Source organism: Larus michahellis, chromosome 1, assembly GCF_964199755.1.
Source record: "Larus michahellis chromosome 1, bLarMic1.1, whole genome shotgun sequence".
In the NCBI taxonomy this organism is placed as follows: Eukaryota; Metazoa; Chordata; class Aves; order Charadriiformes; family Laridae; genus Larus; species Larus michahellis.
Genome location: NC_133896.1, coordinates 117,326,711 through 117,398,799, shown reverse-complemented (window position 1 = coordinate 117,398,799; position 72,089 = coordinate 117,326,711). Strand labels below are relative to the sequence as shown.

At 36.4% G+C, this 72,089-nt stretch overlaps 1 long non-coding RNA gene across 4 annotated transcripts; it reads left to right on the top strand.

Moving 5' to 3' along the window:
• The first annotated feature begins 19,555 nt into the window (after window positions 1–19,555).
• Window positions 19,556–65,573, top strand: LOC141737866 (uncharacterized). Of its 4 annotated transcripts, none has more exons than XR_012585258.1 (6): window positions 19,556–19,682; window positions 20,211–20,267; window positions 51,865–52,093; window positions 52,800–52,889; window positions 54,343–54,469; window positions 63,741–65,564. It is a non-coding gene; the product is annotated as an uncharacterized LOC141737866 (long non-coding RNA). The 4 variants fall into 4 exon arrangements; XR_012585259.1 differs by having other exon boundaries at window positions 19,588–19,682; window positions 20,080–20,267; XR_012585260.1 differs by lacking the exon at window positions 51,865–52,093 and having other exon boundaries at window positions 63,741–65,573.
• The last annotated feature ends 6,516 nt before the right edge of the window (window positions 65,574–72,089 follow it).

Here is a 72,089-nt window from a genome sequence, read left to right as displayed (position 1 = left end):
GTGTTATCAAACACTGGAACAGGCTGCCCAGGGAAGTGGTGGAATCGTCATCCCTGGAGGTATTTAAAAGATGGGTTGACAATGTGCTTAGTGACACGGTTTAGTAATGGTTTTGCCAGAGTTAGGTTGATGGTTGGACTCAATGATCTTAAAGGTCCCTCCCAACCTAGACAATTCTATGATTCTGTGTATTTTAGTTTGCCATTTGCTACATACATTGCGATGTAACTTTCTCCTACAAACACTATAAATGTAACAGGATCATTTAGAAATATGACAATCTTCCTGTCAGTCTAAATTAATGTTTTTTCTTTACTCCTACAATAGCAAAACACTGCTCATTGGTGTCTTAAGACATGAAGCTCAGTAGCTTGTATGGGAAAATTAATCCTAAATTACCTTTCCTTGACATTTGGATTGGTTTTCTACTCCAAGAGGGAGCTATTCAAAGCCCCATAACTACAGGATATTTGGCATTTTGAAAATGTCTCTCTTTTCAAATATCTTTTTTCAAGAATGATCGTTCTTGGAAATGAAATTCAGAGGAATTAATAATATTTCAGGAAACACTAAGCAATGTGGGCATGACTGGTTACTGTATTTCTTTCTATGTAATAACTTTTTGTGGTATCTTGACAAACTTAGTTTGCATTTCAATAAAAACAAGTACAATTTTTATCATACTGCAAAAAGGTGAAAAGTTCTTGCTGTTATTGTTGGACAAAATCTTTGATGGATCACAGTCTAGGCCATGCTGGCCTAGAATGTGAATGCCTTTTTATTGTAGATCATGAAACTTTCCAGTCTTGAGCTGCAGTTTCAATATATGTATATATGTTTTTACATTTAAATGTGAGTTTCCATGCGTACATACAGAATTGAAAACCTTAAGTCCTATTTCAAACAGTCAGTTGGAACTAGACTACAAAAAGGTAGTGTGAGGATTCAGATTGAGGGTTACTGTGTTGTTTTGATTAGTACTTTCAGAAAACTGTTGCAGAGAACATGCTGGGGAAGATAGTTGAAACTGCCATAGGTAAGAACAACTAGACTGTAGTGATGTGAACCTAGAAATAAGGATTATAACACCAGAGACATGTCCAATCTTGTCACTCTACCACTGGTACTTTGTTGCTGTGTTGATTAGGACGTTTGTTTCCTTGCTTGCTTTTGTTTGTTTTACCCATGTGTTTCCCAAATAACGTGTAAAGCTAGCCTTTGCTATTTGTCATTGTCTTGGCAAATACAGAGCTCACAAGGAAAAAGCAATCTAGTTGTTGATTCTCAGTTGCTTCTGCCAAAGTAGAAATCACACTGATTTCTTCAGGGAAAAGAAAAGGTTTTGTGCTATATTTTGTAACTGCACTGATAATTGTGACGTCTTCTGTTAAATGGTAGCCTTGGAGGGCAAATTTTCCTGAAACGCCAGAAAACAAGTGAGCAGGTAGGAGAAGGCAGAAAACAGAAAAAGGAAAAAGACTAGAAAGAAGTTATATATAGAAAAAAAAAAAAAAGAAGCCATATTTCTAAGTTCTCTGCTGTGAACCCTTGCCACAAATTTGATAGGTAATTTTTCTTTTTTTAAATCCTTGAAAAGCCCAGGTACAATTGGTGAAGTCCCACTCATGGCAATGAAGTATAGTAAGAAGATAAGCAATATTTAGAGTATGTTCGGTTTTTAGGCAAAGGCTGTTCAGTAACAGCTTATTCAGAGCAGGACTTGCAGACAGCACCTTCAGAATGTATCAGGAGGTTAAATACTTCTCATTCCAGTCATATTTACTGCTTGCTGATTTGATTTGTTAAGCGTAGAACATCTTCTGTTATCATGAGTAATATGAATGAAGTTTTTTTCTCAGTAGATAGTGATAAATACCTGTTGGATTTAATATCACAATGATTACGTCTTAAGTGACAATTTTGAAAGTGTCTTTTCAATAAAAAGCACTAATTTCATTACTTCTTTAAATTTCAAATTTTAAGTGATTACTACAAAGTCCAAATCTTAATTTCTTACAGAAACCACAGACATTTTCATGCCTGCAGCTGCTTTTAAAATGCAGTTAACTATCAGCAGAAATGTCAAATATTTCCTTTGCTTTGTTCTCATATGCCTTCATGTTTTGTATTCTTTTGGAAAGCTTGTGTCTAGTACATATATTTGAAGTATTAAGTACAAGAGATACAGGCTGATCTGTCATTCAGAACCATCTTTGCAGAAGCTTACAAAGTAAAGTCAAGTCGCATCCATCCAGTTGCTACACAGTAGACGCTCTTGCTTTGATAACCTAGCCCTTCACAATTCTGTTATCACTACGTGTAGCAGGTTTACTTCTTTTTTTTTTTCCCTTCCCTTTACAGAAAAAGACAAAATATTACAATAGATTAGAAAAATGAAATTATGTCTGCCTATGGTCAGGAAAAACAGGGTTATGGATGGTTGTGAGCACCCTTGTTTCCCACAGAGGTCTGCATTCTTAGTAGTGCATATTATAAGCTGCATTACTAAGAGAACAAAGTTAAAGTTGATTAGGAAAGTGTAACTTAAGTTCAGAGCTTTGTTAATGACAAAATTGTCAATTATACGTGTCAGATTTAGAAGGTGGTAAGGTCATTCAGCATCAGTTCTCTGATATGACATACTAAAGGTTAAATAAGAATTCAGTGCATTTTATGGTCTGTTATATGTTAAATCAGATTAATTATAAAGAAAACCAAAACAAAGTCATGGACTGATGATTTGTGTTCAAGAAGAATTTTTTAGTTTTGTGCCCATTAAATGTGGGTATCTCCTGAAAAATACTCCCTCTGATTTATATATTACTATTTTTGTATTAGCCTCTGAATATTTCAGTTTCAGTTGTTTCTACTTGGGTGTCCCAGAGTGCTATTTTATAAGAGGGAAGAAAAGAGAACTATTATTTCAGTTCTAAAAGTAGTTGACTGACTGACTTTAAGCAGTAGACAACCTATATAGCAGCTGGAGCAGGGAAATGAGGAAATGCTGGAGAAAAATTGCCAATAGCCACAAAGTCATTTCAGGAGAATGAGCAGTATCTGCCAGCTATCCATCAGTTTTAGTTTTTGTGTCTGAATTCAATAGCCAAAAGTTAGCATCTTACTTAGTAATTACAATTTGAACTAGGGTTGGTTGGTTTGCTTCTTAATGGCTGTTGTTTATTTGACTGGATTTCAGTCCAGAATCAACGTCACATCATATAATTTGGTCTGTTGTCCACACCAGAAAATGGGTGCTAGAGTATGGAGGGTTCCTTAATTGCAATTTTCTGAAAAATATTCAGAAGACCATTCCAGGACCCAGAAAGAAAAAGTAATACTTCCATTATTTCTGCTACATCTGTTAAGCCAGTTTTGTAACCTGCTTTAATTACCCTGGTCTACAGCAGAAGAGAAACGAAAAGCCTAAGTGAAAATTGTGACTGTGTTCAGAAGCACAAGTAGGACAAAAGATTAGTTATTTCATACCTCTTATGAAGTGATCTTCTGGCTTATTTGGATGCATTATATCAACCAAATCTGAATTTTAAAAAAGAAGTTCTTATGATAAATAAAAGAGAGAAATATCAGAAAAACAAACACTAAAAAAAATTTAGAATTTTGTGTTGAAAAGATGTTTTTGGACTTTCTGAGCAGAAAATGCCCTTTGATGAAACAAAAAAACCAAACAACCCATTGTCAATCACTTGAAGACACTGTGGTAAATTAACTTGGGTGAAAATTCTTCACTACACTCTGAAGGATTTGGAAATAGTGCTGCAGGAGCAATAGAGCATTTTCATTGCCCCATTCTAAAATAAGAAGTTCAGCCTTTGTGAGTTAACTGTTACAAATTAAACTCTTCAGGCATAGTGAGGTATGAAGGTATTGCTAATGCCAAAATGTCATCCTATATTGAAGCAAAAGTAAAAATTGCACTTGTTATGCACTCCCTTTTGTGGAAAAAACGTTTATATTCCACTATAAATGATAATGATTAAAATTAAGTATTTAAAGATGATCATAATCATAGGGAAGTAAACTGAGCTTCAGTGAGAATTGCTTCTGATTTTTTGCTTGTTTTTTTTAGAAACAGGACTGTATTGTCTTCTTCATGTCTAGTTTAATTAAGTATGGTTCTGTTCAAATTGATGTTTGTTCAAACTGTGTCTGTATATCCCAAGTAATAATGACTAGAAGAAAACGTGTGATGCTTTTTAATGTCTCATATTAAAAATTAAATTTCCATAATAGGGATGTTGGGTGATAAAAGGGCATAAGAGATGTTAGAACTAAAAGATTACTTAAGATTAAAAAAATGCAAAGTGCTTGTATCTATAAGCCTTTGATATGGGCAAATATAGCAACTATTTAAAGATCTTTATTTCAAGAAGCCAAACAAAGTTTGCAGGAAAAAAAAGTTAGAATTAAGGCTGTCTGCACATAGGAGAAGTTGCCTGATGAATAAATATATTTGCTAAAGCAAAGCATGTACATAAAATATTCATTAAAATGAAAAGCTTCTCGAGTAGCATCCTAAACATCAAAAGAAAAAGAAGGAAGGAAAACAATTCCACAGAAACAAAAGATAATGGGGAATTTCAAGAGAAAAGTGTAAACCCAAAATATTCCCTTGCTGGTATTAACTTCTTTTTTCTTGAAGTTTTTCAGCCTAATCTTTTTCCTCAGTGTAATTGGTGCAACAGTAGAGTGTTTTTTAGGTGTATCCAATGAAACCTATCTCATCCATGGACATCATAATCTGCACACAGTAATGTCTGTTTTCTTCTAGCATCTCGGCAAACTTTTAATGAAAAAGATCTATAATGAGGTTTTATATTTCTAGGCTCCATTACTTTTTATGAAGCAAAGCAAAGTACACTTACTGGGGAAGAAACATAAAAAAAAGTCTTAAACAGTTACAACTAAGTAAGTACTATGGAAATAAACCGAAATATTTTCAGTATGTACAATTGCTTTTTTTTTAACTTTGATTTTAACTTACCTGCTAGTTCAAAACATGTACATTTCCTTGTACGTGTATGTGTACTTTTGACAGTGCTCATAAAGTATGTTTTCACACTTTCGAAATTTACAAATTATCTGATATTTCTCATGCAACCAGTTCTAATTGTCAGGAGCAACATCGTGCAGCTATCTGGCCAGGACTTTCAGTTTTCTAGATCAGCTACTACACTCTTCGAAATCCTAGAGAAACTATAAACTCCCAAAACTAATGATACTGGTAGTTCTATGCTCCAAAGCCTTCTTTTGAGCATAAGTGAAAAAAAGTGAAGGAGCCTTCTTGGCAATACAGTCTATGCAAGCAATCCCTGTGTTCTAGCAAAAGTACATTACAGGCAAGTATTTTGTTAGAATATTTGTTAGAGTATTTTGTTAGAGTATTTGTTAGAATATATGAAGGTAAGATTTTAACAACCATTTTTTTTATTGGAAAGTATTTTACATGTTTTAACTATTTAATAAATGGATCAATGAATTTAGTGGAACAACTCATGTCCATGTGTGTACCACTGAGATCGAGTATGATGAGTTTCAGTGTCACTTTGAAAATTATTCTTCCATTGTGTACCAAATAGTTCAATAAGAGTTCAGTAAAGTGTAATGCTGAGTTTATATCAAGCCAAGTCAGTAGTATGAGGAAAAAAACATAAAAACCAACACGAACACGAAGTAGTTTTGTAAAGAAAACAAGTTAATGTCTTCCTTAAGAGTTCAAAAAACAAACAAACAGATGAAAGATGGGAGGTGGATGTGTGTGTGTGTGTGTTTGTGTCTTTTTTTTCCACTTATTGAAGGATGTTGTTAAGGATAGATGTGGTACATGAACAAATCCAAGACCTGAACTCAAAATATAAACTACAACTCAGGGAAGCTTTATAGGATGATGTTTTAACAAGAATTTTCGAAATCCTAGTTATTGCAAACATAAACCCACACCTACGCTCCCTTCCTTAACAAACAATTAATTGACATTTAGGAACGGTATAGGGTGTGGGTGTTTGCAATGTACAAGTAGGAAAACACAGTTTAACAATCCACAAACTAATTTGAAATTACTTACTACAATTTTCTTTATGAAAATCATCAAACTTTCTTGAAAGGAAAATAAGACTTCTGATTGCAAAAAGCAGTCTTTGAGAGGATGCATGTTTCACCAAAAACTTTAACAAAATTTTCGCTTTGTTAAAGCCCTCTCTCTTTCTCTGCTCTGCTACTTTAACTTCAGTTTTCATCTGCACCTCTAGTCTTTGCAAGCCAAGAGTATTTTCCAGTTCTTTGCTTTCCAGCTTTTAACACAGCCTATGTAATTGTATAATGCTTTAAAAGATCTTAAAAATGCAGGGTTGACAATAAGAATAATATTCCTTTGGATTAAGTAACTTCTGTATAATGGAGAATCTTTCTTACTGCACTGTTATATAAACATGATGGAATAATACTTCATTTCTTATTTCTTTTGCTTTGTAAAAGGAAAACTCTTGTGTGGGATCAATTTCTTAAAAATGTTACCATTCTTGATAAAGGTGTGGTTTTGGTGTTCCACTAATTAAAATTATTGTTCAATATCTTCATTCCTTCATCCTGTTGTGTTATTGCTGAACCTGTCAACAAGGGTACTAGTTAGCTGCACTTCTTTTGGTTTATTATATGCTACAATCCTTCTGGCAGATGGTGAGATGCTATATGAATAACAAATAATGATACAGAAAAATAATAATGACACACTCTAAAAGCTATTTAAGCCTCTCTAAGGATATTCACCTTGTAAATTAGAAACTTTTTCTTCATGCGACCTATAAATCTTGACAATATCAAAACCAATTTCTATGCTGAAATATTCGTCTCTTGAAATTACAGTGATTATTCAGGTCATATATTACCCTGTATTTGAATATTTTTCAGCAGCTGGAATTCTTGCTCAGATAATTTTTACTGTATTTGGAACAATTCATCAGGCACATACTTCCTTCCCCCCTCCCCCCCCGCTTTTTTTTTTTAAATGATGGTCCAATATTTTTCATTAGTTTTTCGTTTTTGTCCAAACACAATTGCCAGAGGGAAAATTACTTGAGAACTGAAACATGTCAGTTCCACTATGTATTGCCTGCAACATCCCAGAACCCATCTGCCCTATGCTCAGTGGCACATACCGCATTTTATGTCTCCAGGAACTAGAAGCAGGCAGCAGTATAGTTTGCTGGCTAATGCTCTTACACTGAACTGTGCCCCTGTTAGAGCTGATGCCTGTGAACCTGTCAAACACAACATCAGTTCCTATCATTGTCTCATGAGCAATGAGGTATTGCTTTGATTGATCTGCATAGTTGCCAGCTGCATGGTGCTAGGCAGGGTTTTTTTTTCCTTTTTCCTTTTTTTTTTTTTTTTTTTTTGTCTTCTGAGCTTGGAATCAGTTCACAGCCATCAATCAACATATACGTGGCAAACTCTTCATCTGGAAAGTCTAGAGATATTAATTTTGTTGAACCTGTTGTGGTCTGAGCCAACTATGATGTGGTTGTATCCAGTTTATTTCTCGTTCAATTTAAGTGAGAAATGTTTCTGTTGCAATCTTCTGTTGCACAATTCCTATCCATCATGTAAAGATTTCAGTCAAGTACTTCATTTCCATGAAATGATAAGGAGCCTTTTAAGAACACTCTTACTTTTTTCGTTTAGTTCTTGTTGGGACTTTTTTGGTTTTTTTTCTTACATAGTAGGATTTTTCAGGATTGATTGGAAACATAAATTAACAGAAGTACACTTTTAAAGCTGTCCTCTGTTGAGTATCTCTAGAACGCTTTGTAATGATTTACAGTGAATCAATGGTCTTCCACTGGTTAACACTACTTTGGAAATTTCCATCAACTCTGAAGGGTCCTGGGTCAAAAAATTGTTTCGGTACTTTGGTGGTAGGGAGTGGTGCTTTGAAAAGCCCAGATGATGTATTTAAAATTATTTGAATCCTGGCAAAATCATGGCAAAAATCATTTTAGAAATCTGCCAACTGTAGTAGTTGCAGTTGTCCGTGTAACAATTCCAGGACTCAAAACCATGAAAAATGTTATCCTTGGTTATTTTCAGAGACTTCCTTGGAAGGCAGCAGTCCCACTCAGCCTTGTAGTCTCATCGGCTGCATATAATTCAAGAAACAGGGGCAGTGCAGCGCATCTCCATATACAGGGTTCAGTTCAGGGTAGCCTCAAAGTATAACTTGCGAGATCAGAAGCTCATATAGTTCCTGACCTACTTGAAAAAAAAAAAAAATGTGTCTGAAGAAACATGGGAATGTCTGTGCATAAAAAAAATCTAGAACATTGTTTAATTTCACTATTCAAGAGAAAAATGTGTTAAGATACAGAAAAAACCCCATTTTTTTCAAAAGTGTTGCTTTTTATCTGGGCACCAGTAACATTATTGATAATAATGATCAGTCTGATAAGCTTGAAAGAATCATCTAGTTTAAAGAATGGTTATGGTCTGAAAACTGATATCACAGGCAATGTCAGCAATCTAATTTTATATTGTGAGTAGGCAAGAAACTGGAACTAAGTACTAAATTATTTCTCCTAACAATCCCAACTCACATAGTATGTGAGAAAAATATAGTAATTTTGTGTTCCTCTAAACTTCAGAGTTCTACAGATTCTCCCTGTTTTGCTGGTCATTTCTTTGGATTTTTTCGGGGGTGGGGCAGGGGGAGGGGACTTATCCCCTCTTATTTTTTTGGACTTATCAGGACGACTAACGTTTCCAACATTATTGAATGTAGGTAAATCCTAAAATTAGAATAACAACTATTTTAAGTCTGCATCTTAATTTTTCAAATCTTTTTGGACCTGCAATGGAAAAAAATAATCAGGGGTAGCTCAGTAGTTACTGAGTAAAATTGGTTTATTATATTATGATTTTTTTATGACAAGATTATCACCTACAGGAAAGCAGTATAGTTGATCTTGCTGACTAGTCGTCCCTCCCTCGTCAAAAAGTTTGTCTCAGAGATACAGCGTTCATCCAAGCTGGGAGATTATTACACTACCAGATTCCTTTGGAAAGCAGGACACTTCAACACCTCTCCAGTTCTGTTCTTGAGGTGCAATTCAGCGCACCAGTTTGCTGGCACACAGGTAGCTCTGAACCAGAGACTAGCAGTCCCCATTCTTGCTCTTGAGATTGGGGAAGTGGGAGAGTCTTGAGGGAGCAACACATATTTGCATCGTATTCAATGCTGTAATTAACCTTTGTATTAGCAGTACCTGCTGTGTTTATGCAACTGCTTCTCTACAGGCTCTCCGAGTAGTCTGACTTGCTCTCTTTCCAGCTTTCTGAAATTTTAAAGAATACATCTGGGTAGTTCTGTTTATAGAAAAGTTTTTAAATAGCTTCCTTATTGTTCAGTTTTTAATGTCTTCCCCTCATGCAAGTGCAGAGCTTTTGAATATTTGGGTAGTTTTGTGTTTGGGTTATTTGTTGTTGTTGGGTTTTGCTTGTTTGTTTAATAGAAAGGTTTATTCTACTCCAGCAACAAGCTGAATTTCAGTTGAAGGCATATTGTCCAGAAATGCCCTGCTTTGAAGGTTTTAAGAGAAAGGGAATCTACATTTGTTGAATAGCTTAAGTATTTTCTCGATCAAATTATCTTTGTTTTTCATCTGTGTTTTTTCTTCTGTTGTTGTTCCTTTTCACATATAACAAAATTGCCATGGCTAAGTACCTTTTAATATGAAGCAGAAATCTTTCTGCTCTGTTACCTTTTACAGAAGCAGCTTAGGATGTGATCTACAGACCATTTGGTTTGTGTTTGCCGATGCTTTAAGGCACATTTCTGTTGTGGTCTGACTGCAATTGGTTTTTACTCTCCTTGGAAAAGATGCGGAGACTGTCTCTACAAGCAAAAGGAGATCACTTTGTGCTTCAATCCATCTTTGCTGTTTCTTTTTGTTTTGCAAGAAGCATGGAGGTTTTCCAGTAGAATGTATGTGTGTTATCTAGAGCTGCGTCTCAGTGTATAAATACCATAATTTCAGAGATGACAAAGTAAGTAATTCTAGCAATGTTCTCCCTGTGCAGAGCTTATTCCTTCACATCCATCGCTTCCTTGAATAAAAGCAGGCTGTAAAATACAATTGATGTGGAAAGTGCTCATACAGTCCTACCTCAGGCAGTCATCATCTTAGCCATGACACAGCTCCCTGAAACTAGTGGGGGTGGACAACATGTCCAGAAAAGAGGAGCAGGCAGGATATTTCTTCCTTGTGTTTGTATTGTTTGTATTTAAAAAAAAAAAAAAAGAAAAAAAAAGAAAAACAGAGAGAGAAAGGTGCTCTTCAGCAATAAATCTCTATTCGGTTCCACAGAAATTTTAAGCTATTTTCTGTACTATAGAGATAGATGTTGCATCTGTCTGGACTGGAAGGGTTGGACCCAAACATATGGAGAAAAAGAACAGCCACAAAGCTGTTACATGATCTCTAACATACTGCGTTGGGCACTGCAGGGAAAGAATAGAGAGAGGCTCACTACGTCCCCGAGAAAATCCGTGCTGCCTTGAGACTAATATAGATTCCAGAGAGAACTGAACTCTAAATGTCTGGCGGCAGAGTTTATCTCTTCTGTTTTTTAATACCTACTACAGTGAAAGCCTGGCAACTGCTTTTAAGCACCTGTGTGCTTAGATAATACTAATGTACAGCAACAGAATTTCAAAGCTCAGCATAAATTTATTTCAGTGCATACAAAAAACAAAAAAGCAAAGATTTCTTTTAAGAATATTGTAATTGCTTTATTTTAATGAGCATTTTAAATGCTTGCTAGATATGACTTCTGTTTTGGTTAATTTTACTCTTCAAACTTGCTAGAGATGATGTAAAAGGGAAAGAGACTGGCAAAGAGGGAAAAGCGTAGGGAAAACCTGAAATGAAAGAACAATGTTCCTTTGGACCAGGCATTTATATCTTGTGCGGATCTGCTGCTTTATTTAGTTTCCATTGACTGCAAGATGACAGAAGCATGGTTCTTCGGGTGAAATTTAGACAGAAACTGAAAAAAAAAGGCTTTTATGAATTAGATAACAAAATACTGTGTTGAATCACGTAGACGGAAATATTCCTGAATTTGACTCCAGATATTTAACTTACTCCTAAAAAAAAATAATTGGCTTCTTACCTTCTCCTAGCTTCTTTAGATTTTCTTTTTTATGTATGTTGTTTTTTAAATATCAGTTGCATAAACGCTTTTTTGAAGTTTGTTGGAGTTTGAGCCATTTTTTTGAAAGACGACCATCTTCCACATAAGCTTCTGTTTGGGTACTTGGAAAATATCACTTTGTGTCTTGGCCTTGAGTTTTCCTGTGGTACCTCAAACAAATCACATATGCTACTGTATGCCATAGTGTCTTTTGAAATATGTTAAGTACTAGCCTGTCTTGCCATAAGCATTTAATGTGAGACCTATGACTTCCATAATGTGCTGGGAAATGTCAGAAAGAGCAAGAATAAAGACAATAATGCTTCCAACAAGACAGAATGACTCAAGGCTTGCCTGGAACACCACTGTAACTTTAGGAATGAACAAAGAGCTTCGCTGGGTGCTAAATACAAGAAATTCAGTCCTTACAGATAATTTTTTCAAGAAATAGAAACTGCTGTTCCAGTCAGTTCAGAGGTTTACATGCTGTAGCATGTGCTGTACAGGACTACTCTGTTGTTCTTCTTCATCCAAGAGCTGTGCTTCCTCTGGAAGTATTGAAAGACAGGCAGAGTCATATCAGGGCTCAGAAAACTTGAGCTGTCTCAAGTTTTTTTCTAGTCTGCCTTTCTAGTCTGCCTAGAGGAAGTCATGTAATCCTCTCGTTTTCCCCACAGGGGGAGTGGTGAATAACGCTGGAAGTCAGGCTCCAGAAGATCAGGCTTTTAAATTTCTGGCTTTAGACAAACCTTGCATGTGATCCTGGACAGAAAACTTGTTCCAGATTTACAGTAATGATGATAATTTCTCACTGTTGGTCTTTATAAGGTCTTCCAATTATATGGCAAATTTTTGTTGTTCTTTCAGAGATTTTTTCAATATGCCTCATTTGGGTGTTTCTCTGTGCACTCTGTTTCCACAGCTATCACTCAATAGGAGTAGACTGTAAATTATAAAAAGGAAAGTTCAGTATAAAAGAATAGTTCCAGAACAATGGAATCTCAGGGTATAATGTGAAAAAAATTAGGACACTAAAAAAACACATATTTCAAAAAATGTTTGAGCAAAAATGTAAAATAGACTATCTAAAATATTTATAGCACACACATCTTCAAAGTAAATGACAAGTATACTTTCTAAAAGTTGTTATACCATATTTAAAATCCCTGTTCTTATAAAAGCAATAAGTGCTTGCTTTTTTTAAGTAAATTTTTCTGAGTCTCTTTAAACTTTCAGACATAATCACTAATTTTGTCATTTAAATGTATTTTTGTCTACAAAGCTATACTGGGCTTCTAGAATAAAAGTGATATATGTTATAAGCCCATTGGGAATATATTTTAAGCATTCATTATGATGAAAATTTCATCAAAATAATCTTCAGGATGTCTCAAAAAATACATTTTTGACAGCCTTCACAGTATTTAGTGGAAAATTTTAATAAAGCAAATGATCATTAAATCCAATGAAAAGAAAACTTTAAAATCATTACATTTGATTGCTGATTTATTTACACAAATTCCAAAAGGGGCTACTATCCATATGCTTTGTGGGTACTAAAAGAGAAAATATTTGATTCTTAAAAAATGTTCTCAGATGCTCTTTCTTTTTCTTTTTCTTTTTTTTTTTATATATATAATATGGAAATGAACAAAAATATTATATTATATATTTATAAGAATATCTTGCCTTCTTTGTAAGAAGGCAAAAGTTTTCCTATGCCAGGAATTCTTCTGAAAAATTTCACTTTCCACCACCTTGAAAACTCCTGTTTTTTGTTAATGTGAAAAATATTTTGTAATATTTCAGAAATATTCTATGCAAATCTGAAAATTGGCCTCAATTTTGAATTTTAAACCTAAATTAAAGCTAACTTCTGAATTATAAAAACTATAGTTATGATGGTAAACTTTTTTCCAAATGTCCTAACATTTTCGAAGCCCTAAAATAATGTCAACTGTATGAAAAGATTAGGAAAAGAAAGACATTCTTCTGAAGTTAAAAATGTGTAAAAAACTCCCTTTCAGTTCAATTGAGAAAAGACGTTCTGTTGGCTTTAAAGGAAATCAGTGTCATTGAATACTTTAATCTTGCATTCCAAATGAAACTTGCACAGTTTTAATGAAATATTCCTTTTACTGCAACATCTATGTGTTGAGATTATAAATTCCTGCCATTCTAGTACAGTAGTGTATGGAAGATCCCATTATGAACTGTGGCTTCATATGTTGCACAATTAAAGAACAGCAGCTAAAATATCTTGTATATCAAGTATCTGTGAAACTGCATTTACATAAAACTAAAATGGACAAAAGCAAAGAGAAAGACAAGATCTCATGGCTAATTTAGATTTTTTAATACACAACTGACTTGACGTGTCTGTGGAGCTAGCTGAAGTCTACAGTGCTTGTCTCTTGACAGATTTTCGTCTATGTACATTCTACGGTGAATGATAGGCACATTCAATGTCTTGTTTTCCAGTCATGCACAGGTGTGCCTAGGTACTCCACTGGCTAGCACATCTGTTAACTAACGTTTTCATCTCATATCCAAAGCATTAGAGTTGTGACTTCAGTGAGTGTTTGAAATGACAGGTTTAATCAATGAGTCGTCCCAAATAAAGCATATAGTTCTGTGCATTCATGAAGCTGCCATTTGTTTGAAATCCTGAGCAGGGAAACAAAGTCCCCTAAAAAATGTGACAGAGACTTTGCATCAAAAAACTGCTTTGAACTTCTTTAGGCAAATGCTTCTAGGACACGCTGTTGTCACAGCAGTGATTATGACCCTCCTGAGCCTAATCCTTCTACAGGACACAGTCGGAAACCAAGGACTGGGCAATTAAGTGGCAGGAGATTTTGTTTTTCAGGTTGAAACACATGATCCCCACTTGATCCAGCGTCAAAAAAGCAGGCACCCACCTACACTCTGAACTGATGAGAACAAGTGCTTGTTCTGCAGCATCTACAGAGTTAGAATGGAAAAATAGTAATTGGAAACTCAATGTGTATTTTAAAATCCTGTGAATGTTAAAAGTGATATTTCACGCTTAGAGGATGGTTACTGCCTAGAGCCTAGTGGAACAAAGTTAGTCATGACGAACTAATGTAATATTAATGTTGGACTTCATATATGCTTCCACAGACATTAGGCTATTCCGTTAATTAATGCTCTATTCTCGTCCTGTATTACTATCTTAATATTGGTTGTAGGGTTTATCTCTATAGATAGGGATAGCTTGTGAAAAATACTCTGAAAAGGTTTCACCGTTTGAGCTGTCGCTTTGATAATTTGCATTTTTAACTGTTGTAAAAGATAGCAAAACAATCCACATTTTAGGATCCCGTTATTTGGGAACTGTAATGCATACTGTTTAAGCTATTTGGATAAGCTGATGCCTATTAAAATAAAAAAAAAAGGGTCCTATGTCAATAAGGGTCCTATGTCAATACAAAGTCAGAAAGGTTTGTAAGTACATACATACCACGAAAGGTGTGTAAATATATAAACTAGACAGGTAATAAATGGAGTAGTGCCTTTTATCTTAATTATATAGTTTCACATACACTTTTCCTTTAATGCCTTTATTGCTGGAATCCTATTTGCCTCATAATCTAGTTCTAATAATTTGATTTATATAGCCTTTGAGAAGTGGCAGATCTTTCTTCAGACAAAAGACAGAAGATAAGCAAAAAGCACTTTGGACTGTCCTTTGCTGATACTTCTCTGTGGGACATTTTAAAGAGAGCCCCATTTGAGCCAGCTGGCAATAGCAGTGCTGGATAGGGAATTATTTCAGTAAGACTGTTCAAGGAGAACTTAGACACCATTTGAAACTTAATGGTGTCAGAGTCTCAGCAATAAGAGGTGAGGAATGCCATGAAATACCCACAGTAAATGTGAAAACGGAACAGTTAAATGCCTCACAAATCGAGCAAGTGTATGCTATATTTCATTAAGCTCGGAAAGGACTAACTACTTTAGCCAAAATGTCTTTGGGATACAGATGTATTGAGAAATATTTCTCCTAAAAATTTTTGATTTTTAAATTATTTTCAATTTTTTTTAAATTATCTGAAAAGCTATGAAAACTTTGGAAACAGCTGCACCTCAGCTGAAACTAACCAAACTATTTGCAATTTATAAAAAGACAAAACCCTTATTATTTTTCTGCCACAAGCAGCATTTTTCTTTGAAATATAAAACACTCCAAATTGAACTTAATAGAAATTTTCCATCAAAATTATTTTTTAGTTGAGCAAGAATCATAGAAAATGCGTGTGTGCGTGTGTGTGTGTCATAGGACAAGATAAGATTTTACAACTTCTTGATTTTTCAATAACAAAACCAAAGCAAAATATTTGATTTGAGTTGAGCTCTACATACTGCTCGTAGTTAGTGGACTGAACAAAACTGCTCTGTTCTGAGAAAGTTCAACAAAACTGATTCTGAAGATATTTCTGAAGATTCTTTTGAGTGTTATGTCCCACATCTTAAATTCAGTCTTTGACTAGACTGCCTTCTCCAATGTGGTCTCATCTTGGATCCAGCTGTTTAATGTATTGTAGCACTAACATGAGAATGGGAAATAGTTGATGTTGAAATTTTCTGAAATTCAGAAATTCTGTTTTTCCATTCCTCTACAGCATTAAGTCTAATACCTTTCTTGACAACAATGCTTATGTTACACACCTTCTTAATTTTAAAGCAGTTAAAATGGATTGTATGATAGTTAAAAAAGAATGTATGCCTTAACCTCTGGTTTTTTATCAAGACATCTTTGCAAATATTCATTGTGTCTTCAAGTGTTGTAGCTGAATTTAGCAGTGACTTGCACATCTAAGGATTTTTGGAGCTTATGATCAGAAAAGTTGTTTTTCTTTTCTGTCAAGTCTAGTTGTGAAATACTGAATATGTTTCATTGCCAAAATAATTTGCTAATGTGATCAGGACAGAAGGATCCATAGATGTCTTCGAACACATAAAAATCTGTCTCTGGCTCTGAAACATCCTTTAAATTTCAGTGGCTTACCCAAAGACATGCTTTAAAATCAATATTTTCTATTGAGTGGGTCGTTCTGAAAGTCACAGAGCAGCCAGGCAAAAATTATTCTTTCATCACTGCAATCTGACAGTTGTGTTTCACACCTGGTGTGTGCAAGTAAATTAGCACCCACGTTGCTTTCAAAAAGACTGTCAGAGCACCATCATCTTGGCATTCTTTTCGGAAAAGATGCTATCAAGGATTCTAGGACTGCATTTCTCCATACGAATGATTAACTTGTATTTTTTATTTTGTAAAGTTTTAAGACCTTTTTTCTCAGGACTCAACTATTATTTCTTTTCAAAACCCCAGGATACTGAAAAACAGTGCAACTCTCTTCCCTCCCAAACCCCAAACTTCTGATAGACATCTGCCTGAAATCTTGCTTTTGAGACGGATCCTATTAGAACATTCTGTACTTTTAGTATCAGTGGGAGGTTTTTGTGTGGGTTTTTTTTTTTCCTTCAGATATGTCTAGTTTTCTTTGATCTATTCTCTCTAGAGCCCCCCAAACCCTTTTTTTTTTTTTTTGCGTGCCAGCATCCTGTTTCTTCTCTATTTATTCCTGTAATTCAGGAATAAATAAAACCCTTGTCTTACTTCTGAGTCTTCTTCCTTCAGAGCTGCATCCCCTTTTCCCCTTCCCACTTTCGAAACACAGGAAACGAAGCTGTAGTATTTGCAACATATGCTTCTACCACGTGCTTGAGAATTTCATTATGTAAGTGAAATTCAGGTTGCTGATCTCTTCATGTTTGTTTTTAGGCGTTCCTTAATAAAATGAGATCAAAATGAAAAAATTTGTATTCTTAATATGGACTAGCATTAGCAATTCAATAGTTGATAGTCCATGTAATTGAACATAGGAAAAGGTTTTATACCATGCACATAACATACACGTTTATTCTTTCTGTTTCTGGAAAGTAAACACTTATTGAATCACACACACACACACATCCATTATCTCATCTAAATAGACAGAAATAAATCTCCAGTCGAAATGCCATCAAGATACTGTAATTGGGGAAACGAAATGCCATGTAGAAAGGAACCTTCTGATTGTCTTGATAAAGCATGCACTAGAAGTAGTAATATTTCAGTAGGTGGTATAAATTCAAGGAAGTGTATATTTTCAGCATAATTTCAAATGAAGAATGATGCTGAGTGTTGAAGAACTGCACAACTCCCCATATTTTAGGAGTAAGAAAAACTGTTCTTTTACACTTGCTCTTACTTCTATCCAGATTATAAAAAAAAAAAAAAAAGCAAGCTGTATGAGAAGAACTCTTTAGTTACTCTTTAGTTTTCTGTTTAACTCAAGAGAGTTTCCTATAGAATATTCCCTGGAGATATATCCGGATTTCCTTTAAGCATTTGATGAAGGGAGTGATTGGGCATAGAAGGCATATGGAACAATAAAGAAAAGATGCCATTACAATTTCAGCAATCTGTTTCCCAGATACATGCAGAAATAACAATATCTTCTTATTCTTGGCAAAGAAAGCTAGTTACTATAACCAGTTCAGACTAACAGAATTTATTTTTTTAAGATTATCTACTCTATTAGATGTTGGTGACTGTCCCTCTAATTAAATATATGGATTGTTTTACAGTACCAAGGAAAGTGCAGCCAAATTATATCAGTAAGATTTTGTACTTTCCAATTCAAACACCCTATCCATTATACATCTGTACAGACATTATCCTGTTTTCATATATGACAGGCTGCATATTCATAAAGAGAAGCACAGGAGGAAAAGTTTGCTGACTCAAGGCCTAATTTCAGATAAAAAATTTGCCATACCTGTAATTTATATTTGTACTGCAAAAATTGGCATGTAGTTCATTTTATTAATAGCAATAAATCATCGGGTGGTAGATAAAAATCTGGTTAAGTGTAGGAAAAAATATTTTTCCCAGCATTCTGTTATAAGTGTTGGTTTGGATAATTAATAGGGCTTGACTTCTTTGTAATGTAAGCGTCCCTCAGTTCTAGGTTCCATTAAAGGCAGGACTAAATAAATATTCATGGCAGTGTCTACTCATTGAGATAGGGTCACTTAGACAGAGTGTTCTATTAAAAATACATTTAATTTACTTGTAGTTGTCACCCAGTAGGTGTGAGAATTGATACTTTGACCAGTAGCCTTTGTCGAGATTCATGGGGAGAGGTCGTGAAAAATCTATTGGTCAAAATGTCAATTAGCTTGCCTAATGAATTATACCTGTGAGTCCTGCAGCCCTATCTTTAAGTAAATGGATGGTCTATCTCAACAAGAGGCCACTTTCATTAATATTTTATTGAATGTTCTAATTGAAGTAAATTACCAAATTATACTGTACGTATAAAGTGATGCATTTGAGGTTCCCAGAAAGCAGTCAATGGGATATAATAGTGGATTATATACAGAAAGATATATTTGTTAATGTTCTTAACAAAAAGAAGGCTATTATAAAAACAGATGCCAAGATGATCACATGCTTCCCAGAAGTTGAGAGTAGGGATTTGCCTGTAGTGCTGGCTCTGTAACAAGGTGAAGAACCCCAAGCCAACGCTAAACAAGCTAACTCAGGTATTAGAAGATGTTTTGATATGAAATGGCCATGAAATGGCTTTGGTGTTTCTTACCTTACCTGGCAGTCCAAACATACCCTTAAAGTGGTGGGGAAGGGGCAACCATACTCAGGCTTTAAAGCACAAAGGGAACAACTGTTACAGGGTGCATATCCTGTCAGGCTGATGTTGAAAAGGTCATTTTTCAGTTTTACATGTGTCACTAATTTGCCCTTGCAGCTGTAATAAAAGGGTAGTATTATAATTATTCTATTCATAGAAGCACACTATGCTATTGGTTTTTATGGAGGTTATTTTCACCTTAAAATGTGTCAGTGGAGCTTACACAAACTTGAGGTAAAGCAAGAATGGATAGGAGTAAAACAGGAAGGCTAGCATACTGTCCTCCTAAAAAAGATAGTGAGTATCAGTGAGCTTATTTCTCCTTCCTTTTCTTAGTAGAGGAGGGGCAAAGACAGAGGAATGAAACCTGCTAGCCTCAGTGCTATTTAGGTACTGCAGCAGCATTCCTGACACGCCTGAAGCAGAAGTTAACAATTCTTCGTGGAAATTCCCCCTTCATAAGTAAAGATTGTTTGTTCTAAAAATGTAAAAACTCACTCCACATCTTACCAGTTTGTATAAAAAATCTTTACTGAAAGACACGTTGTAGTTGCATTGTAGATGATAGCAAGATCGTCACATGGCAGGAGGTAAGATGGACAAGAACACATGCCAAGGTCAAAGAGGAAGGGTGAGTCTGCAGAAGCTCGGTTTAGGGGGTGTTCTGCTGCAGCTTAAGCTGAGCAACAGGAGGGATGCAAACTCCAGCATGCTGTCCCAGCTGGCAAGCTCGGTCTCAGACCAGTTATGAACCTGGTAAGTAAGACTGAATGAGTTTGTCACCGAAGCATTTTCTTAAGGATTCTTGTTTGAAGGATTGGACAAGGCAGTCTGAGCCAGAAGACAAATTTCTACTTGGTTAAGCTTGGTAAGATCATTTTATCTGGAAAGATAAAATAATCTCTACCCAAAATAGGCTAACTTAGATTTTAAGCTCCTTAGATCCTAAAAACTTAAGTTTTCTCTGCCAAAGTGTGAGAAGAACAGCAAAATCTGTGAGAAAATTACTTGAAGAAACCTAGCAAGCTCATAAAATATTCTGAACTTTTTAAAAACTGCAAATAGTATTTCCCGATTGGTAACTCAAAATTAACTACATGCTTTGCTTATTGTACGTTAAACATCTTTGCCCTTAAACACTTTCTCCTGAAAGGAGGAGCAATGTAGCTGAAGGTTAATCAGACAAGTAAAGAATTTTGTGCATGGAGCGTGTCCTGGAGAATGGCATCCAAATCCTTCTGTGAGTTGGATGAATACTTCCAACACCTGTTGTTCTGCATTCAGGGAGATGAAAAAGAAGACAGAAGTCCTGCAGCCATGGCGGAGAGTAAAAACAGAGAGGTCAGTTCATAAATAAGGCTGTACTCATCTTTCTGAACCTTTTTATGTAATATACTTCTTTGGAGTTTGACTTTGAGCAGTATAATATGGTTTTGAGAACAGGAGCTATAAGAAAAAATGACTGTTCCAATTAGTAGATATTGGTAGCTGTGCTGGATGATTTATAGCTATTAATAGTTCCGTTGGCTACTGACCACTATAATAGACACTACAATTTATAGTAATTTCATATGCCAGGACTTGTGACTGGTCTATAAGTAATCTGTCTTTCTGAGAAAAGCGATGGTCATTTAATTTGTCACATAATAAATTATTTTTCAGCCATGTTTACCAAGAACACTACTCAGATGATATTTCAAAAGCTAAAACATATGTCATAATGATTGCTTGCTTATAATCATCTAGCTTTTTCTCTGTTTCTGGTATCAGATTAAGTTTCTTATCATTGCAAATGGAACAGAACATTTTGGAAACAATTCTGCATTTACAGATGGACAAAAGGTGTTCAAAATATATTACAAAAAAGATGCATTTTCTGTCAGTCTTATAGTAGTTTCTTTTAAACATGCAAAACTGAAAATATCTGATGTACAGTCTACACATTCATTCATATTGAATGTACTATAGTACATAGAGTACTATAGTTCAACATATTATAACCAAAACACCTAATTAAGGTATCAGATATGTTGGCTTTTTCTTCTCTCGCTACTGTTCCTTTTCATAATTTTAGGGAATGAAGTACATGTGGTCACACTGTCTGTCTCTCCCCCACTCTCCTGCTTCTCCTCCTAGTAGTTTTTTGATCAGTTTCTTTCAGATACGTCTGAGGGCTAGGAATCTTAGAGGTAACTTATTTCCTCTATGTTTTATGAGAATAGGTAGCCAGGCAGAGGAAGGAAACCCTTTAGGTGTTCCCTCTGAAAGCTCTGACAAGTGGAAAATCTCTCATTAAAGTCAGAAAACACAGATGGATAAGTGGGTTTTTAAATGTGCCAATAATGAGAAAAGTTTAAATCAGAGCTTGAGTTAGAATCAAGAATCACAAATCTACACAAAGCTGATTTCCATCACATGTGGATGAGAGGTGGGCTTGCCATGTATAAGGCAGGAAAATGAAGAAAAAACTAAATCACAAGTTTAGAGTGAGCAAAGGGATAATTGCTGTGAATACAAGTGTCAAAGTCTATACAAAGAACTCTCAAATATTTTAGCCAGAGACAAAATATGGAAAAACAGACAAAGTCCCAGCAAATAAGTAGTCTCGTTCTATAATGTTACTACTTTAAGTGGTTCAAAACAATTAATGTATCGGTACTACCCAGTGTGCTAAGAAAAATTGGAGACCAGTTGTAAACAGTGTCCAAGCCCAAAGAAATAAAATCACTGATCTTGTGTTCGTTTTCTTCCAAGAATCTCTCACAGTTGCCCAAAAGAACTGTAATGATATCATCAGATATTATAACTGTTTGATACAGAAAGATGTCTCTTTCTGCCTAAGGAGAAAGATCTGTTTCAACAATTGTATAGCATTTGATTTATTCAGCAATTATTTGATTTATTCAACAATTGTATAGTATTTGATTACCTTTAGTAAGATGAGTTCCATATTAATGTTTTCATCAGCTTGGCCTTTACTACTTCTATATTATTACATTTTACCCAACGTCTTGTAAAGTGAGATCATTTAAAGATTTAGAGGTAGGCATAGCAAAGGTAGCAACAAAATGGTTTTAATGATAAAAAATGTGCCAGTCACTGCTTTTTCACTGCAATCATAGCTTCATTAATCTAATTTTTATTAAAAACAAACTTTCAGGATGGGGAGAAAGAAAACAAGAAAAAAACTAACTCTTTTGTATTCTGATGCAATATAAGCCTTAATACATAAAATGAATCAAAGAATCAAAACTTGAGACATTTGTGCAGGTGGATACTTCAAAATACAAATTTATACTTTAGTAGCCTTTAGCATGGAGTTTTTAGTAGCCAAGTTAAAAACTAAGAACTGGATTTTTAAATGTCTTTAGAGAGTGAAAGAAGTCCTGTTGATATTTTTTCAGTAATGTATGATAAAATATTATCCCCTTAATAGAAATCTGAGACAAACATGGATCTATTTATATTTTTATGCCAATAGTTCATATATAAATTTTCTTTAAAAATGGAAAGATTTGGGGATTAAAAGCAGAAATCCTAGCTGAGCACTTAGTTACATTTATAATTTATAAAAACAAGGAATAGGTCTGAAAAAAGCAATTCATGTCAACTTTGAAACAGAAAGTAAACATGCTTAAGAATTAGATGTTGCGTAAGAACATAATCAAAGGGTATATGAAGAACATAATCAAAGGGTATATACAAAGGGTATATGTAATAAGTAGACGGAAGAATGTGAATTGTTATAGATAGAAATGGAAACTGTAACTCAAAAGATTTTCATTATTATCAAAGCAAAGAATTAATCAGGGAGGAAATTAGCACTCTGGAGGATGAGATGGGAGAAGGGATGGCAGAGCATGGTGAAATTTTTGAAATATTATATTATAACTTGCTTAATATAGTTTAAAAGGCTAACAGTAATGGATTAATGGCTGGCAATAGCTTCATGCTTAATTCTGGATATGTGCAGTGAGGCTTATTTTCTCTTCCCATCTCAGTATAGTTGCATTTGTGAGTAAGTTAGATTTGAATCTTGTTAATTATTTTTTAAACTTCAGAAACACAGAGTGGAGATAGGCCCTTTCTACAACTGTGATGCTTATTAAATTTGTATCATGTCTATTTAATGCACATATTTCTTTGACATCCCTAGAGAAAATATTTTAATATTTTGTTGTTAACTTCAGCACACTGTAAAGGAAAGTAAATACAGAGGATTGCAGTGATAAATATTTCCTTGCTTACATTTATTTTTTTACATAGTGTAAACAAACAAATGTTTTTTTTTCTATATAAAAATGCTGAGGTCAGAGAGTAGACTGTCCACTGATTTCAGCTGCCTTTGGTGGACTACTGAAAATATAAGCCAGAGGAAATAATTGAAATAACTGAAATAGCTCTTTTAAAAAATTATTCTTAGTAGTGAGCCAGTAAATGAAGTGTATACTAAGCTATTTAAAACTATGAAGTTTATTTGGAATGCTTTAATTATACATTCAGTTACTTAGATGGGAAATCGCTATTGAAATCACATTTCAGAGAATTAATACTCACATATAACATGGAAATCTCATGTCTCCTTTAAAGATTCCGTTGCTTGTATTCTACATGGACAATGGGAAGGGCAGATAAAATCCTTCTGTACTGTCAGAAATAACAAAGCAGATCTAAGTATGCTAGGATTTCCCTTTTCACAGGCTAGAATTTTAATCAATCTAATATATGTGTAACTAAAGAACTCTTTTTCTGGGTATTTTTTCTTAGCTAATTTTAGAAGTACATCCTCGTTCATCAGCCAGATCAGCCATTTAGTCCTTAAATGGTCCAATCAAATTATAATTAACCTTTCAAATTAAACATGGGACTAATAGAACCTAATTCTCAGGTTTGGCAATACAGTGCGGGACCTGAAAGGATCTGATTGCTTGCAGGTAAATGCAGCGAGGGCTTCAGCCCTGCGCGCTATCATGGCCTCTCTTTTCTCTTGGTAGACGCCTTTCTTGTCGTGAGTAGCTGTGTGTAGAGTCCAGTGTGCAGTGTGGTTCTTCTTCTGCTCCAGCAGTCCTTGACCTTGGCAGCAGACCCACCTGAGGCTTCAGCAGTGCTCCCATTCTGCCTGCCATAGGGAGCTACAGATTCACAGTCAGCAACAAGATGAAGCTTTGCATGGAGGTGCACAGCCTTTAGTGATAGTGCCAGGCTCACTAAAAGAGGGAAAAAGGTGCATTCCATGGGAAGTTTTCCAGGTGTTCTTTTTTTTTGTTTGTTGGGGGTTTTGGCTTTTTGTTTCAGTTTTTATTTACATCTTTATATCCTTTACATTCTTTACATCCTTTACATTCTTTATATACTTTACATCCTTTACATTCTTTATATACTTTACATTCTACAATTGCTTATTACATAAAGCTGTTCCCTTTTTGTTATGATTTTTTTTACTGAAGAAGTGATTGGTTTACATATCAGTATTAAAGTCCTTTTAATATTTGTAGATACTATCGTCTCTTCTGCCTTTCAGCTAAAATATTTATTCAGAAACTTCACTCATAAATAGTGATTATTCCACTTCCCAGGCAATTTTAATAGCTCTTTTCTGAGACATTGAACACAGCATGCTAACAGGAACACCAGAAGTATGGATAGAGGACATATGCTCCACTCTGTGATACATCTACTCTAATGCCTCCCATTTAGTAACTTCTTTGCATTCCTACACAGCAATCTCTCCAAACTAACTGTCCTCCAAGAAAACACCACCACCAAACAACCCCCCTCTCCCCCACCTTTCCTCTTATGTCTATAGAGACCTGATACTCTTCTCTAACTATTAAAGAAAGCATACGGGTATTATATGAAACTTTTCATTGAATGTACCAAATTCATGTACCCTTCAGCCCTTCAATTTTAGGTTTTGGAAGTCGTTGTCCCTTTTGCTGTGCTTTTACTGTATAGGGTTTAGCAAAGGAACTAGCTGTGGTTTGGTCACTGACAAAATCATTGGACAGCCTCTGTGCTTTAAGTGAAATATAGCTGGTTTAATTTAATACGCTATTAATACATATTTAACTGTCTTTGGTCTACTATTCAAACCATAAAAAGCCCCAAACAATCCACCAAGTCAAAATTACCAAAAAATATTTATTTTTGCTTCAGTTATATATACAAATGAGCAAGCAAAACATGAATGGTGGGGTCTGTGGGTCCATCCACATGTTTTATGTAGCATGCATATGTAGCATCCCCAAAGGATGCGTGCTTGCAACATATCCACAAACCATGGATATAGAGAAATGTCTACTTTTTCGCCTATGGTGGCTCAAAGTTAAAAAACACATAGATAGTACTGTAAGCGTGGTCATATTTGCCACTGTTGGGGGCAGGCATTGGGCTGTGGCACGTGCCAGGGGGTGGCTGGGCTGCCCTTGGTCTGAGCTGGGTTTACCAGGTGCCCCGTGGCCAAGTGGCCATTGCCCAGCCTGTCTGGGCTCCTGCTCTGTGAGTGCCGCCAGGGTAGGGGCTGGCAGCCCCAGGCAGTCCCTGCCAGACACAGTTGATGGGGGTACAGGGGGTTTGTGGTGCAGCTTTCATCCCTTCCCTAGGAGCAAGTAGAGCCCAGGGGGCTCAGGAAATCCTGCCCTGCCTTCACGCACCCCTTGCCCAGGAGCCACAGCCTGTGCCCAGTGGTGGGAGGGTAAGGGCAGGACCCTGCATGCATTGCCCCGGCCCCACTCTTAAGAGCTCTGTCCCACTGTGCTCCCTGTCAGAACCAAGGAGGAGGAAGCAGATGCAAGATTTAGAGCGTAATGTTTTTCCATCCAGTTTAGTGGCTTAAATTCAGCTGCACTGCCACCCTGGCAATGGCTGGCAGGAGGAAGTTTGGAGGGCCAGACCAAGTATGACACATGCAACCGGGGCTGTCACTGTGCTCAGCTGCATTCACCCAAACCTCCTCTGTGATGGCCGAGGGCTTGCAAGATCACCTAAGCAGGAGTATGCCTCTTGCTGGTCCTAGATTTAGAGCAAATTTGAGGTTAAGCCTAGGTGTGTGTTCAGGTTCAAAATATATTGTGTCCACATCATGTGATAGTAGATGCAGGATTTTGTCTGTGTTTCCTGGTTTCTAAATTCTTCTCTGTAAAGAAAGAAGCAGAGCAATCCTGACAGGAAAAGAAATGGTACTTATGAGGCTGACAGTATTGCACAAGGAAGTTGAGGACACCAAGGAGGCTGGAGTGGAAGAGAAGGCAGCAGGGATTAGGCTGAGGAGAGTTTCATCTCTGTCAGAGCATAGAGCGGCCCTCTGAGAACACTCTGTGTCGAGAACACATTTCACTTAGAGGAAAAAAAAACAACAAAAAGTAGCATGCAAGTAGTCAAAGGTGACATCAAGATGTCAACAAATGGAAACTGAAATAAAATTGCAAAACTGATCCCAAGCTTGATGTTTCCTAATTTTGAAATGCTTAACTTCACAATCTAGATGGTATTCTTGTGTAACTTTTTTATATACAGATCCAAAATACTCCAGGATAATGTTCAGAATTTCTTATCTTGAATGTCACAAGATAAAAAGTGAGGGAAAAAATATATTCCCTCAGACTATATTTCAGAATAACTTGTCTACATGCCAATCACACTCTGACAAAGATATGAAACTCAGAGATGTATTACTGTGCCGTATTTGATACAAAAGAGCCTTTCCAGGGGATGAGAGTTACCAGCCAATGCAGAACCATCTGACCAGCCAATGCAGAACCGTCTAGCTTAGTAATGGGTTCTTAACTGGTGAATACTTAAAGGAGAGTTAAGGCTATCTGCGCATCCAGACTAAATTAGGACAAGAGATCTGAGCCTTTTTGGCTTAGTCATCAAGTGGTGCAAATAGTTTGCAAATAGCACCACAAAACCACCTCGGACTTCTTTGAGTGAATGAGGCGGTTGTGTCTCATGTACGCACGCCTAGATGCTTGTATAACCTTGGCAGCTAAAGGTGCTTAGAAGCATGGGAGTTTATCAAAATGGCATACAGTATCTAAGGGTGCTGCACCCTTGAGCTTTTTGCAAATACAGCTAAACTAACATTAGCTCAAGATGTATCATGAGGTACAGCGTAACATAGTGAAGATAGTGCTACCGGACCCAGGCTAGTATAAATTTCAGTCCAAGGACTGTGATCAGTTGCTCATATGCAGTAACGTATTGTCATGGCTGTGTTTGCCCAGCACCAGGACTACCTCTGCCCTGCATTCCAAGATTTTTGCATTGTTGACAGTACCAGATGATATCTTTTTTTCCAAATTGACTACAGTGATATTGAATGCATCTTGTATAAAAGAATTATATTCAGTATCTTGTTCAGTGAGCAATATTTTATACTTGGATTAGTGTCACCATAATTATATTGGAAGATTGTTCAGTTAGTGACCATTTTAGTGTGAGGAGGTGAAGAAAAAAAGCTCTTTGAGCAATCTGCGTGAGAGGAGTGGAGCTGTTACAAAGGGATACTGAATTTTTAAGTACTGGATTACAAAAACTTGCTTGAGATTCATCTGAGATGTTGTGCTTAGTATTGTCCTAAATTGCTAGCCAAGGCTATAGAAAACTTACCGAGTCAAGAAAATGAGCTATATTAATAGTCCTTACTCAGGTGAATAGAGTATCAGAACTATTAAGGAACTAAGCATCACTGACTGATACGTGGAACATAGTAAATAAAGTTAATGACTCTCAAAGGAAGTCAAGCTCATTAGAAATGAGAGTGCAGCAGCATTCAGCTCCATGCAAGATCTAATCTCCAAAAAGACAGCTCTGCTATACTGAAGTGCTTTTGTTTTAAAAACTGATTCTAGAACTTTATTACTAGTATAAGCAAGAAAATAAAGAGCGGTATGCTTAGCTGATCTCAGGTAGTGCATGTAGATCAGGTCTATTTTCATTAATAAATCTGTTTACAGTAAATGGTAATTTCAGAAACATAACTTAACTCCATGTATTGATCATGGATTTTTTAACTAAAAGAATTATTTTGAAACTCTAAGTATGTTGGACTAATTTAGTATTTCGTATATAGGACAATTCTCATCAGGATGGCAAGAACGTTACTAGAATTAAACTTTTCTTATCCTCTCTATCCTCACCTTTATCACAGAAGACCCTATCATTTTTTACTCCTAGACATAGCTGATCATTAGTTTGGTAGCTGCAGGCTTGGATTACATTCGCTAATTTAAATCCACAGACTGGATGAGTCTTTAAAAGTCTCTGTCAGATCTTGAGCCATCTAAAACTGTGACAAAACAGGTATCAGACTTGTTAATTCCTCTAGCAAACATGATGGACAGATAACTTTTTGAGACATGTCAATAAATGAAGGCGAACTTGTGATATCTTCAGTTAAGAAAGAACCACATATAGGTCAGTGCTAAAAAATATCCTGAATCTTTTCGGAAAAGTATCTTGATTGAGAAATCCGTCTCTTAATCCTTTATGAGACTGACTATGGAGCAAAGGCGAAAATGTGGAATTCATTATCAACAGGTGTTCTAAATCCTTTTCCATAAGACATTTATTTAGAAAGAGTAGATGATGTGAAAAATGAAAGAAAAATTATTATGGTCCAATTAGGTACAAATGAAATGAGGCAATGTGGTTTACTACTTAGCATTTTAAAAACCTTCTTTTTTAAGTAGATGAAGACTTAGCAACTTGGCAATTTCTGGAAAAAGTAGTCAGATGGGAACTGTCTTTGAAATTTGCAACATATTTGAATAGTCAGAAGTAATTGGACTCCATTATAACATGTAGTGCCTGCTGTGTGAGCCATTAGCATTCTCATAGTTCAAGTATATGCACTGATAAAATTATGATGAGCTAGCAAAAACACCAACTCAATATTAATCCAGCCTTTAGACAAATATTGTAATAGGATTTGCACATTTAAGGGGCAAATTATCCTCTCAGTGTGTGCTCTGTATATCTGGGCTATTAATATTGATGTGCATGGAAAGAAAGATACATCCATAATCACAATTACATTTAAGATTCAAATCCATATAGGACATGAAATTATAAAAATATTCATATTTTTTTCTATAGTTCTCAGAATGTGAAATGAGGATCCATTTTTTTTTAATGTACTGTTTCAGAGGACTGCATAATGTCCAAGAAAGTTTTGTGGTGTTTTGTTTGTTTTTATTATTGCCTCTCTCTATCTGCATGCATAACTTTTTGTCATTTAATGTCAGTTATGATTTATATTAGTTACAGATCTTAATCTTTATTTAGTGGGTATATAGCTGAAATATACTACTGGTATACATAATCTGTATTGAGTAGTCACTGCGACTGAGCCAGGTATCCTAACAAAATGGTAACCTTAATTGGCCCATAAGCTAGCTCTACTCCATTGCTAATTCATCCTCCTTCTCCATAAACTTTGTCATTTGCCCCAAAGCTTGCTGCCATTTTAAGAGGGAAAGATAGTAAGTTTGACCATCTTAATTCTGAAACAATTATCTTAAGGAAAGGCATCACTGGGTGAACAGCAGAACGGATGAACCATGCTCTGTTTTCATTTGGTGCCAGAGAGGTTATTCAGCCTGCAATGTCAGTACAGTAGGCCTGGCGCCCAGTCCATCAGATAGACTACTGAGCAAATTCAGGACTGCCTGAGCATGTGGCCTCTATTCCTTTATTCCTGATAGAAGCCTTGCTATTGATCCCTGTAGTAGTGAATTTCGTATTTAGGATTTAGTATTTGTCTTGCACCTCCTAAGAGAGGGGAAGTTTTGCATTCCCTTAAGATCAAAGAAAAGAGACGCTCAGGTGTCTCTCTTTCTCTAGATAGAAATCTCTGTATCTTAAATTATGTTCTTGCATTATGTGTGCACCACTGCAAAAAATCATCAGTAACTTGATCAGCATTATAGTTTGTGCCTCAGTGTGAAGTTGTTTTGCACAAAAAGCAAACTGATGTCACCTACCTGGACATATGCAAAGTATTCCGCACAATATCCTGGTCTCTAAATTGGTGAGAAATGGATTTGATGGATGGACCAGTCGATAGATAAGGAACTGGCTGGATGGCCACACTCAAAGAGTTGCAGTCAACGGATTGATGTCCAAATGGAAACCAGTGACAAGTGGTGTTCTGCAGGGGTTGGTAGTAGGACCGGTGCTGTTCAACATCTTTGTCAGCGACATGGACGGTGGGATTGAGTGAACGGTCAGCAAGTTTGGTGATGACACCAAGCTGTGTGGTGTGGTTGACATGCTGGAGGGAAGGGATGCCATCCATAGGGTCCTTGACAGGCTTGAGAGGTGGGCTGGGCCAACCTCATGAAGTTCAACCAGGCCAAGTGCAAGGTCCTGAACCTGGGTCACAGCAATACCAAGCACACAATACAGGTCGGGCAGAGAATGGCTTGAGAGCGGCCCTGAAGAGAAAGACTTGGGGGTGTTGGTGGATGAGAAGCTCAACATGAGCCGTCAGTGTGATCTTGCAGCCCAGAAAGTCAACCACATCCTAGGCTGAATCAAAAGAAGCATGGCCAGCAGGTCAAGGCGGGGTGATTCTGCCCCTCTACTCTGCTCTGGTGAGATCTTACTGGGAATAATGCATCTGGCTTTGAAGTCCTCAGCATAGGAAGGACATGGGCCTATTGAAATGGGTCTAGAGGAGGGCCATGAAGATGATCAGAGGGCGGGAGTACCTCTCCTATGAAGACAGGCTGAGAGAGTTAGGATCATTCAGCCTGGAAAAGAGAAGGCCTCAGGGAGACTTTATAGCAGCCTTCCAGTACTTAAAAGGGGCCTTACAAGAAAGCTGGAGAGCGAATTTGCACAAGGGCATATAGTGATAGGACAACGGGTAATGGCTTCAAACTGAAAGAGCGTAGATCTAGATTAGAGATCAGGAAGCAATTTTTTACAATGAGGGTGGTGAGATTCTGGAACAAGTTGCCCAGAGAAGTTGTGGATGCCCCATCCCTGGAGGTGTTCAAGGCCAGGTTGACTGGGGCTCTGAGCAACCTGGTCTAGTGGGAGGTGTCCCTGCCCATGGCAGCGGGGTTAGAACTAGATGATCTTTAAGGTCCCAACCTAAACCATTCAATGATTCTATGAAAAAGCATGAACAGATTTTTATACACATTATTTAAATTTATAACTGAACTTTTCTGAGATGGAGATTTTTGGTAAATAACCTTCTATCTATGGAAGTCAAAAACATTCTTTGATATGTAAGAAAAAATTCTTCTTTCATCAACATTTCATACACAGAATATTGAAAAAACATCCTACAAAAACTCAGCCTTTAATTTGAGTTTTCTATCTCTGAATGAGGTGTCAATTTTCTTACAGATGTTGGGAAATTAAGATTTTATGAACTTTTGCTACTCTATGCTTGTAGAAGGTCTTTAGAGAGAAAAAAACGTTTCCAGTTGTTTGTCTGCTTGAAGTCTGAACCTAGATAAACTAAAGAGCACAAGAAACTGGAGTTCCTCTTTTCCCAGAAAGCAGACTGTGAAAGATTTTGGGAACATGGAGTTTTCACAGAGCTGTATGAGCTCCTGCTGCTTTGGTTGCAGGCAGATTATCTCATTTTACTTGCCTAAAAGCAGAATTCCTTGACTGCTAAACGTGTAGCAGTTCATATTTGGCTGCTATGAATATAGATACAGAGCTGAACTTGAGACCCTTGGAAGCTATGAAGGGAATGCAGGGGTTACAAGGAGGGTGACATGGAGAAGGTGTAAGAAAGGCAGTTTGTGACACGATTGCTAGCTTGAGCAGCAGCTCCTCTTCACTTAGCACGATTTATAATACAGAGAACCTCCAAAAATAATTTGTACTCTATTTTTCATCTAGAAAAAAAATGACTTTGTATCTTTTCATTTAAGAAAATAGATGAGGAAAAAATGATAATCAACACATACTTTAAATGGAAGAGAAATATGCAACTGGACAAAAAATTTCATGGTAGATTGGTTGTCTTGTACCCGGGTGCTGTGAGGGGGAGCTGCCGGGCGGCCTCTGTGGTGAGCGGCCGGGGCTGCCCCGAGCCGGACACAGCCAGTTCCAGCCGGCTCCAACCCACCCCCCGCAGGGCACGACTGAGCCCCGCAGCCACCATGGCGGCGCCTCGGGGAAAGCCTCTCTCAGAAAGGGCACAATGCTGCCCGGCAGTGAGGAGTCACAGAATGATTGAGGTTGGAAGGGACCTATGGAGGTCTTCTGGTCCAAGCCCCGTGCTGAAGCAGGGACACCTAAAGCCATATGCCCAGAACCATGTCCAGATGGCTTTTCAATACATCCAGGGATGGAGACTCCACAACCACCCTGAGCAACTTGTGCCAGTGCTCAGTCACCCAGACAGTAAAAAAGTGTTTCCCTATGTTCAGGTGTCCCTGTGCTTCAGTTTGTGCCCATTGTCTTTTGTCACTGGGGACCACTGAAGGTAGCCTGGTTCCATCATTTTTGCACCTACCCTTCAGGTATTTATATACATCGATAAGATACACACACACCTCTGCACTCCTGATCCTTCTCTACTGAAGGCTAAACAGTCCCAGCTTGCTCTGCCTTTCCTCACAGGAGAGATGATCCAGTCCCTTATTCATTTTTGTGGCCCTTCAGTGGAGTCTCTCCAGTACGTCCATGTCTCTCTTGCACTGAGAAGCCCAGAACTGGACACAACACTCCAGGTGTGGGCTCATCAGTGCTGACTAGAGGGAAAGGATCACCTTCCTCCACTGCTGGCAACACTCCTCCTAATGCAGCCCAGGAGACCATTAGCCTTCTTTGCAACAAGGGAACATTTCTGGCTCATGTTCAACCTTGTGTCCACCAGGATCCCCAGGTCCTTTTCTGCCAAACTGCTTTCCAGCTGGGTGGCCCCAGCATATACTGGTGCATGGAGTTATTCCTTCCCAGGTGCAGAACTTCGACCTTCCCCTTGTTGAACTAATCTGCATTAAAGCCCAGTTTTCAATGTCCCCTATGCCTCCTCAGTGGGAGAGATTTTGAAATGCTGCCATTGATTTAAACTTTCTATTTCCTCCTGAATTCTTCTGTTTGGAAGCAGCCACAGTATGGATCCAAAGATAGCAGGGTTTTAAGTGGCATATGTTCCTGCTCACACACTAGAAGGTAACCAGAGGATCACCACTGAAATGGAGTTATTTTTCTCCTCTGTACCAAAGTCTGTAACCATCTGCCTTCTGAGCTTCGGTAAATTAATTTTGATAGTATCCTAGGGAGAATTTGTCTTACTTGTCACGTTGTCTTACTGTGACCCCCTGCCTGGCTTACTAATTTGAAGAAGCAGAGGGAGTCTGCCTCCTAGGATTCATGGAAAAATCATTGTCATGATGAGGCACCAACCAAAAGCACTATCCTTTTTCTTCCTAAGGAAACAAAGCTTATGTGAACAGTGGAAACTTAGGACAGGCAAAACACAGTCATGGGTGCTACTTGGCAGCAGACAGCATGCAAGCTTGCAGGTGCACAGGTCCCTACTCTCTCCAGCAACAGCCTTCTCTGATGCTGGTGGGGCTCTGGCACCCCTTCTATTTTAGCAGATGCTCTGTGCTGAGCATGCCATCTTCCTTTGCATGGGTTCTGCCACACCTGTGAAATGTATCCTACCTGGTCAGGGTATCTGATTTTAGTCATATTCCCCATAAAAGGGTCCTTCTGGACAACCAGTATACCATAGTCGGGGTATATAACAAAAATACATCGATCTCATACTGAAGAGTATTTTTTAATGAAAACTGACTGTGCTTCTTTCTACAAATATGCCCAAAACACGTATTTAAAGGAATGATTTATCACTATATCTTAACAGAGAAGTAACTCTGCATTGTGATTGCTAGCTAATACGAACAACCTTTGAAGTAGTATAAAAGAGTTGACCAAGCTGTGGAGAATGAAAATCAAATTCTCAAAAATTATTCTTTAATTTGTTCTTATTATTCCATTAGCGTTTCAGATTCCTTCAGTGTGATTAGTATTACTTTAAAATAAGGAAGTTTACAAACGTCATGCAAGTTTGAGGTAATTAGTAGCTGGAATAAAGTGACTTATTTTCCCCTTTGAACGCAGTTTTTTTTAAATACAGAACAAGACAAACCTTGTCCTTGAACTAGAGTAAACAGCCATTCTTATAAATTTTGCAGATAAAGATGTTATGTTGATTTCAATTTTGTACATCTATAGAGCACTTTTAGCTGCCTTATAAAGCATTTTTAGCTGTTGAGAGAACAAAGGAGACAGTAGTAATCTTAAATATACTGCAGCAATGATAAAAATGAACCTTTCTACATCTTTAATGCTGTATCCAAACGTACTAGATGCTATTTTGGAATAAACTAATAGATTTATTAAATTAACTGTTAATGTGTAAGTACTTGTTTATTTTTTATAATATTCCTGAATGTCATCAATATGCTAATCATTTAGTTAAATACATAATTTTTTATTTTCAAATGCCTATTTAAATTAATTTTACTCAAAAAAACTTTCCTTAGGTAATTTCATACTATTTTCTAGTGTGTTTGGATATGCAGTTAAAGGTCTAAAAACATTTATTCTAAAGTCCCCTCACTATCTAAGCATGTAATGGTTGACAATTCAAAGTATGACAAGTTCTAAGTGAGATTCCCGTCAAGTGATACTGGGCAGAAGGAAGAAATGGTAAACGTAAAAACTTGTTAACCTGTTGGCAGAGTGCAGGAATATAGGCTTAAATCTTTGTGATATAGACTGCCTGTGCCTCAAGCTATGTATTTCAAAGACAGAATACAAGGGGAAGATCAAAAAGTCAGAATAAGTTTTGTTTCAACTCAATCTAAATGCAATGACAACGATATTCTTTGGAAAAGGGATTTTGTAGGTGTTGTTGACCAGAACAACAACAACAACAAAAGCATTTAAGAAACATTTAAGCAATTTGATGACTATATGGTTGTAAAGTCATTGTGATTATGTAACAGAATATTAAGCGGTAAAAAAAAAAATAATAGATAAGCATCATAAAAAGTAAAAGCCTAATTTGACTTTCACATAGAGTTCTGATAGACCATTTCTTTAGAGGTAAAATCCATGTTGTTTGCAGAGAAGTCAGTAGCTTTTAGAGGAGAGTTTAGACCTATCAGTAGAGACACGTGGTGTAATTTTTATTTTTTCATTGTCAAATGTGAAGAAACACAATTCTTACATCCCACTGGTAAACTATTACAGAAAGCCCATGTGAGTCTACGCTAGTAGTTTATTGTTTATAAATTTCTGGGGATTTAGAAAAAAATTAGAATTACAAGATCCTACAGTGTTTCCAATGACATCTGTAAGGAACATGAGAGGCAGCTATTTACAGGTTCAGGGAGTACCTACTTTACCCTGGACTCTGTGTCTAAATACTCAGACATTTTAAAAAGCCTTCTTACTATCTTCAACATTTATTACAACTAAACACTCTGACTTCTTTTTCACAAGCAACTTGACAAAGGTTAGCAGACTATCCCACCATTTACTCCATCAAATATCAATATATTCTGGAGGCAGAAAAAGAAGTTAAGTAGGAGAACGTGCTAATTAAGAGAAAAAATTGTCTATGATTATATTCAAACCAAATTGTCTTTTTTTCATTACATCATCTCGTAAGAACTCCTGGATTGCTGAGGAACTTCTCCTTTACTTCCTACAAGGTCTTGCTCTTCTGAAACCTCTGCCACATTTGGAGACTTATGTTGATTTGCATTGTGTTCATTGTGTTGGAATGCCATTTATAAGAGCTGCAAATGTAAAAGATTACCTCAACTCTGGAAACTTGAGAGCTGCCCTTGTGGATCAGAACTTTATTTCCTGTAACAAAATGGACTTCTGTTACAACTGGAACATGTAACCTCCATACACCGTGAGTTAGTTCAGTGGAGTAAAGACAGAAAAAGTGTGAAATAGCATAAGTCATTTTCTACAACAGTTAGAGGAATAAAGTATCTCTCTCATATTCTCATGTGTTGTTTGGGCTTTACCTTAAAAGAGTGAAAGGTCTTATAAGAGACACAAAATATTAACATATTGACTGATATTTCCAAATTCTGAGTATTTAGGACATAAAACATTATAAATAATAGTACATTTTTCTTTCTTGTGCTATGTTTCTGATAAGATAGCCATTTAATTCACACCAGAAATGGAGAAGTTATGTAAATAATAGATAAGAGTAGAGCAAAACTAGTAAGAAAAAATAAGATATTCCAAAATATGATCCACATAAAACTACAAAGTTTTGTTGATGGTGAGATATTTTAAATAACCAGTACGGACCAATTAATACTCTGTCTACAATATTTAAAAAATGCATGACTGCAGGGACACCGTAAACTGTATGATTAACCCAGCAGAAGCCTGATAAAATAATTAGAACAAAAAATCATCTGTTATGCAACTGTAAGACACATATCTATGGTCTAACATGGTTTTCATCCTGCTGGAGTTCAGGCTTTCTTTCTAAGTAGAATCACAGAGAAAATCAGCCTAAATTTTCTGTATGCTAAAACAGCTTTTTATCCATCACTGTTATCTTTATGGTTTTGAAAAAAAGTATTGTCTGTGTTTTGTTGTAAATGCCAGGCTTCAAGAATTGATTGTTCTTTTGTTGCTTTTTATTGCCTTGATACTGCAGGGCTTTTTATCTCTGAATCTGTTTTAAGTGCTAAAATAATATTGAGGCTTTGCTCATTTTTTGAGAAGACTTCTTTACAAAAACAGGAGTGATTTGAGGGCATCTGAGTATTTCTATAAAGGGTTTGCCTGACTGAGAGATTAAGGCTATTATATTCTTAGCATGCTTCTTTTTCCTCACTTAATACCCGCCTTGGTCTTCCCCAAAGGTAATACTCAAAGTATAAAAAAGTGTATATACATAAATTCTTTAAAATATTCATATAAATATTTGCAGAGTTCCTCCAGATAAATACTTCTTTCTGTCACTTCAAAGAAGTAACTTTTTAAAGTACAGAATTTACAGTAAAGGATTAAGACTTTTGTGTTTTAAATGACACATTATTAGACAAATATAAACAAATATGCAATAATTTAAATGCTAAAAAAAATATTTTGAATCAAACAAAACATGCGTATTAAGTTCAAATCTGGCTGGTCTTGTCTGACCAAAAACCTCAACCAAGGAAAGGATTTCTTTTTGAGTTTTATTATTTCATGAATGAATACTTAGGCCTATAATTTCATAATAACATTTGGCCTTTGAAATTCAAATACAAAAAATTAAAATTAAATATATTAGAAAAAAGACCTAGAAAAATGTTCCTTTCTGTGTCAAACTATTCTGTTTTCGCCGACTGAAACTTTTAATCTCTTTTCTGAATCAGTCACTGAATCCAAAATTAGGTGTTCATATACTTTCACTGCTCATAAACATTTGATAGCATTATCATTTACTTAGGTTTTTGACTGGCAGGATTTCTGTCTTAAAGATTATATGAAAGTTTTTATCACTGTGGACTGTGTCAATGCCAAATCTCGGTTTTCAGTTTTAAATCATGAAGGCATAGTCATCTCAATGTGGCATAATAAAGAATGAAAAGATGTTTTAAACCATCTACAATTCTCTCATTACGGTTCCACAGTTTGTTCTCAACTGTAACTTCCCCTTTGTGTTTTCATGATACTTTTGAAAGAAAGAAGTGTATAGCCAAGTCTCACAACTTAGGCTGAATCGTTGCAATTTATGAAAACACAGTGATTTAGATGCCTTTGATTATGTGTACAAAGCTCACGGTTCCATAAAGAGCTGTCCTGCTTTTCCTTAAGTGTTCATTGATCTAACCTGGGCAAAGATTTAGGGCCCATAAAGCGGCCTTGGGCCAAGGCATTCCTTTTTCCATGGCATCCTTAAATCATGGGGACTGCTGGGTGTCTTAAGGTGGGAGTTGTAACAATGTTCACGGTGAAAGGCCTAAAGCTGTTCTAAAAGTGAGATGGAAGTGTTACATCCTTTTTAGAGTTGAAGTATTTTTAAGGAAGATCCCCTGGGAATCCCACATCTGCAATCTTCCATTTGAAGTTGCATGTATTTTTTCAAGGAACAGAGCCCCTTAGGGCGTGTAAAAACCTTCTAGGTAAGGTGCAGACCGACAGGTTCTCATACATAGGTGTGCTGTGCTATATTAAGACAAAAACTTAACAGTTTTTGGTTGTACCAAACTAATGTTGGTAGAAATGCAAAAGAGGATCACTAGATTGCTCTGTTGGCAGCTGGATATTTGTAAGCAAGACAATCCCAGTGTGATTTGTTAAAGCTACACCAGGGAAAAACACAGGAGTTTTGTTGGGCCAAGATAGCCAAGAAGTTGGTAAGGGAGCCACAACAATACTGCTCAGCCTGTTCACCCTGTCTTCTGTGGGGAAGAGGAATCTGTGAGTAAGGGTGCTGGGGTCTCCGTCTGCAGTCCTAGGCTCAGCCACAGGACAGGAGGGTAGCAGTGCCCTCAGGGGTCTGGTCTTTCTTCAGACCAGCTCTGACTGCCGTCCCTGTGTGCAGGACAATTTGTATGTTTAAGACGAAGACCCAAAGTGGGATGGAAACTGTGTAAACTGCATTTAGTAGAGATGTCATGAGTACCCTGCTTCTCTAAATGCACACACTTTCCTCTTTGTTGGTACTTCAAAATGGGAAGAACAGTTTAGTAGAAAGTGAGTCTGTCAGTATGTGTCGGTTATACCGTGAGTGCAACTGTTATGTCCAGGGCTTTCTGTGGGTATAAGCGGACAGATCCCTACACCTTTGATCCTTGCTCACACAATTGAAATTCATTTGGTTTCTGTGGGGTGTTTATTTCAGATTATTTTTTGGGGCATTAATCAACTTGTGTATCTGTAAAGTTTTGTACGAGATTTGCCTGAATTTTGCTGAAACATTGTCCACTCTATATAATGTTGGTAAGACATCCTTAAGTGGATTCATTAGCTAAAAGGAATGTTTTAATGATCTGAGAAAATATATACAGAATTTAGAGGGAAACTTCATCTTGGCAGCCATTTTTAATGTTGCCTCATTTTGCTTCTTTGAGGGCGCTCTGAAACTAATAATGAATGAGGAAATGTTAACCTGTGACTAATTTTTCAAATTTCCAGTGCATATATATCTATATAAGTCTGGTAAATGTTACGTTATATAAGAAAACAATTATTTTTATTTAATATCACACTGCATATGTAATAGTGAGCACTTGCTGACGTAAGCAAGTGATTGATTAATACAATTGCTAAACCCTTAGCTCAACTTTAAATAAGTAATAAATTCAGATTTAAATTCCTATTAGTACATTAATGCTTTTAACAAATGGTTCAGGCACTTAATTACAATATATTAAGCAAGCAACAGCAATTATTAAGTAATTGTCAGTACACACTCCTAAAGTGTGCAGTTGTTTATCTTGAAACCTTACTAATATGTAGCATATTTTCCTTTTCTTTGTAATAATTGTATTACTAAAATACATTTACAGCATCTTAGGTGAGCTACATAAGTGAAAGCCTTTGTTAAAGCATATATGCAAATAATGATTTGTCATTTTGTAATGGAAAAGGTCTCTGTGGGCAATACTCCTCTTTTCTCATTTTCCTTAATTAATGGTTTGCTTTACAAGGTTTTGTGTTTGAATCATTCAAGGAACTAAGGTTACAACGCATATATTTTAGATTTGCTTGTGTTCCCACATGAATGTTGAGCGTTTCCTTTAGTACTGGACGTTTTCTATAAGTTTCCTTGAGAGAAGGGGCACATTCACATAATGAAGAAATTATGAGCCATTAAAGTTTGAAGCTGTAACAATGAGCAAAAGTGCAAGGCAACAGGCCTGTTGAATCATAGAATTGTTGGTTGGAATTAATTTCTGGAGACCATCAAGTCCAGCCTCCTTCCTGAAGTAGGACTATCATCAATACTACAACACGGTACCGTCTTCCAGGATTACACTATCTTCTCCATTAAACATGGTTTTCCTAATTTCCAGTTTGAACCTCTCCAGCCACAACTTGTGGCCATTTCCCCTTATTATTTTATTTGTCCCTGTTGAGAAGAGTTTGTCTCCATCTTCTATGTAATACCAGTATCAGTAGGCTGCTACTAGATTGCCCTTTAGCCCAAGCCCAGCTTTCTCAGTAGGACACGTGCCCTCTGAAAATCCCAGTAGTCCTCTGAATGACTCCCATTTGTTTCTCAACATTCATTTTGCACAGGCTTTGACCCAAAACATTATCTCAGATGCAGATTCACCAGTACCTAGTAGAAGGTGATAATATTTTCCCTAGCTCTCCTGGTGGTGTAATGTAGACCAGGTTTCAGCCTGCTCTACTTGTGACAGGAGCACACAGCTGTCTCACATTCAGCCTGGCATTCACTGTAGTATCCACGTCCCTTTTATCAGGGCTTCTACTCAACCAGACAGTTCCAAAGCACTGGGTTATTCTTTCCCAGGTGTAGCCTTTTGCAATTCTGACTGCTGAGCTTCACGTTATTCAGTCCTCAAATCTACAAAGGTCCCTGTGAACTGAAGCTCTGCTGTTTATTCTCAGTAATTCCCCATAATTTAGTGTTGTCTGGGGGTGCATTGCCATCATCCAGGTCGTTGATGAAGATACTGAACAAGGTGGGCCCCAGTAGCATCCTCTGGGATACTCTGCTCGTTGCCATCTGCCAGCTGAACATTAAAGTTTGGATTAGGAACACTGAGCCCAGGGGTCCAGCCAGATTTCAGTGCAACTAGTAGTCTGTACTTCCTCATCTTCCAAAAGGAGAACGCTACAGGGCATGAAGCCTTACTAAATTCAAGCTATGTTGTATGCACTGTACATTTCTCATCCACGGCTAGTCAGTAGCCACTGGTCTCCCCATGTTCACAAGTACTGCCGGCCACTCCTGTTTGCAAGGACATGTGGTAACTGTGTCACTGAACTAATCCAGGATAAAACTCTGCAGAAAAGTTGGCGTCTTTTAGGCTAAATCAGTTCACTGGACTTTCCAATACAGTACTTCAGTTGTGTTACCAAAACTGAAAGACTGGTGGAAGGTCAAGGCTATAGCCCAGTATTTCATGATGAGAAGAATGACAAATAAAACCATAGCAAAAATTACTGGTTTCTCAGAAGAATCATAGATGAGATGATCCACTTGCTCAGTTAGCTACCATTTTGACCTAACTTTTCATGTGGCTTCCTTGCAGATTGCAGATGGATGGGAATGAGCTCCAGATATCCTTTGCATTCATGCAAGAACACAGACTGTCTCCTGAGTAAAAGTCATTAAAATTACTGATTACACTATAAATTATTTTGGAATACCAGAGTTTTATAACTGTAATTTATCATCATAAAAATGCCTGACTATTAGCCAGATCTCACTGAGCTGGGATCCCTGTCCAAACTGCAGCAGGAGTCACATTCCCTTTCCTAAATGAGCTATTATAAAAGCAAAGAATCAAAGAAAGAGACGGTTCAAAAATGGAAGTGTATTATTTGGAAGGTAATAGGAAAAAGTCTTATGCCAGAGTTTTATGTCTGAGAGAAATGGCATATCCTTTGTCCTGGAATATATGTAGCTTCACAGATGATGTTTTGACTTCTATTGACACACGCCTGCTCATGCACAAAGGAAAAAAAGGTGTGGAGGGGAAAGGTTTAATTCACTCAAGCAGGTTTAACCAAAAAGCTTTAAAATAGTTAAGTGTACTTCTGAGTGCTGTGGCTGCCTGCCAAGCCTGTAAACTAAGGTTGTGATATTTTCTTTCTGTCCATAAAAAAAATGAGGTATTGAATGCTTGACCTTGCTTGTTCCCATTTTGTTAGCAATTTTTGATTTTGAAAGATAGAGCTATGACCAAAAAAAAAAAAGAATAAAAATCTCAAAACCAGAAGAAGCAGCATTTTAAAGCAGCATACTTGTAAATATTTTTTTCTTGTTTACATATTTTTTCAGTCTAATGTATAATTTTTTTTTCTTTGTTTTGGAGTGTTAAACATTAAAACCAATTACAATGAAAATGGAGGGGATAAAAACCAAGGGAATTGAAATACTTTTATACCTTCTGCAAAAATTTTAAAGGAAACAGTATTTCACTACATTGTCCATATATATATATCTTCCTTTCTAGAGATTTTTAATTAAGTGGCCAGGCAGACAGCTTGACACATTTCACATGGATTTTACAATATATCTTCAACTGATTTTAAATTAATAATTGATTTTTTTTGTGATCTCTTTTAGCTGATATTAATTGCTTTCTATTTTAACATACTGTATAGTCAGTGGCTTTATGATATGTACATAAATATTTATTAATTGTTCAATATCTTTGTTTGTCTGACCTTGTATCATTTGGATAAGGTCCCTGTAGCTCTGCTCAAAATCCTTACAACATGGGTTGGAGAGCCTTGAGTTGGTCTTCAAAACTGAGATAAATTCTTCTTGGTGCTGAGTGAGCAATGGGTTGTGAGTGGGAAAAGAACTGCTGAAAATCTATTGTCCTTGGCCCACATTTGAATGACAGCTGTCTTTATTGACCATACATTTTTAAAGACACAAGTGCTCTCCCATTTTTCAAAGCTCTAAGTCCAGTGAACCTTAAAGCAGGCCAAGAAATCTAAGTGCTTTGAGAGCTTTTGAAAATTTGAACTTAAGGTCCTCCATTTTACCCACACACCATACAAGTATTAATAACAGATTTACAGGTTTCTGTACTCAACCTTCACCTGAAAGGTAAGTGTTTTAAATGGATACATCATTGTTCAAATGAATGCTTAGAGTTTATAGCGAATAAGGTGTAGAGAATTTTTTTTTAACTATATAGTAGGTTTAGGAAATCCTGTTTTGTACAAGGAAGAGCATGAGGCTACTCAGTGAGTATGTGCTCTGTATGCATGTGTGGGAGAGACTCATCAAAGTCATATCTTAAGATCAAGTGTCCTTTATTACAGATGACCTTTAAATCACTGTGTGGTAGAGCTTTCCAATCTGAGGACCAGTTCATATTACATTATGGTCACAGTTTGGGCCAGGTTGGCCAATGACAAGATGACAGATGCTGTCCTCCACCTCTCACTCCAAGGAGAGGAAGAAGAGAGATAAAGAAATTTATAAATTTAGAAAAAAAACCCTAAATTAATGAAATATTAATAATAAAATAAAAAAGGATATAAATATGTACAAAACCATATCAAGCTCTGAGGGAAATGTCACTGGCAGGCACTAGGGAAGTTCGAGACTGGAACACATTGACTGGGATCAAAGGCAGACGAGCTGACGGAGTTCTCCTTAGACACCAGTCTTCAAAAAACCAGAGCCATCCAACATGTCCCCTGTCATCCCTCAGCTTTTATACCAAGCACGGCAGATGGGATGGAATACCTGATTGGTCAGTTTTGGGTCACCTGGCCTGTCCGCTCCTCCCCACAGGTGGGACCCCCCCACGGGGTAAACACCTGAGTCAGCTGACCCTGGTTGCCACAGCAACAAGCGTAAGCAAGAGCCTCTCTCAGGGAACAGGAAGTTGTCCCTGCTCCACCTCAAACCAGGACAATTATTTAAACAAAATAGAACAGTTCAAGAATAAAAGAGCAGCTGACTCCCAAGTGATCACCTGATGGTTTACTAGGATATGGGAAACATGACTTAAATTTTAAAAAAATATTTTCAATATATAATTTTAAAAATTCTTTCTGCATGTATAGGTGAGTGTCATAACTGTTTATATAACTTTTTTTTTTTCTCTCTCTTTCAAAATTTTATTTGGTACCTGAAAAATATTTCGGATCAAAACTACAGGAAAAGTTTTGTGAACCAGAAATTGCAGGGGGTTTACTGTACTGTTTAATTAAAATGTCCTGGTTTCAAGCAGCCTATATAGGTTTTAAATTTTTTTCTCCCTTTTTTCATTTATTTTTAACTACAAGAAATCTTTTAAACTAGAAGACAAATTTAAACTGTTTACTATTAATCAATTAAATATTGAATTGTCAATGTAGATTCATTAGCTAGAGTGAATACACACTGGTTTGTGTCATCAGTTTTTTCAGTTCATCTTTTGCTTATTGCAGCATTCTTTTTTCGTTCTCATGCACTAACGAACCTATTTTGTATTCTAATCGTAACCTGTCAAATAAAAATGTTTTATTGAATAAAAACCAAATCCTTTGGTTTTAGATTTTTTTTAAATTTTTGATCCAGCTGAGCTGTTGACCTGTATAACCCACATACCATTAGGAAGAACTTCCTTTGCTGCAAAGAGAACTTAATCGGTTACCGAGTTACATATGTCTGTGTCTAAGTGTAGGGGCAGATGAACCCTCGATGTATTCCCTAACCTAGAGGTTTTTTTATTGTATGGGATATTTGGGCCTAAAACTGCAGAATGAGATCTATGGAGCAAAGCATAAACTAAAGACCTGTCAATATTATAAATAATTTTCTTACTCACCATTTGAGTGAGGGAGGTGTTATTACTGATGGTACATTGATACTTTTGAATTTAGTATCTAAATAAAAGATGGATAAGAAGCTGGAACATCAACTACATACAGATCAACCTAAATGATCTAGTACAAAATAGTCCACAGAATGTAACACACATTTGAGTTTTAAGATGAAAACAACAGACATATTGGAATATTTGAGTATGTGAAAAAGTACTATTTTTTTCAATGATGTGGACTTAAATCCCACTTATATGAACACCTGTACTGGCTGTTGTTTCCAGTTTAATGAGTTTAGGGAAGCTTGTATCTCTGAACTGAGAGTAGCTCTATCATTTTGACATTTAATTTTGTTTGTCTTTTATAAATGTCTTATAAAAAAAGAGAATCATTTAGCATCTGTTATGTTATCTACTAACATCTGTCTCTGTTAGCCATTGTTAAATATATACACAATACATTAAAATTCAGTTGATTTTTTTTCTCTTAAATCGCAAATTGATTTAATTATTGATGCAAAGTTCTTACAATAACAATTGCTCATTGAAGATTTAATGAGTTCTCACATTTAGACTGGATTTACCAGGGGATCTGTCTTTTTATTCCACGAATATGAGGGAATATCTAATAGCTTTTTCTTTGCTTAGCTTGTTCCTATTTAAAGCCCTTCTCTCTTGCTTCACAATTTTTCTGTGTAACCATTCCAGTAAAGGAAAAATGCAATAGGGTACATTGATGCATTATTAAATTTATATATAGAGAGAGGGGAGTGGCAGCCAATATCTATCTATATTGGGGGGAACGGGGGGAGAGTGGCAGCCTTTTTAAGAAATGACAAGAAAGCGTTAGGATAACTGAGGAAAATGTAGTATAAATGTTATTCTAGTATAACATAAAAGAATATAAAGCTGCACAAATACATTCTGCCTAAGTAACTTCAGGATCAAGTAGTAGTTACACACACGCATGAGCTTAAATTCATGAGTACAAGAGTTGGATTGTGAATTGTCAAAGCTGGAGTCGACAAAGATCTTGGGAATAAGGTTACACTCCTTAGATTTAGTTGATTGAACATAAAGATACTCATAAACAATTGTTTATCCAGTTGTCACTGGGAGAATGTTGGGTGAGAATATATCATCATCAGTGATGAAAGTGTTCAGATAAATAAATGTTCAGATGCACAGCAATCTGAACTATCCAACGTCTTGTCAAAAAGAGAAAAAAAACGAGGGGAGAAACATTAATTTTACATTAATCAAATCCTAATTTTACATTAGTCCAAAATTTTTCAAATTAATGTTATTATATAATGTATTATGTAATATATGTATTATATAATAAGTTCATGTATTAGTTCATTGCCAAAAACTATATGTTCCTAAATAAAACCAAACCACAGTGTTGGAGGATATTAATTTCTTAGTCCAAGGAAATCCATGTGAAATACTCCCAGCAAGTACACAGTCAAGTGATATTTTAATTTTGTTTAATATAATCTGGGAAATATTCTTCAATTTTCTTTCTATGAATAGTTATTATGTCTACTTTGTTACGTTTGTGGTGTGCTAACCCTGGCTGGAGGCCAGGTGCCCACCAAAGCCACTCTGTCACTCCCCTCCTCAGCTGGACAGGAGAGAGAAAATATGATGAAAGGCTCGTGCATCAAGATACGGACAGGGAGATCACTCACCAATTGCCATCACAGACAAAATAGACTCCACTCGAGGAAATTAATTTAAGTTATTACCAATCAAATCAGAGTAGGGTAATGAGAAAAAAACCCCCTAAATCTTAAAACATGTTCCCCCCACCTCTCCCTTCTTCCCAGGCTCAACTTCACTCACGATTTTCTCTGCCTTCTCCCCCTGAGTGGCAGAGGGATTGGGGATGGGGGTCGTGGTCAGTTTCTGCAGTTCCTCCCTTCTCCAGGGGGGGACCGCTCACACTCTTCCCCTACTTCATCATAGGGTCCCTCCCACAGGAGACAGTTCTCCATTAACTTCTCCAGTGCGGGTCCTTTTCATGGAGTGCAGTCTTTCAGGAACAGACTGGGTCCCCCACGGTGTCACAAGTCCTGCCAGCAAACCTGGTCCAGTGTGTGGCCCCTCTCTCCATGGGGTCCACAGGTCCTGCCAGGAGCCTGCTCCAGTGCAGGCTTCCCACGGGGTCACAGCCTCCTTTGGGCATCCACCTGCTCTGGTGTGGGGTCCTCCATGGGCTGCAGGTGGATATTTGCTTAGGAAAGCTCATGACTTTCACAGTAATTTTTCAAAAAGAGTTATTCAAACTTTATACATTCAAATATAGTTTCAGATAAATCTGTCGTTTTTAATGAAATGTTTGTTATACAAGTATATTTGTTCCATAGTTTATGCAAGTGTTTTTTCCTGGTAGGTGTTTGACATAGTATTTGGTGGGTCTGTTTTGCTAAATTCTATTGCTACATCCATATTTCAGCACTACTGGCGTTCCAGCTCTCTTTGATGTTTCTGAATATATAATTAAAGGTATATATATGACATCCTGTCTTGAGAATTGTGGGCTATCGGAAGTGTTTTAAAAATTTGTATTTCTAATTTGTTACGTACATTATGCAATTATTTAACTCAGGCATTTAACATGACTTCTTTTGGAAGAACTCTGTCTCTGAAAAAAACTGACTGGAAAAAAGTTTGGAAATATAAATTTTTGCTGTTTTCATATTTTTATTGTGTTTTGATCCTTTCATCTGATGTCCCTGATTTGTCCAAAATTCTTCCCTCCTGATGAGCTGATGTGCTCTCTTCAAAGCTTACCTTAAAAGTTTCTTTCTCTCTTTCCCATCTTTGTCTTCTTGCTTCTCTGTATCACATTGTTGCCTTGTAGTTACTTTCCGCTATAAATAAGTAATGTTTCCATGTAGCTGTATTACTCCAGGAATACATCTAGTTAAGGACAAAGTATATGCTCATCTGAGTGCTTTGCTTCTAAGGTTGCTAAGGGTCATTGGCTATTCCCATGTTTATTGTTGCCTTGTCATATAATGGATGGCCATTACACACTCAGAAGGAAAAACACACATATTACAGGCTCAGGTAATGTGCGCTACTCATTTGTCAACCCCAGGAATGTTACAGATGAGCTTAAATTTAGCAGAAGAGTCCTACCTAGATAATATTATTGTAGATTCTGGATCATATGCAATACATTGTTTATTTAAGTGTTTGAGTTCATCAGAACCAGTGTATTTACCTGAGCATATGTAAGACCTACCTGTGGTTTTGTTTTGTCTCTAGTAATTTCCAGGGACCTAAAATACAGGAATGTTTTTTTTAGTAATATGAAATTAATCGCAATTTTACTTAGTTCTTGTCAAATCACTGTTTTCTTGGGCTGATCCAAAGAAAGAGCAACTGAGAGTGTCGCAGACATAGTAAGCTGACTGAAGCGGTACCTTCACTTCAGTTCCTCCAGTGATTTGGAGCTAGCTTTTTCCTCAAAAAAGATTGCATCAGATGCTTATTTAAAAAGTGTACAGCAATTCAGTGCTTTTGTTCAGATAGGAAAGATGTCAGTGCTTTGTTATAAATCATCAAGAGAAAGTTAAGATCTTCTGACTACTTCCGAATCAGCTTTCTCATTGAAGCCTCTCGCAGCGTTTCACATGGATGTGGCGGAACAGTCGGAGGCAGAGACTGCCTTTTCCCCTTCAGCGCTCTCAGCTGTCCATTTACAGAAGATGTCTGGGTGGGTGTGCTGGTGAGCACAGTGACAATCACTCTTTGCTAGGACACCTGGTGCTGCTTCCCCAGAAAAAAACAACCAAAATAACCAGAAATGCTCTGTGTGTTGTGGGAGAAGACAGGGCTGCTCTTTTGAGTAGGACTTTTAATGTATTTGTGAGATTTTATTTCTTGGGAATGGTGGTGATGCGTTTGTTCACACAGGGGTGAGGTAACCAGTGTGTACTCATAGGCTAACATTTGTGCATCTATTAATTTGTCAGTGCAGATCTTGAGTGGAAATACTAAGCAGTAAAGAGTTTCTTTCTTACAAAATACAGAAGCACTTGTGAAAAATATAAGCCTGTCTTGTTTTTCAATAAGATGCACTCTGTTATCCTGGGAGAATGTTTTGAGAAATGTAAGTTAGACTTCTGTTTGACTAATTGGTTGTCTGCAGAAATTTCTAACTACTGCAAGGAGTTATATGTCCATTTTAAACTAGTTGGGTTTACCCGAACAACTACTTTGGGTATGTCCAGCATTCAGTTGGGTATAGCTGAGGATGAATAATTTTATCACTAATATTTTGACTCAGCAATCAGTGACTTCACGATATATATTTTTTTTTTCCAGTTATGACATCAGTTGTACAATGCAACCACTTAATACAGTGCATCTCATAAAAACAGGCAACATGTAAACAAATTCATGATTCTTTATGCACTTAATCTTACTGTGACTTTTGTTAATTGCTGCTAAGGGTTCTTTTAGTTTAACACAGCATGATATCACCTATTACAATATTGATTGAATTAATTTATTTCTCTGTTGTTCTGAGTTGAACTTACAAGGTGACTAGCTTGCTTGAATATTTTTTGTGGCAGGGAAATTGCAGCAAAATGCTCAAAGGTAAAATCAAGCTACTGCTCATGTCAGAAGAATTCACACAACAGTCTTGCTGGCTAGCACAAAAGAGTGAACGTAAATGAAGGAAAGAGGTTTACTGTTGAAAAAAAGTATATAGATGAAGAAAATGGAGACCAAGTTAGATTTTCAGAGAAATAACAGTGTGTACGGAAAAGCAAAATTTCATCATTCACCATAAGTTAACTGTCCGTTCCTATGTTGAAAAGGTGCCACTTTATAAAGTCCAGATAATGAAATAACTACATAATAAAACTTCCTTTAAAAAAGTTGCCTTCTGGCCTTAAAAATAGAGAGGGAAGATGTGGGCAGGAGGAATAGGCATTTTCTAAGATTTTTAATTTTTATTTTCTCTAAAGAGAGGTACTGATATGTACTCAGGGTTATCAGAACACTTGATGTAATAACCAGTTGTGGTTTCCTTTGTAAGTTTGAAATGCTGTGTTGTTTTTTTTAGTTCCCTTACATGTTAAACACATGGATGTTTTCCTTGGATAGAGCCTTCTTTGATTTGAGAATGTTCTTTCTTTCCTTTTAAGGTTTGGGTTCTTGATGCAGTGCTTTCAGTTGCAGAAAAACACGGACTTCCTGAAAAAAGACTCAGAACAGCCTGTGGTAGTACCAAAATCAAATAACAAGGCAGTGCAATGCTATCTTTACTTCACATTTTGAATTTTGTAGAAGTCAAAGGTTTGATGAGAATTCAGACCTTTGTGTTTGGAAATCTTGAACCTGAGTCATTCCCTGATACTGCTCTTAGTTTACACTGATTCCATGCTAGACTCCTAATCCTCCTAATGGAAAATTAGGCCAGAGTTTGTGAAAGTTGAGGTGCTATGACAACTAGTCATTTTCAAATAACCTTGAAGAACATGAACAGCAGTAAAATGCATGTAATATAGTTCTTAATTAAAAATATAATTTGTGCAACATATTTGAATCTACCATTCTTTTTTTTTTTAGTAAGTAGGTATATTATATACGTGCTATTTTAAGTCACCGACTTCATTTTTCTTTTACCCCCTAAGCATGGAACCAGACATGACCCATAAGCATGGAACCTTTATTTGCAAATGAGAGGAAAAGATTGGAGAGGAAGTCACACAAATATATTTTTGCAAGATCTGAACCTTTACTCCAGGATCTTCTCTGTAAAAGCAGTTCTTTTCTATCTTCAAAACATGTGGCAGTCTGTTAAACAAAAATGTAGAAGGACAAATGTTATGTGCAATATTTGTCACTATGCATGTTCTGATTTTTCAGAGTAACGAAAACAATTTCCAATGGGGAATAAATGGAGAACTGAGCTCGAAGTCACTTGTGTTTGAAATTATTCGGTGTTCAACACTAAATAGGTCTAAATGCTAACTTTAATATATGAATAAGGTTCACATACATAATTCTTAAAAATAATATTTTCTGAAAGTAAACTTAAAAAATAGTCTTATATGCTGAATACTAAAAGGTAATACTGAGAAGGAAGAGCAGTTATGTAAAAAACCCTGTTATGTTTGGCATATTCCACGCAGAGGACTGAATTTACTTTAAGCACCGGGATCTAACTGCACTGAATTCTTAGGCACCCTAGGACGATCAAAACTGAACTCAGCAATATTATATTTCTTTCTGAAAGTCGATTCACTTAAAAAAAAATCTTCCTTTTATTTTTCTTCAGTTTTATTAGGAGCCATCAAAATGAATTATGTATGATTTTAATTTACTGCCCAAAACAATAGCCATCAAACCAAACACTGAAAAGTCCATATTTGCATAAATGTTTTCTTAAAAGTACCTTTCTCAGTGTGCATTCTTCCTGCAAAATTTATTGAAATATCTAAACTATAGATCTGTTAAAGAAAACACCCCAAATTGTTTGTGTTAGTTTTGCACCATTTGGTGCAACTTTTGGAGCCAAGAGCCAGCCATAAGGAGGATGTGAACCTGTTGGAGCAAGTCCAGAGAAGGGCCACGAACATGATCAGAGGGTTGGAACACCTCTCCTATGAGGACAGGCTGAGAGAGTTGGGATTGTTCAGCCTCGAGAAGAGAAGACTCCAGGGAGACCTTATAACTTTTTAGTAGGGCCTATTTTGGTAGGATGAGAGGTAATAGTTTTAAACTAAAAGATGGTAGATTTAGACTAGATATAGGGAAGGCATTTTTTGTAATGAGGGTGGCGAAACACTGGAACAGGTTGCCCAGAGAGGTGGTAGATGCCCCATCCCTGGAAACATTCAAAGTGAGGTTGGACAGGACTTTGAGCAACCTGATCTAGTTGAAGATGTCCCTGTCCATTGCAGGGGGGTTGGACTGGATGATTTTTAAAGGTCTCTTCCAACTGAAACTATTCTATGATTCTATTTTAACTGCAGTAATGGAAGTCATTAATAATTGTCTTCTGCATGAATAAGATAGCAAATTATTATACCAGCATAACTTGAACCTCTAGTTGTTAGACATTTATAAGTAATTTGCAAAGAAATTTCAAACCAATATAAGTTTGCCTGACTTACTAATACAAATTAGTATTTCAACTATTTAAAATAATTCTAAGCTTAATCAATCTTGGTGGCAAAGTAATGTAGAAATAGGTAGTATTTACTTGTAGTATGTGGTTTAAATACAAATTCATATTATTTAGAATTATTTGAGTTGTATTTTTAAGGAATATTATTACCTTGTTGGTATTAGTGTCCAATATTTATTAGAAGCAAATCTCTGACATAAAATTACTTTTTTTGGGATTCTACGAAATTAAAAATCAGCTAACCTGAGTTCAGTGCATTCAAAAATGTTCTCTTTTTTCTCTGCAGGGAAAAAGACAGTGAAGTTGCCAAAATAATTTGTCCGTTCTTAGATTCAGTGTGCTTTTGCTGAAAAGGAAAATAAATTGTTGGAGCAGTTTTGCATTTCAGTACATATTGTGCGGCCCTGGAAGGAAGTGCTGCCTTGAAAAAGCTACACAATTTGTTGTAGGAGAACTGAGGAAAACTCAGCTTGGCCTTCTCTTCGTAACTTCCACTTTAGCCATGATTTCTTTATGTAAGTTTTTTCTGCATTGGTCCAAGAAAATCCCCTTTTCCTCTTCATCATTGACCAAACAGGACAATATCCTCATGATCATCCCATATATCTTGAAATGTAACATCTCTTGATCTAACCCATTGCTTTCTATGTCAAAATCTTTCACTGCCTCTGGTAGCCGTTCTTGTAGCTAAACAATGGACGTTTGCGATCTATTGGTGAAATGGGTGAAATCTTTTTGTTGTTGGGAAAAGCGCTGTGCTGAATATAAGTTACATTTTCCGTAATGAAGTGATGGAAGAGTTAGTATAGGAAGCCTTCATTCAGTGTTTATCATGAAAGTTACAAACTGAAGCACTTGAAACCTAGAAAATGGCAGGTTTTGCACTGACTGAGCAACTGTCCTTGTGTGTGTGCTGATTATCTTTACATCTGAATTCATTACAATGCTGAATTAGGTGGAAAACTTAGTGCCTATAGTGTTGGATTCCTCATTGTATAGGAAGCGATGTAAGAGGGGAGCCAAATTAGATAAAAACTGTGACTCAGCGTTTCTTAATTTTCTCATGCATGCCTTTATAAACTTAAGGTATTTTTTATGTACTGAGTCTGTAGATGAATGTCTTTCGGTAATGATTAATGCAGATTAATTTTGTGAATATTTAGGCATTGGATATATCCGAAAAGTGCTATCAGTTAAACTTTAATTTTGTACATTTTCTAGAAACAAGATAACGGTGTTTGGCATATTTCTTTACAAAAATTAATTAGAAGAAAGGAAACAGAAGAAAAATAGTGGAATTAATGTTAAACAGTAAGTAGACAAAATACTTTATAAAAGTCTGTTATTTATTGCATTCTTTATGAAATTATAAAGGAACATACAATATCTACCACCCTAAAAAAATTAAATAAATTCGTAGTCAGTGAATTTCTTGCTTTCAGAGTAATTAAAAATAGTGAGTTCCAAAGTATCTCATTAGTATATCTTCAAATTAAAGTGTTCTGTATATGACTATTTATTGATTTGTCTGGGTTTAAAGTTAATGTGTTAGGTTTTTCAAGACAATTCTACAGACTAAAATATTTTTTTGTCAAATAAATTATTGTGGGGCTGTGTTCATATTTCCAACATAGCTGGAAGTCATGCCCCTTTTTTGTTAAAATTGAATTCATCTACGTGGATAAGGCCTTCATTTTTTTCTCTATTTATAAGCTCCTTTCCACACTGAAATATGTGATCTTTCATTACTGAACTATAATAGTAATTTCAGTTTTCAAACCATTACAGTCTTCAACAAAGGGTTCAGGAGCAGTGTCCTCAGGTATAAAAGGTTGAAAATTATATATTTTATTGATAAATAAAAGGTACTTATACTAAAAGTTTTTACAAGGTTTTTGTTAAAAGTCGTCCGTTTGTTAACATGAAATCTTGTTTAATGCTTTTTATTGAATTGTAAGAAACTATGTCACGTGCTTCATAAGATGATATCTAAATAAGGTCAAACTGTCTAATTGCTAATTACTACCATTACCTATTGTTAATGGAAACTTTTTAATTAATTTTGCTGGAGATAATTTTTCTATTTATGATTTTATATTTTTACAGTGAATATTGCTGACCACATGTGATGGTAACATTAAAGCCAATGCAAATTAAAATATCCTTGTCATTCAAACTTAAACTTTGTTTAAAATTTAATGCAAGTTCAATTGCAGAAGCTAGCACAACAGCGATAATTCTTGGCAGCTAAAATTACGAAAGAAATACCACTGTATTCAAAATTCATACTTCAAAGCACATAGTCTTGAAGTGGGGATAAAATTAGCATTTTTCTACAGTCATTACACAGTGAAATCTGAGATTATTTTATATATATATTATATTATAATATATTACATTATTATAGCATATATACAAATTTGTTGACAATAGTTGGAAAATGAAACTTTAATTTGGTTTCACTGCATGGAGAGTAATTTCAAAAGACAGTTTGTCTCAGTAGTATCATTCAGTGACTGATAACACCACCACCAAGACACCATATGCTCTGGAGAGAATTTCATAATTCATTCTCCCTGACAGCCTCAGTTTTAGAGAACAAGGAATTTTAGATAAACTGACTTTCTAAAAATTCACCGTATGTATATGTATGCATGCTAGCACACAGAGTGCTTTATATTGTGCACTACCTGGAACTTCATGAGCATTCTCTCTTTTCTTGCACTCCTGTTTATATCTACTGTAATCGCATTTGTTGTTGCAGGACAGACTTTTGCTTTCAAACTTCGTATTTGCATCTTGTAAAGACATTTGAAAGTTAAATCAGCAGAATCAATTTCTTCTAGCGACATAACAGCCAAAGAAACCCAGAATTCTGGAATTTTGTGAGGGTGAGTTTGCCTTTTTAGGTCTTGTATTTCCAATTTATAATGGTGGAAAAATGTTTGGGCATGAGTGCTCTTTAGTCTACTGAAGTTTATCCATTTTGATACATCATTTCATTCTAATTCTAATGGATTGCACTGCAGCATTTCTCTCAACAAACTTGCCCTTTAGGCTATCCAAAAGAATGTTAGCCAACTGTGGTTAGAAGCACTTCTTGATGTTTACTCTGTATTTGTTCCTTTTATGTTTCACATTTCTATCATCTGTTCTGTATCAAATTTCTCTACTGATTTTAAACTGTGCTGTTTAAGATTTTTATACATCTTTAATTCTGTTTCAATCAGCTTACAGTTTTAAGTGGTATGCAGATTAGACTCTTATGCTTATTTCTGTTCTACTAGTCAGATTAAAAGTTACCTTGCATGAACAGAATTTTTTATTCTTGTCTTTTTTAAAATAATTTCTGATTATGAGTAGAATAAACAGTAGGACTAAACATTTTGCAGTCAGGATTTTTGCTATTGTATTCCTTGTGATCAGAAGGGGATTTTAAATGTGAGAGGAAACAGGAGAAAATAACCAAGAACATTCTGTCCCTTCAGGAAAAAAAAAGCTGCTTGAGATTTTCTAGAAATAATAAAATGTTTAATAGGGGCTTCGTAATCATCTTTTGTGCCAAGATGGTTTATGAAATCTATAATCTCTGCTAAAACTGATTCTTCAGAATTATATGCACCATGATTGCTTTGTTTTGTTTTTATGAAGCAACAGTTGCTATAGCAAGTTTCAAAACTCCAAACTATGGAAAACTCCAAAATATGGAGACAGGCTTAACAGTATAATCAGAAAACGTAACTCATTGCTATAATAAAAATTAATGTTGCAAATTTCACTAAGCTGACGTTTACAAGGTAATCTGTACTACTTTCCAGTATTTTCAATTTAGAGCCCTAATGTGAAAGTGTTAAATTCAGTTCCTATTCATAACTTTATCAAAGAAAAATTTGAACTGACAAATTAGCCAAGACTTAGATTACCAGTATGGAGTACCTCAACAATTCCAAAGCAGAAGACAAGGTGGCTTAGAATAATGAAAGTCATCTGAAAACTTTTATTTGTTTTAAAGTTCTCAGCAGTGCCTCTAGGTGGGTAATTGTAGACTGAGATGCTCATGATGGCTGAGATTTGCAATGACAAAAGGGAGGCTTCCCTATGTGATTTCCTTTTTAGGGGTATAAGTTATACTGGAACTGTGTGGTTTAATAAGATCATGCATGAATCATGTTAGCTTTTGAAATATAAATTATTAACGCTTCTCCAAAAGTGTACAATAGCTAATTAGGCTGTTGAATCACCACATAGAATCATAGAATAGAATCATAAAATGGTTCGGGTTGGAAGGGACCTTAAAGATCATCTAGTGACACTTCTTCATCTGACACTTCTTTTGCCTGGCAATATATTAGATGTCCATACATCTTCAGTCTCCTAGAATTCAGAATCTTTTCTTCTGTGTTACCTCATTTTATATTCTCAGCTTAGTATGTATGTTTTGATATTACCTGGGCTGTGTTGAACCCACCCACCTGCTAATCTCATCCACCTAAAACAAAAGGTGAGTGTGTGTTCCAGGTGTCTGTACATTATTTAGCAAAATCCCTCATCCGAAATGTATTACATGGCCAACTATTAGCTCTTTCAACTGTTAACACCTACAAATACCTTGTTGTTACACAAATTATGGTAAAGTTTGTCTTCTGAAAGCAAGGTGCTCTACTTCCACTTTTATTTCCCCTCCCTTCTCAACTACTAAAAAAAAAGCAGAATCCTGATCTGTTCTTGTAGGTCTCATGCTCGTTCTTTAATTGTATGGATTTTTCCCAAGTCTGTCTTAGTTCTGTTCAAGTACCTGAATTGGTTTGAAACTGAACAGAAAAACTAGTACGAAGCTGGTCTCTGTACAACTCCTCAGTAATGTGAACATTGTGCCACAGGGATTCTGAATTTGAAAGCGCACTATGCCTGAGGAAGTCTCGGAGATTTGACAGATGTAACATTTTCATTTTATTTGGTATTTCCTAACCAAATTTCATTGGGCTATATATCATCTAAAGGGATTTCTGTTAGATTTGTAAGAAATGCACAACGTATACAATGTATGTTCTAAATGCTCTTACCACTTCTTGGTTTTGGTTGGTTGGTTTGTTTGTTTATTTGTTTACTGTACACAGCTGTAATCTTTGTACACCAGTCTAAAACTGTCATGGTTTCCTATGGTGACTTGAAACCTGTTCCATCAGCTAATGCATAACCAATCTTTCTGCAACTGCTGTTGCTATTTACAGATGTAGAAAACCTGACCATCAGAAGACAGTATAAACTAACACAGGCCATGGATGAAATAGTTTCTGATGGATTGGAATATGGACTATTTAATACAATTATACATACATTCTCATAAATTTTTAATGTACTAAACATCAAATAGCTGAAATTCATACAATTTCAGTCTAAGTAAATAATATTCATATGGTGTTGGACATGTTGACTGCCATCACTGTTATCCTTTCCCTGGATTTGTTGTGAAAAGTATGAATGCTTTTGTGCTACAATATTTTAACTTTGTGGAAATCAGGCAACGTGATAACATCACATGCCATAAATATTTTTAAGTGATAAAACAGATGCATGTACTATAGTCTGATAGTCAGTAGTTAGCATCAGTTCCATATGTGCTTTTGGAGATCCTTCATAAGGAAGAAACATTATGGAGCTTGTGTGAGTGAATTTCATGTTCAGCAATTACTCTGAAAATTGTCAGTTTTGTGTCTCCCTAGGAAGTTACATCATGGATAGAAATGACTGGTGATTTTCCATGCTATCATCTGATTGATTTTTCTTTTTGTTCACATAAGGATCACCTTGTGAGGGTAAAGCATTAAGAACAAGTAGATTTAGACATCTTGGTAGCTAATGTAGTATCAATCATTTTATAGTAGATTGATCATGTTAATCACAGTGACATGGGAGTTTTTAAGGAAAAACTATCTGCTGCAGCTAAAAGCCTCCAGCATCAGTATATTTCATTCTTAGCTAATGTCTGTCTTGGAATAGCTGTACAAATGCCAATTGTGATGATGACTTTTGTTATATAGATACTTGTAACACAGCTACTGGGCACTGAGATTTTCTATCAGCTCCATATCACTCATTAAATAGCCTTCAGATTCTAATGACTTGCAGTTTCTACCTAGCAGGACTGGACTTTAATGGATGGTTCAGATATTGATCCAGCAAGACAATGAAGGCACTGTAGGCACTGGGTCCTTTTTGCTGAATCCTTTCTACTCTGATTGGGTCATTGATCAGTACTGTTCTGAACATAGGCCATTGGAATCAGTGTTTCATTTCTTAAATCTTCAATTAATTTCAAAACCGTTATGAGACAATGTCCAAGTTATGAGTGTATATAATGTTTGGGTGCAATGGGCCTGACTTCCATCTTAATTTATCTTAATCTTATGAAGATAAGTTTGTCTGAGTGGGACAGAATTAGATAATTAACATTATTTGAACAATAAGTGAAAATTATAAGTTTTAAATATTGGTTAAAACGAGAAGTTATAGAAAATGAGGTAGATACCTATTCTAAATAAATGGGAACATCCCCCCTCGCCCACCCCCCCACCCCCCCTTATTTTTGTTGGATATCTGAAATACAGATAACACAGTGCTAAAAATTAGTAAAATGATAAGCACTAGATTTCTGATCAAGTAATTTTTTATGCACGCTTAACATGAAGTTGGCACTTCAAATTGAAGTTTAAAGAAGTATATATGTGATTGATGTTAAATATATGTTTTATGGCACTCACACCACAAACAATATATAAACTGGAAATAGTGATTTCACCTCAGAAAACAGGAAAACGTAGTAAAAAGTTTGCAGTAACACATTATTTTCTGTTGCAGTAAGGAAAGGTGCTGTAAGTAATTCCTCAGCAATCTTCTCCTGTACATACATTTTTCTGTGGAGAACAAACAGAAACATTTGATTCCTTAATGGAATGATTTTTGCAAAACATTGTAATTATTCTTTGCTAGTGTCTTCCTACCACATGAAGAGTTGAAAAGATGGCAGAGGTCAATCTCCTTCATCCTTACTTCTGTTAAAAGAGTGACAGCTGAGGGAAAAATAAACTGACAGTGACTGTTGTTGCATCAATAATTGAATAACTCAGTTTGACAATTATAAGTGAGCTTTGGCTATGCAGTCATTTTATTGCCATGTCCTTAAATGCTATCTTAGATTTTTCTCCTGACAGACAGTTATTTAACATGATGTCTGTTTCAAGGCAACCATTTCTGTACTTGCTTGATTATTTTTAATTTAGTGATCTAGTTCTCCTTCAGTTAACATTACAGAAACACTATTCAGTGTTAGCCCATAGCTGACTATTATTAGGATTGTTGACTATTATTAGGATTATATATGTTTGGGTTTTTTAATTTTTCATCCTGTAAAATAGTATATAGTCACTTTTGCACAGTTCCAGAGCATCCATTTATTTTTAAAAAGTAATTTCACTACTGAGCTACATAACTTGAGATTTTTTCTTGAAACTTCATTTACCTGTTTTATCTACTAGTATTTTCTACAGCTTCTGCTTCAGAGCAGCTTCGAGAATCTCTTATACTTCTGTGGCAGCAAATACCTCTGGTATTAAATATGCCTTTTTCTGAATATAAGTGTGATAAAACAGTTAAAGCAGGTCAGCAGCAAAAATTTGTTCTCTATTTGAGTTTAAAGACCTTTGGAAAGAGCAGAGAGAACTTCTACCAGTACATTCAGATAAAACCTGCTCTACATATGCTTTCATTAAAGATCCATTGTTTATATACCTTTCTTTGTACTTTTAGAACGTATGTCAAAAGTTACTGGAATTCCATTTCTAAAAACCTAGTTACAATTTTTCAGATTTATACAGGGACATGATGATTCAATAATCACCGGGAACACTTTTAAAGTAAACTCAATCTCTTAAGATCATACGGGAGGAGACAGGTTTCAGAAACAATTCTCCATGTGTCTGTAGTTGGTGGACTAATAGTTTCCCAAGACAAGACTGTAGAGAGAGACAGGTTCTTTCATCAGATTCCAACTGGTATGATTGGAAACAGCACAGAACTTCTCAGGCCTGTCTGCTTCTTTTTTCAATTACACCAGCTGATCTAACAAAAGCTGTTACCTTCTGATAAACCTTGTCTTGCCTGTGGTGCTAGGCCGTCACGGCCAAAGCAACGCTACCCTAGTTTACTGCAATATAATCTGTAACACTGCTAATATCTGTAGTCAAGCCCTTCATATACCTTTTTTTCACTTCTTTTGTGTTTGCTACAAATCCTGCTTCACAGCTGAACAGTGTTTTGTTCTTGTTTCTGTCAGTGGATATTAGATGGAGGAATCTCTTTCATTCACTCCTCTAATCTTTTACTGTTAGTCGGAAAAGGTTAAGATGGTGAGGATCATATTTTCAGTTCTCTGGTGTATGTTGTGACCTGCTTTTTATAGTTAGAATATATTGCTTCAGGTGTATCTAGTTTCTTTTTATACATCGTTGTCTTTGTTGTAACAGAAAGGACAAAAGGACTGACTTCCCATTAGCTACCAATGATCTCACATCTATGCTTTAGCCAGATTATTTCCCTGACTTCTGCCTTTTGTGTCAGGATTCTGTACTGTGCACTATATGATACCAACCTGCTATATGGTACCATTCAGCAGTTCCGCCTCTGAAAATATGGCATTATTAAGAAATACTCTTTTTATCTTCTGCTTTTTAACACTTACGCTAAATCCTTAGTATGTTAGTGTATATGTGCTACATCTAGCAGCATCCAATAACTTCCTTGACAGAGATACTGGGTATTAAAGAGTAATCAGGTCATTAATCCTTCATTCTTTTAGCACTAGAAAGAATTAAAAAATATAGGAGTATTTTCAGAATTACCAACCTTTCATTCAGCTGGAATAAAAACACTGAGAAATAATACTTTTAATTAAAAGGGAGAAATAGCCATTTATTGCTAATCTCCTTCCTGATTAAAAATTTATGTGTGAACTTTCATTCAATTTCTTATTGAGAGGAAAAAAGCTTCATACTAAGTATGATGCCAGAATTACTTAATTCTCTGTAACCTAGGAGAAATATTGTCTAGCAAACATTTCCAGGTGGAAGGATTTTTTTCCCCCCATTAATTCTAGGTGCCATTTCATAGTAAATAAAAAACCATTGCTGCACTTTTTTAAATCTTGTGGTTGTCGTTGTTCAGGAGGGCCTCTCAAACTCCTTATTAAGTGTTAGATAGGAGACACCAGTTAAGTGCGACTAGCTTGGTCACATACTTGGATATGCAAGTCAGGGGGCTTTGTAGAGATTAAAACAGGGGGAAAAATAAAAATCACTTCAAAAAGTCTTGACATACAATCAGTTGTATGCATTTCTTTGAAGATGGAGCCTTAAAGTATTGTGGTGTTTGTGACCAAACTCAGCAGTTAGTTCAATGGCAGTTTCTCACCACTTTGTTTTCTGTTCTTCCACGAAGATTTACAAATGTAATGTGGTTTCTACAAAACATAAAGGTTTTTCATTTCCTGACACCTCTGGGATTGTATATGAATACACTGTGCTACAGGTGATGCTTTGATGCACAGCTTGGTAACAATGAACATATGGTTCTGAATAGGATAGGATAGGATAGGATAGAATGGAATGGAATGGAATGGAATGGAATGGAATGGAATGGAATATTTCAGTTGGAAGAGACCTATAACGACCATCTAGTCCAACTGCCTGACAACTTCAAGGATGACCAAAAGTTAAAGCAAATTATTAAGGGCATTGTCCAAATGCTTCTTAAACACTGACAGGCCTGGGGCATCGACCACCTCTCTAGGAAGATCGTTCCAGTGTTTGAACCTCCTCTCAGTAAAGAAATGCTTCCTTATATCCAGGCTAAACCTCCCTTGGCAGAGCTTTGAATCATTCCCATGTATCCTATCACTAGATCCCAAGAAGAAGGGCTCAGCACCTCCCTGTCCACTTCCCTTCCTCAGGAAGCTGCAGAGAGCAATGAGGTGGCCCCTCAGCCTTCTGTTTTCTAAACTAGACAAACTAGCCGCTCCTCATGGGACATTCCTTCCAGGCTTTCACCAGATTTGTAGCCCTCCTCTGGAGACATTCAAGGACCTTCACATCCTTCTTAAATTTTGGGGCCCAGAACTGCACACAGTACTCAAGTTAAGGCCACACCAATGCTAAATACAGCAGGATAATCACCTCTTTTGACTGGCTACTGTCTTTGATGCACCCCAGGGTGCGGTTTTCCCTCTTGGCTGCCAGGGCACACTGCTGACTCATATTGAGCCTGCTGTCAACCAGCAACCCCAGATCCCTTTCTGCAGGGCTGCTCTCCAGCCACTCCTCTCCCAATTTATACTTGTATCCCGTGTTACTCCATCCTAGGTGCAGAATCTGGTATTTGGACTTGTAAAATTTCATCCCACTGATGATTGCCCAATGCTCCAATCTATCTAGATCCCTCTGCAAGGCCTCTTGTCCCTCAAAAGAGTCAACAGCATCTCCCAGTTTGGTATCAGCAGGAAACTGATGCTAATGCTGCATTCCAGTCCTGCATCGAGATCAGTGGTAAATATAATGAACAGAACTGGCCCTAACACTGAGCCCTGAGGAACACCAGTGGTGACCGGTCACCAGCCAGAAGTAGCCCCATTCACTACAACCCTTTGAGCTCTGCCCTTCAGCCAGTTCTTCATCCAGCAAGCATTATGTCACAGCATCAGTTGATCCTCCAGCCCTGTCGTTGTATTCACTTTAGTAAAACTTTGTGCTTCATTTCTCATTGTCCTTCCAAAGGACATGCTAATGCTAAATGCTCTTTCTTCCCCGTTTACACTGGGGAAGTGAAGGCGTTTTATCAGTCCTCACTTCTTGTACACATGAATGAGCTCTCTCAAAAGGCATTTTCTTAAAAGATTTTGAGTTGCAACAGTAGTTAGCTGACTGCAAACATAATGTGAATGCAACATTAGACAGTTAACATTTCTGTACCTGAAGTATGGAATATCTGGCAAAAGCATCACTAGGAGCAAAGACCTTCATTCTTTGTGTTGTTCTTGATTCAGGTAGTAGTATTTTAATGCATTAGGCAGCAGGTAACCAAATCCCCAACTCAGTGAGGATCTTTATTCTGTAGAAGGAGTGGTGTGGACATTTTAGCTATCAGGGGCCTGGTAACTACTGAATTACTAGTCTTAAACACTTGTTTTCACTGTTTCTGGAACCTGGCAGTGTTATTTCTAGCTCCTCGTCCCAGTGTTTGTGTTTCAGTATGATATTAAGAATTTATTACATTTTTTATTTGTAAATCAGGCTTGGAATCCTGTTTGTGTATGATGGGGGCAGTGGGTGGTTGGATTTTCTTTGCTACCATGGGTGGGGTTTTTTTGCATTTTGTCACACTGGAATAACACTTAGAAGTTTCCAGGGAATTGAGTCTATTGCACAGTATTTTTAGTGCTTTCAAACTTTCTTTTTATTGAAGTTGGGAAGGAACAGCAAAATCTTAAATCTTTGACAGATGAAACTATACCATATTTTGTGCACTTCCAAAGTGAAATATTTTCTCTAGGACTACTTAGTGGCTTCTACTGAGACTCGTTTGATTCTGGCCTCCTATTTCTGCTTAGCAGTGAAAAGACTTGTGAGCAGTCACAGTTAGCTCATTAGCTGAAGTGAAGCAAGGGCAACCCTGAGGCAGTCCAACCATACATCTGGGGTGACTGGTGAACTGGACTTTATTTTTTATCTACATATCAGTCAGGAGCCCGTATATGACTGTTGGCCTAGAGCTGACTTCAGTATGTGATTGACTCAAGTCATGGACTTGTGAAGCCCCAGGGCTCCTAATTCAGCAGCAATTGTATAGGTAGAAGAGTCAGGGATGAGAGCTGGGAGGTAAGCACTAGAGTTTTGGGCAGAAATCTAATAGGCAATGTTGTCTCAAAACCCTGTCTGTTCTGTCAGAAGATAATTTAAGCCAATACGTTATGGTGAAAGACTTATGTAGAGAACAGAAGGCCTTTACAGGGAGAAAAATGTTTCATTAGAGAATTCCCAGCCAACAGTGCTGATGATTTATTAAAGTCAGGCAAAACTTGAACTGACCAATATTTTATTTTTCTGTTTTCTGCAGTAAGATGTTCCCATTTGAAGAGAGTGCCGTGATAGTCTGGTGAACACCATTATTCTGCTTCTGAACAACCTGTTGTGAGAGCCAGCATAAACCTGTTGGTTATAATGATCTTAAATGCTTTTGTAATGCCTTTCTGTTTGATCACCACCTTCCTGTTGTTCTTTGTCTCCTTAGCCTCTATATGTAAATTCCTACTGTCTCAGCACATATGAAAACTTATACCTGTTGTTTTTCCATGCCAGATGACTGGGACTCTTTGTGACATCTAAACTCTGTTGGCCACAGAAAGTATAAATCCGATTAACCTCACATGGGTGTTGATAGTAAGATCCCTGTTTATTTGAGTGTGCTTTCTACTGACTAATTGTAGGCTGGCTAAGGCCTCACAGAGTCATCTTATGCCATCCCTTCTGAAGTCCTATTGCAGGGTCACAGTCTATAGTCCTCAGACTCAAGCCAATATGGGGAAGATATGAATAAAAGATCACATATAAATTTAAAAATATTATGATTAATCTCTAACAATTAAATAAACATTTCTTTAGAAAGAAATTATCGCCATCTGCTAATTTGATTTTCAGACTACGTTAGGAAATGTATTTGATATAATCCATTAAGTTGACTTATTTAAAGAAAAATAGGCCATATATGTTTGTTGCTTAAGTCTAACTACTAAACTGACTGATGTTGTTAATGAATCCCATAGAATCAAGGGTTCTTGAAATGATAAATCAGTGTGGGGTGGCAATTTAAGTTAAGCTACAAAGCTCTGATCTTAAAGAACTGAAATACAGCATAAAGTGAAGAAACAGAAGTGGAGGTACTTGGTCAGGCTTGGTGACGATTATTTGGTACAGCTAATTACTTGAATCCTTCAAGACTATGCATGAGTAGACTTGACATGCATTAGTAGGTGAACTGGCAGAACCAAAAAAAATTTCAGTTTCTGGATTAGTGCCTCTGGATAATTTCTTTCAGTGAATTTCCATTGACCTTTCTTGCAAATTGGATTTTTTCTTTGCTAGTATATTGTGTCACTTGTAAGTTTCCTTATTTCTTCAATGATGATTTTTTTCCTTCTTCCAATTTTAAACCTCTCGTGGCACCATTTGTACTGCTCCCTACAGGTGGTGTTTGTGTGTTTTGAATAAATCTGTAATACTTTTCCTGACCTCTCCTTGCTTCTTGTATGCAGAAAGCTGTGAAGTGTGGTGACAAATTGTTAAAATACTAAAAGACAAGTTTTTAATTGTTTGTTTTTCTGTAAGCATACCATTAGAAATCACCCAGTTCTACAATATCTGTAAAAGGATTAAAAATGTTGTTTTCTACACAACATGTAGTCCCATGCATAATGGAATATTCTGTTGACTTCACACCACCATAAAAATGCATTAGTCTTATAAAAAAATGTATGTTATACACATAGGATCTGGCTCACTGGTGTGCTACTCTACAGTTGCTCCCTATCAAAATCATTGCAGGTGTAGCACGTAACATTTAAGTGTGAAATGAAACCATCTTCTTCCGATGCAGTTATAGGCTGAGCACATTATCAAATATGAACTATCTGTAACAGCTTCATTAATTATTATCTATCTGCTAAACTTCTCTAATGTTTACTTAACCCATTTGCAAAATGTGGAAATTCTAATGATTTCTGTTATGCTTGTGAGATATTTGTATTATTAAATAAATAAATGAATGTTACAATATCAAAAAAAGCAGACTGTTTTACCAGGATTGGATTTAGGCATTTCTGTTGGACATCTTGCAGTATAAATACAATAACATAAATATAAATAAACATTAGGCATATGCATCAATATTTGCAAAATTTGGGCTCAATTTACTAAAATCCATTTATATCCTCAAGTCCGGTTGGAGGACAGTAGGTGTATATACTGTCCTTTTGCCATTATGTAGTCTTTTAGCTTTAATCAGCTCATTTGTTTGTATAAAGATAAGTGCATGAAAATAAATCCAGGATATTCAGAGAAGGGTCTTCTCTGATTTTCATCATGCTATTTTCTTAATCACTTCAGAAAGGAGATCAACAACTTGATAAGTTGGTGTTTTCTTGTTCTGGCAGTGAAAACATTCTTTTCCAATTTAAAAACTTTTATGACAATATTTGTCCCTATAGACATTGTTGTGACTTTCACTGGATAGGATAAATTATCATGATCAGTTTGGTCATATTTTTCACATCCTTCTAGTTTGTTATGAAAAGACTCAATCAACTATAGGAGATGCAAGCGGGTGGAAAAGTTGCATCACGTGATGATAAGTTATATGCTTTCCAACTATATATTCAGTTCCTTTTAAAGGTTTGAAGTAGTAGATTTTCATACTTAGTATCACTGTATATGTGCTTAGAACATAGGTACATACTTAGTTTCAAGGAAATTTTCACAGAATTAAGTGTCTGACCATATATTTATATATGTTCATAACAGAGCATATGACTGCAAGAAGACTCTGTCTAAAAAAATTGCAGTAGGTTTAGTAAGTGCAGTAAATTCATATTTACCAAATAAACCATGAATTCAGCTTATACAAAGTTTGGCTTATACTAAGGCATTTCAGAAGGAAATGCTTAATTTGAGAAACTTTGGGTAGAATCCTTCAACTTTCTCAATGCTTTCTTAAGGCTATTTGTATTTTGCAGATTTACTTATTTATTTTCTTTCAGTAAAGCTTAGTCACACTTTGTGTGTTTCCATAATTCATGAAATTATCTGTAATTGTGTAATTAGTGTAAATACGTGCAATCACATTTATACGATATAATTACAAAGTGCAATACAATAATTGTGATGGGTAATGTCATAAAGGAATACCTATTAAGCTTCTTAAATGTATAGTCTGTGAATATCCAGAAGCTAGTGTTTAAAGCTCAATATCAAAATTGTTTAAATGTCAAAAGCGGATGAGCAAATTTTACAAGAATAACTGGAGCTGATCAAGAATGCTGTGACAAAACAATTAAAAGCTGAAATCGTTCATAGAAACACCTCATTTTTCCCAAATTACAGGTGAATTTTCATTGCTTGGCAGGGATTCCATAGCAACTGCAGTCTGAAACTGGATGTACCTTGGGACCTTATTACTGAGGCTAGCTTGCAATCTGTGTACCTTGGGACCAAAGTCTGGCTTCCCACCCAGACATCTGAGAACCTGTATGGCAACCCCACACTCTCCAGGTTTCTAAAGCAGACATTACAGATTACCTAAATCCCTGGTAGGCCCTTTTATCTCAGAGTAAGCATTGAGGAGCACATGCCTGGTGCTGCAGATGGGGCTTCTCATCGCCCAGGGTTCTTCTCCACCTCTGGGGATTCCCAGTCTTGTCCTTCAGTCCTCAGGTGTTGGAAGAAGGTGTTGACTTTTCTGTCACTACAACTGCTGTGTTTTTGATTCTGATAGTTTCAGATCTGCAGGCTCTGGCCACGTTAGCTTCCACTGCCAGAAGTTAAGAGGTTCTTGCGCTAGTATACGCTGAGCGTCACCCATCTAGAAAGCAGCCTGGCAGAAAAGGACTTGGGGATCCTGGTGGACACCAGTTTGACCTCCTGCTCATGCCAGAAATGTGCCTTTGTGGCAAAGAAGGCAATTGGTATCCTGGGCTGCATTAGGAGGAGTGTTGTCAGCAGATGGAGGGAGGTGATCTACTCAGCACTGATGAGGCCACACATGGAGTGCTGTGTCCAGTTCTGGGCTCCCTGGTAAAAGACAGACATGGACATACTCGCTATACTCCAACCAAGGGCCACTGAGACGATCAAGTGACTGGAGCTCATCTCCTGTGAGGAAAGGCTGAGAGAGCTGGGACTGTTCAGCCTGGAGAAGAGGAGGCTCAGGGGGGATCCTGTCAATGTATATGAACACCTCAAGGGAGGGTGCAAAGAGGACACAGCCAGGCTCTTCTCAGTAATGTTAAATGGTAAGAGACAATGAGCACAAAAAGTGAAGCGTGGGAGTTTCTACCCGAACATCAAGAAACAGTATTTTCACTTGAGGGTGACTAGGCATTGGGACAGATTGCCCAGGGAGGTTGTGGAATCTCCCTTCTTAGGGGTATTCAAAAGCTGTCTAGACATGGTTATGTGCAACTGGATGTTGGTGGTCCTGCTTAAACAGGGGGCTTGGACCCGAAGACCTCCAGGTCCAGGAGGACCACAGGTCCCTTCCATCCTCAACCATTCTGTGATTCTGTGAAAAGCCCCTAACCACAGGTGATAAACCAGTAACTATGTAAGCCAGGTTCCCTCTTCAGGAATAGTTTATATACCTGTGTTTCTTACCTCAAAGAAAATAAATGGAAATGTGATTTATATTTTATTGATTTTGATGACTGCACCAACATACAAACAGATTATGGCAAGGTTTTGACATATAAAGTGGCTATGCCAGCTTTGTATGTCCTTTTACAAACTTCACATAAAAAAGCCGAAGAAAGTTATCTGCAAATGGCATATTTCCATGTAATTAGATTCTCTTTTATTTGCTTAACAGCACTGTGATATTAATGCAAGTTCTGTACTTGTTCAATACATAGATTACTTTTATTATGCTTGCTTTTTTAAAAGTTATTTATAGTCTGATTTACATTTTCCACATTAGACACTAACTTTGTATTCCATACTGTGTTAGATGACAGAGCTGAAACAAATTACATATATTTGACTTCTGCTTTGCTTGACAGTAATAAGCAGTGTTCAGTTAGATGCAGCTTAGGCATCAGGGGTATATTACTCTAATAGTATTACTCTGTCAGAAGAGAAGAATGATTTGCTCAGAACCAAAAACATATTTAACATTAGTACATCCCCTTAGTCTTAAAATACGAACTAGGGCCTTTTGACAGTTATTATTGAGTGTATAATTTGCTCGGCGCTCTTATTTTGCAAAGCATATGCATTGTAAAAAACATGTATGATCAAAAATGTATATTCCTTCAAGAATTTCTTAGACTCTTGCTTTCTATTTTTGCTTAACATACTATTTCTAAGCAGAAAAAATTAATAAGATTTTCTGAATTAATGGTCATTTAGAGAAAAAATGACATTGTACTAAGTTGTTCTTTGTGGCTGTAGAAACTGTAGGTGAATGTCGTTCCATGTGGTAATCAGATTCTCTCCAACACCAGTAAAATACACTTGAATATAAACAAGAGGATAATTTTAATGCAGAAATTATTTACTGAATTTCCCTGTACCATGATCCATGTGACTGTGAACCTGCAATTAATGAAAAACCTTTTATCTTTGTTTGTATCTATGTTTGTTAATCATGCTTGTTTGCATTATACCTATATTACACCAATTCTATGTTTCAGGAATTTTTTTTGTTCCTCCTTGGTATATAATATAACTTCAGGAGGAAGGATGGTGGTAAAGCACTCACCATCCTCTGAAGCACTGAAAATTTGGCACAGCTGTGGGATGTTACTCTCCTAGGTGCTCAGCTGGTGAGGACTGATAATTCTCATGGGGCATATAAGAATCACCAGGTAGACTGCGGAGGAGGAATGTTCAGTCAATTCAAAACGTTAGTTGCACTGTCTCACCTTTCGGCTTACTTTCACCACCCCCACCACATCCCTGTATTTTCTTAGTCTTCTCTGTTAATTTAAGTGACCAATCCATGCCCCTTTCCGAGGCATTCAGAATTGTTGCACTATGCCCCTTACACTTTGTCTGCAGGATATTCATACAGTCTAAAAAAAAGTTCTACAATGTGTGCTAAACGGAATTCTTTTGTTGTTTGAGGTATCATGCAGACAAAGAACAGAAATTCCTCAGTACTGAGTTAATAAATAATGACAACTGTTACTTCTGTATCGACTCTCTGTTATGAAAGCATATCACTTCATTGAAAAATGCTTGAGGGAAAAAAAGAAATAAAATACTGAGACTTGATTCAAAAAAATGTACAGTCAGCTTTTGCATTCCAGAAGCATAATTTTTAAAAATTCTCTGCCCGTGTCCTTTTGTTGTAAAGCTGAAATTATCCCATGTAGCATAAGACCACACACCAAACTTTTCAGCAAAAGTGAGTCCCTGAGGCCTTCTTACTTCCCTTGGAAATATATATCTATATATTAGAAATGTATAGAAATATATACTATATTTATTTTCCTGTCTTGAAGAGCAGTTCAGTTTATAAAAATAATTTTAGTCCTTAGAACATTCAGATTAACATGTCAATTGTAGTGTTTTCTGTATTCATCACTTTTTCTACATGAAGTTCTATTTGATGATAGATTGCTTCAGTGGGAGCTTGACTTTTTTAACCAAAAAGCTTCGGTAAGTTATGAAGCCAAATAACGCCTGAGGTGGAGTGGGACTAAACTTCTATAATTTTCACTTCTGAGTTGATTGTTTAACTAAAGAATTAGCTCTGGGATTCATTATTGTACACATTTTATCTCTGACTGAAGCTTCAAAAGTTGTATCTAACACTAAATAAAGCTTAGAAAATGCATGGTGTAAGGTTTGAGAAGTAATTAGGAGATCATTCTCAGTTGTTTCGGTAGGGAAAAAACCCAATAATTAATGATTTACATTCGTTGAGGTATGTTCATTATTATCATTGGAGGATCTGGTCTTTACATCTACCTCTGGCTGACCAGAATTAATGGGCTGGAGCTTCTATAGCAGACCTTAAGAAAACAAGCAAACACACGCAATAGTTTTCATCAAATGGAAAAATGAGAAGTCAAACCTGTATAGTTTGAAAACTACACTCCTCACCTTGAAAAAATAGCACATTTCTGTTAGATCTACCTTTCCTTTCTTTCTCCCTTCTTCTCCTTTTCCTCTCGTCAGGGTCTCATGGTTTTAGACCTATTCCATTTTTCTTTGTTATTTTACCCTTATTACAGGGCTGCATGTTGCAGAGTTATATGTTTGTATTCTAATCTGTTGCAAAAAATTCCAGTAGTGTGAAAAACACAGTGCATTTCAAACTTGTTTCTGTACTGTTTTTCTGTGAGAAGGCAATACAGTTCTTGTGGCTATCTCTGCTCGTCTCTTATTTCAGTAATTTTTCTCTCAAATAGAATCAGAAGAATTTCCTTTACCATTTATTGCCACAAACTAGGTTGTCAGATTTTATTGTGATATAAAGCACTGAAAAAGTATTGAAAAAGTTTGAGCATAATCTAATTTATACATGCAGAATTCACTTTAGATCTGATTGACAATTTGATGAGATAGAGGAAAATAAAGTGATCCTTCACGTGAATCACAATACTGAAGACAGAAATACGAAACTTTGGCATTGATTCTTATAATTTCTGGTATGAATGGACACATTTTTGCAGAAGAATGTGTGTGTGAATTAAACTTGTTGTTATTATGTACATACAATGGAATCAGCGTGTGCATGACAATATATTCAAAAGTGGTCACTGGCGAATTCAGGCATTAGTGTTTCAGTGACAACATTTTTGCTTTGTTGGTTTTTGGTTTTTTGGGTTTTTTTTTAATCTTTTCCGCTTTCATTGTCTTCGGTATCTTATTTAGACAGAAAAAGTTGATTTTTATAAATAGATAACATTAAGCTAAATGAAATGTTGTACTTTTCCAATTTTACTTTCTTTAGCCACTGTCTAATTTTTAAAATAGAGACTGAGACTTCCTTCCCAAAGGGAGGGTAAACCTTCCTCCATTTATCTTAAATAAAACTGATGTCAATGTAGCTAGAAACACCACAGACGGGTAGGAGAGGGAAAAACTGAAAAGGCACTAGTAATTCAGAAAACTAGAATGTTAGAGAGAGATAGGAATCCAATACAAACTTTTAAAATGACAAAGTAATACAAATAAAGAATTTAACAATACAAATAAATAATAACAATACAAATAATAGTAATACAAAGAAATAAACCAAAATAAGAAATCTTCTTGAAGTGTAGCTCTATTTCAGGAATTAGCCATGGGCTTTGATCCTGCTGAGACCTGCATGTTTGTAACAGTACAAGTAAGAAATTTGATTTTTGTATTAGAAGAACAGCTCAGAGATATAGTTAGTAAACTACACAAATTAAACAGGATTAGGACTGTATCTGTAAGGAACGGGTGAGTAATTGAAAATACTATTTTTAAACCCTCCACCTCTCTTTTAGCGCTAAGCCGGCACAGTAAAGTAAGCACATGGGAAATTCACTTATACATCATACTGTCAGGGCCCTGAGGGCACTAACAGGCCTTAATGGCCAGGGCCCATACATCATACCATTTATCATGTAATGCTGTGGTATACAGTGCCTGTCTTTTCCAAAGGTCATCTTTTCTTGTTCAGGACACGGAGTAAGAACCATTTCTTCAAAAGTCAATTCAG